At 46.7% G+C, this 72,089-nt stretch overlaps 1 protein-coding gene and 1 long non-coding RNA gene across 2 annotated transcripts; one reads left to right on the top strand and one right to left on the bottom strand.

The window, feature by feature from the left end:
- Nucleotides 1–13,601: 13,601 nt before the first annotated feature.
- LOC119463982 (thyrotropin-releasing hormone receptor) lies at nucleotides 13,602–39,994 on the bottom strand. The gene is made up of 4 exons (XM_037724804.2): nucleotides 39,700–39,994; nucleotides 22,520–22,794; nucleotides 15,925–16,094; nucleotides 13,602–14,190 (listed from the first exon to the last, which is right to left on the bottom strand). Exons 1-4 carry the CDS (start codon nucleotides 39,871–39,873, stop codon nucleotides 13,745–13,747), a joined length of 1,065 nt encoding a protein of 354 aa, XP_037580732.2. The 5' UTR covers nucleotides 39,874–39,994; the 3' UTR covers nucleotides 13,602–13,744.
- A 29,210-nt stretch (nucleotides 39,995–69,204) lies between these two features.
- Nucleotides 69,205–70,355, top strand: LOC125940132 (uncharacterized). The gene is made up of 2 exons (XR_007463362.1): nucleotides 69,205–69,376; nucleotides 69,918–70,355. It is a non-coding gene; the product is annotated as an uncharacterized LOC125940132 (long non-coding RNA).
- Nucleotides 70,356–72,089: the final 1,734 nt, after the last annotated feature.

Here is a 72,089-nt window from a genome sequence, read left to right as displayed (position 1 = left end):
CCCTGCAACGTGGCCTTGATCTCATCGACTCCTCTCTCACCACTGCTGGCCTGTCGCCTGCACCGGAGAAATCTGACTTTCTCCTTCTCAACCACTCCCCCTACCAGTGCTCCCACAACCCCCTCATCTTTCTGGCTCTCCAAGAACGTGCATGCCCTCGACTACGCTGTCACGACCTGCCCTTCGGTAACTCACCTCCTGCGGCACGTGGTCACTGGGCGCTCATGCGTGCCCCGCCCTCAAGAACCCTATGGCAAGGACCCATAGGGGCAATAGTGAAGAGGTGAGCGACAGCGTTCAAAATACATTACAGAAATGGCAGATTAATAACACTTTATACGGTCTTGTGAAGAGGAGAGCAATGAATGACAAACGGTCACATAACTATAAATTAGCAAGACAGAAAACGAAAACCACTTCTCTCTATGCTCAGTGAAAAGGAAATTCTGAAGCGCGCAAGAAAATGTTCAAAGTGAGACACCGACAATTTCTATAGGGAGCTTATTCCATTCTCGAATTGTTACCAGAAAGAAAAGGGGCATTTTATTCTGTAGAAGGTGGAAGCAAACTTCTGTACCTTTAATCAGTGGCCATTATGGGCCGATACATACGTTTGCTCCTTTGTGTGTTCTTTCTTCTTTTTAAATAAACGTCATGTCGTGAAATATCGCACTACCTATCCATGACACACGCCATATCTATATATGGACCAGATCTATGTAATAGAAATAAAGACCAAACCAAATTGTTTGTTAGTAACAAAATTATTACTGGGGTTGTACTAGCCAGAACCACGATCCAATTATCAGGCTCCCCGTTGGGGGAGACTCCGGAATAATTTTGACCACCTGGGGACCTTTAAAGGGACACTAAAGAGAAACAGGAAGTTCAGCTGGAATAAAAGAGGGACCTTCAGGAATGCATGCAGTTTTTGTTGTGTGCAAAAATATGAGCTATTAGCGGAGAAATTCGTAAACAAAGACCAGATATCTCTTCCTCAATTTCTTTCACCCAAGATTTGGCGCTGAAGCAGTGTCGTCACAGATTGCATTGCTCTCAGCGAATCAGAATGCGCCATGATACGTCACCGCTTGCGTAAACGGCCGAGGCGCTGATGCATCATGGCTGCATGCTAGGTCGCTGCGTTTGCGTTCGCCGCGATGGATACTGTTGCTGCCGCTGAAACTTGCAACGAAGAGCTTGCCAGGGAAGCAGGACTGCATTTCAGCGATATTCAGTGAAACGGAGCGCGAAACGATCCTCCGTGCTCGAGCGGTAGGTGTTTCCGCGTGCGATGGCGGTGAGAAAGCAGAGCTTCGTTTTCGTCGATGGAAGGCGAAGCGTGCGGTCCGCCAGGCGACGATATTCCGGACAGAACAAGCGTAGAAAGTTGCGCACGTACTCGGTATGGTTATTTCGTGGCTTTATTTAATGACATTCAGCACTCACCGAGCCGCCAGTTTGCTGCTGCAGGGGCACCGGTAGGGGGTTTGATGAAGGCCGCATTGAGCGAACTGGCCTCTGGGGCACGCCAAGATACTTTCCGAGGGCAAGATTATACACATAATCCAAGAGCAAGAAATGCAGAGAGCACACCATGGGTTTCTCTGGCTCTTTTGCCGTTTTATCATCGGCAGAGCACTGAGCCATTGCGAACGCCGGGGAGCCGGGGCTCTCCGCGCGACACCACATGAAAGGACACAATCGAGTCAACACTGCCACTGCCCCTGAACAAGCGCCTTGGGCCATTTATACAGCCCTCAACACTACACACACGAGGCATTTTCTGGCTGTTTCCCGCGAAGTCAACGTTTTTCCAGCCATGCAACAAAACACCGTAGAGGGGAACAGGCGCGCGCGACGATGCATTGACCAAAAACGAAACTACGAAACTACGAAACAATCACGGCCGCATGTATCGCCATGCCAATTTTTTCTTATTTATTTAATTTTGTGCTAAACTTGTACTTCCTAGCTTGAAACGGTTTAAAAAGTTGGCAAATGCCGTTTATGTACGTTTAAGGTGTATTTCATTTTGCGTTTTATTGACAGCGATAAATCGCTCTCGACCAATCGCGACCGGCCTGCATTTGTAATCTCCGACGTCACGAACGTGTAGTGCGGGAATTTCGAAGGGGCGGCAGCACCAATCCTTCAGTTTTTCGCTGTTTTCTCGCTTATTAAACATCTGTTTGCAGTAAGAATGGTATGGCTATGATCGTGAAAGCATAATCTACCATTTAAGCTCAACTTCCGGTTTCTCTTTAGTGTCCCTTTAACATGGACCCAATACACGTTACACGGGTGTTTCTGCATTTCGCACCCATCGAAATGTGGCCGTCGTAGTCGGGACTCGTGCTTAGCAGCACAATGCCGCAGCCACTAAGCAACCACGGCTGGTGTGTTTGGTACTAAGACTCTTGAAACACTTTGTAATAAAAAAAAGTCGCTCGCCCTTATTCGAGGTTTTTTAAATAACGCTATACTCAAGTGCAAAGTAGTACATCATGTCTTGCATTCAGTATCTTCCTTTAAATAGTGATAGTTTCAGTTATTCATTCTCTGTAACTGTTGCTCAGACAAAGTAATGGTAGCTGAGGAAGCTAAAAAATATTAAACTTGTCTTTTACGCCCACATGCAGGTGTTACGTTTACATCTATTACATTTTAAAGCTTTGGTGATGGGCTTTCATTTTTTTTATAAACCTGTAATTATATTGAAGAAACCTTCTGAAAACAGATCGCTATCGCAGGCACTATTGCTGTTGAGTTTCATGTTGGCACGACAACTTGAATAAATATTTGTTTACCTGTAGAAAAAAATAGAAACGACGGCTTTTCTGGCTGTCTCGGTTATCTTCATAATTATTCAATATCCTAATAATGGAACCATTGTAAATACATAGTTTATTTCGTACTCCATAGCCGTAACCAACGGACGCTCATAACAACACGTATTGAATGTTATATATAGAGCGCTTTTTTAAAGTGGTATGCAAATTTTTTATTATCGGCCATGGCAGGTACCCCAATTCTATTTCTTTAGGTAGCCCAATTCTGTTATACTTTAACAGCTAGACATAATTTTACCGAGAAATATAAATTAAACCAAGTTACAAGTTAACGCATTTTGTCTAATTAACATATCAAGTAATTACATTATGGAACTTATTCTAATTTACGAGTTGTAGCTGGGTGAGTTCTCAAGTTATATCCACTTAAAACATATTTCGAGGAGCGCACCACTTTCTAGGTTGACGTTCACAAAACCCGTGGCAAAATGTGATACTGTTTCAGTAATTTTTGAGTTTCAATTCACAAAAGGACGTTTAGAAAAAAAGTAAATGGCACAGCAGTACATTACTGACTGTTTGACAGCACTTATTTCAGAAGTGGTGCTTGTTAGAACATTTGTTTCAACTGAATGTGCCTTGTGAAATCGCTAGCTTCAATTTGCATGTCGCAATATTTGCGTTATAACAATAGGTTCAAAAGTTGATTACTGAAATTTTGCTTTAATTGAAATATTCATTTTGATTCCCAGCATAAATAATGTCGGGTCCTTTGATTAATTTCACTGAATGATTAGTTTAGGCTACATAACTCAGGTGATTTAAAAATAGTTTTGGTAGTGTGAAAAATAATTTACAAACATAGCTTTCATACTTTTCATGCGTTTGTTTATACACTCGAGACAATGTTGCCTTCTTTATCATGGTCCTGCAAATGCTGGACACTGTCCATGTTTAAAAAAATTATTTTAAACACAGAGAAGTGATAAACCACAGAAGAGATCGGCAATCGGTAAGATGAGCATTTGTTCGAATCATTTGTTGCACAGTTTATGGCGCAAGTCATAAGAAAAGTTTCTCTGAAAGGGTGACGCCACAAGTTCATTCAAGGGTTTGCTATGAAACTGCTCTCACGGAGATACTTCAATATTTTCTTATCGCGAGGTAGTGGGACCGGCCAATTTTCAGCCTACACGCCTTTAGTAAATTAACGACACGTATACGAGGCCTATCGGGACGCTGGTCAGTGTTTTAATGTTATGGCACCAAATACCCAGGATGCGTATTTGTATTCGCGAAAGAGGAGTAGACACATTATTACAGTTAGCTTTTTCGTCTCCAAAAACATCATGCGAAAGACAGACGGAAGACCATTTGGAAGCTCAGTTTTCTTGCAGTTTTTAACGCTGGCCTGCTCTTTCTGTCACACACGACCGAGCTTAGAGCCCAGTAATTGTCAAGAGACCCTTTTACTAACACATTGAAACTACCACTCGAGGGGCCACTGTAATATGTCTGAACAGGCACCCAAAAATTTGAAGATGACACATACCATCAAAACACCTAATCCAGAAAGGTGGGATAGTTCGAGGTGGGCTAGCCGTTAATAAATACTTTCAGCGCTTTTAAAAAAATCGAGTGGTCAGTCTGTCTTGTTCTTTAGTTTGGAGTGCCAGCAGTTTATTGATAAAAACTGGGTTTGCATTGTTTGTCCTGCCATCCTTCCCTTCCATGTTCTGTCGCCTTCAGGCCAGCTTTTTGTTTAGAGTTTCAACATTGCTTTTGGGCAATAAAAAATTGTATACAAGCGGCCACCACTATTATTGCAACACATGTAACTTCAGCAGTTATGCATTTCGGAGTTGGGCGCGCTAACAACTGCACTATCGCGATAACCTTCGCTCCACACCGATTTTAAGAGCAGAGGCGTCTCTGCATGTATTTGGAGGCCAAGACTAGTAGTACTGTAACGGACGAGGATGACATTTGGCATACTGCGTAGTAACTGTTCTTGGTAAGATGACGATGTAATTTCGATCGTGCCGTCAGTTAAGCGTTGGCTTCTTGGCCATTCTCCCGCAGTGGGTGAACGCAGGAAAAAGCAGACAACCAAAACCAGGTAACAGTCTCCATTGTGGACGGATGCTGCAGTCGTTGTAATTGAGTGCGGAGCGGAATGAATCACTGAAGTTTGTAGCCTTTCTTGTTCGCTGAAAAAAAGAACTTTATATCAATTTTGAAGCTAGATCAACATTCTCCACTACTAATGCACCCTTCACTGTCATTATAGCATCCTAATTAATCTCTGACATTAGTCTATTTTACAGCCTTCAATGATAACTTTTTGTTCCACTTTTGTCTGCATTTGAACACCTTCAAATTTATCTCGGAATGAACATAACGGATTTTCGGCGCTATGTCATGCTCTTCGTTCAGGTCTTTCAGCTGTACATGACCGCTGACACAAACGCCGCCCCACCCCCACGCTATGCTGTTTTTTACATACAGTAATGCGAGGGCTTTAAAATTCTAACATACTGTCGAAGTAATAAACTGGTAAAAAGAAATTTAAGAGGTTTAGTCCAGCACATGCGAAAACCGTTGCATCCATATCGTGGTTCTGACGTGTCCTGGACTAAATTCTGCGGTACATTGGATACAGTAAGGAGTGAATTGCCATATTTCACAAAACTCCTAGCAGCTGAAAAATTAGGAAACTTTTGCTATCCTGAAGCACATCTCCAGTGCATTTGGAGTATTGTCAGGGCGAGGATAAAGTTGAGGTTATTGGTATAGCTAAATGAATAAATAAGTGAACGCCAGGTAAGTTATTTCATAATACACACAAAAAATAATACACAAAAAATCGATTCTGTAGTTTTACGGGCCAACACCACGGCGTGATGATGAGGCACGATCATACATATACCAGCGTGTAAGGAATAAACGGGAAAAAAGGTCTGAGAGGGAAGACGACTGTACAGGTGGAACGCTGGTACCTGGTACCTTAATAAGTTTTCTCGCTTTGTTATACAGCTGCAGACAGTGAACCGCACTTCGGAGTGTCAATTCAATGAAAGCGCACAAAAACACTAAATACGGTAGTATATCATTTTTTACCATATGAACAACAGCACCAAGTGGATCGTTCCGTCGTCGAGTAGGGTGGCTTGGGGAGGAAACCTGGCCATAATGTCAAGATCGGTGATGGCGCTCACGTAGTATTTTATGCAGCAGTCACCGCTTCATTGAGACTTGTGAAAAGCAATGTCATGTTCATTGATTCGTAAGTGGCATAAATTACGTCATAAGATCAGCATCGGCGCAAGCTGAGCTTGCGCCGCATCGATTATTTTCTCTCCTTAGCAACTCTCACCGTCTCCACATTCCACATGGAATAAGGCCCTTCCCTATCTGACATTTTCGGCTGTAGCGCTCCGACCGAGGCACCGGAAACCCAAATCCTGTGTCAAGCTAACGTGAAAATAAGAGAAGCCGGGAGACAAGTCGCTCTATTCTTCATGATTTGAAATGTGATTCCAGAGGAATAAACGCAAAAGACTAACTTCAGAAAATATGCCCTGATATTCGAGAAGAACCTTTGCGGAAGTTAAAGGCGTTATTTCGAAGTGAAATTCTAGTAACTCATAGCTGTGGACACACAAGGAACGGAACAAAAAAATGGTATGGTATTCTTTATATTCTAACATGTGAGGCTATTTATTTTCCTTAGGAAGCCGAACACGCTATATTAAAATATTGCTATTTAGAGCTGCACAGTCAACTATTTCTTCAAGAGACCTTCGGAGAAACAGACGACATCCGCTTAGACCTGATCATTCTGTGTAGATTTTATTCTGGATATACTGCTAAAAAACTTTCGGAGTTCATTTGGTTATCTTACTCTAGTGTAATGTGAGTGCATGATAGAATGAAAATATTGCGCCGGCAATGTTGATGGCTTAGCATGACCGTTCGTTTAAATTTGTTGTTAGGTTGGTAAAATATCTTTAATGTGAAGCTCTTCTTTATTGGGACACCGTTGGTGATGATCAGCGCGGAATCCGTGTTATTTTCAGTTGCACATTGCGCTACAACACATTAAACAGTAAAATGCAGCTCCGTCATTTTATACAAAGGTAATGAAGAAATTATGCGGCATGTATATCGCGCACCATGTTGCATCTCAATCAACCTATTTATGGCCACTGTAGTATTAAGACTTCTAGCGATATTTAATTACCCTTCTGTTTTGCCAGCTGATAGCATTTTAGGCTTCGAAATTTATTAACTTCATCCCGTCTCTGGTTATCTGTCATACCGTTCTACGCTTCGAATCTCCAGGCGCCCCCATTCATATCTGTCCTAGTGCATTACATTGACACTATAGCTAAATTTCTGCCGCTCGACGTAAACTAGAAAATTGGCCACCCCAGTTAGCTCTCTAATCCTCACCACTGCCTTCCTGGTTCTCGAAATTTAGGCTACCATTTTACAGCAGAGCTGTATATGTCTAGGTAGGGTCGTTGCCGTGCAAACGAAAAACGAAATTGTGATACCCACTGTGTATATATCTCAAGGCACACCCAAGTGTGATATTGAGAAGTTGATGACGAACTCACTATGCATGGGTTAGCCGTGATGACACTACCCCTGTGATCATCGTTGGAGACTTGAATGTGGACATTTCAAAACTCGACAAGAAAAGGTTGACATAGTTTTGTCCTAGAAGAATTTGGCTTGAAGTGCCACACCAATCCAAGTGGCTCAACTGCTCAATAACGGTCTTATATAGAGGTCTTATATAGATTTATCTTAGGCCAAGAATCTGTCTAATGTTGTAAACGGGCCAATCAGTGTATATCACAGTATTGACACAGCTATCGTCACTACATTTACCAGATGATAAAAATAAATACACTGTAACCTTGCCTAACCATGCGTGACGTTCTGCAGCTTCGTTGGTCATCCACATTCACAGATTGGAATGGCGCCTCGGTTTTTTTTTCGTTCCCTTTCCAGTTTCGCGGTCTTGAACTTGCTTAAGCTGCTTTGTTAATTCTTGGTTTTCGTCCAAGAAGAATGGAAAGATTGCATACTTTAATAAAGAGTATCGGTCACGACGTGGTATAAAATGGAACGTAGTGCTAGTTGGAATGGATGCATCATAATCATTAAGCGCAAAGATCAATAATGCTTGTACCTGTAGAAGCTTTTATCATACAGACAGCCTGCTAATTGTGTATCTGCGCCGTCCATCTCGTTGTTATGTTATGAGTCGCAGCTGCTAGCTGGTGCATTCCCTAATGGCATGTGGGCGTAGGTTGTGTCTTCTTTTTATATTTCACTTGCAATAAACTTGAGTTGTTAGCCAGCGCTATTTTTGTGTCCGTCTCTTCTTTTATGAACTCTATGTAAGGATATGTTTTGCTGCCTGTTAGATGACTCCGGCTACCTCTCTTCTATTGAATCATAGATGACATGAAAAAAGAGAGTGCAAATAAACAGAGAAAGAGCCATAGTAAGAATAGTTCCGAAGTTCACATAAACACAACAAAAACAATCGTTTCTCAGCAGTTCACAAGCCTTCGAATGTTCAAGCTGGCATACACACGGCGGCCCTCGCTTGTAGAAAACAGCGTACACAAACACGCACAAGGGAACCACGGAAATAGAATAATATGAGTAAAGACGGGAAACAGGTATTCATGAAAATGTTGAAAAAGATTGAATCACTTCTACAAATACAGCGCCATCTTTATAGTTACAATAATACGATTTATTAGCCTATAGGTATTTTCATATGTTCAAGAAATTGTAGTAATGCGCTTGCTGCGCTGTTTGTAAGTCTTATGATGGCCATGTGCCCATGATTTTAACTAGTGATATTGGCCTCCTACCCAGAAGGTGTATCTTCACAAATAGCCTCCTACGGTGAGTATCATAATTTTAACAGTGTAATAGCACGTCATATGTCTTCTTCGGCCTTCTCACAAGAGCCCACATCACTGTCGGTTCTTAATCCACCCATCGTTACACACGCTAGAAAACTCCTAGCAGAGGCAATGGAGCCTGCAATGACTGAAATGTTTCCGTCTATGTTCACTCGGAAAAAGTGTGCCTTGTCTTTAGCTGCTCAGATGTGACGACATTCGGGTTCACTTGGCATTTTTTTATTTTTCATCCAATGGACGAGAGCCCAGAAGAATGTCTTGAAACCTTGTCATTTCATGCGTCACACACTTGAACGACTCCGCCTTATTGTCGCACTCAGTATCTTCTTCCTGGATAAGTACGTACGGGGATGTTTTCTCATTCAAGTGGTGGTCGTCATCCGCCCTCACCTTTTTCACATGCTACCGGCTTTCCTTGTAGCTTCATAAACGAGCGTAGTTGGTCTTACATAGAAACCCTTCACGGCTTCGGGCTGAGAAGGGCTCACTTGGTGACCGGCACCGCTAGCATGCTGCATGCGGTAATGGTTGTCACGCCTGCAGGTCCCGGCTGCTCACTCGTCCCTCCGCCACAGTGCCAGCAGGAGGTCTGCGCGCTCTCAATCATCGTGCCGCTCACCGGTAGCCGCGGTCGTAACTGACGCTGCCCGTGAATGCGCAAAGACCCATACGGTAATGAATAGAATTAAATTGGAGAAACACAGAAAGCACACAATGTTAGCTTAGCACATCGTCTTCTTCGTTCTTCCTCTGTCCTCCTTTCTCTTCGCGTTAGCGTCCTCTTCCGCGCTGATCCCAACTTTGACTTAGCAATGCCGATGCCACTCGAACCCATTTTATTTTTCAGTACATTACCTTTAAAGATCAGGATCTCATAATCTAATTGCCCAAGATAACCATGCTCTTGTACAGATTCTATACAGAGTAGCATGCCAGCGGTTGTATACGCGCCGGCAAAAATCTGTTTTTCTAATAAAGAGTCTATCTCTCTCACTAGGCGCCTACGACCAGTCACAAACTCTTGTTGTTTTGCCAGGCTAATAAACACGACCTCAGTCGTCTGCATATTAATCTTTAGACCTGCCCTTACATTTTGCCAGCTAAAGTCCTCAATCGTTTGTGGCAAGTTATCTCCATCACTGCTGGACAGGACAGCATCGACAACCAACCTCGCCGGCATTGATAATACTCGAGCATTGAGAACATGAATTCGAAAATACCCAATACACTGCGATTAGGTCATCGAATTCTTTTTTTCTTATACTGATTAAGTCGTTATTAACTGATCAGATAGCTGTGAACGTGAAGACGGTGAAGGACATTGCTCTATTTATTTAATTCACTTATTTCTCGAGCTTTACATGAACACCACAATTTGATTATGAGGCACGTCGCAGTGGCGACTACGGATTAATTTTCACCACCTGTGTTTCTTTAGAGCGCGCCAAATGCACGGTATATGTGCGTTTTTGCATTTAGCGCCCATCGAAATGCGGCCATGTGGCCGGGATTTGTTCGCGCGCTCTCGGGACTTAGGAGCGCAATACATAACTGCGAAGCCATCATGGCGGGTTATTCCCGTGTTTGTAGTTAGTAGATGAAACACTCCCAAAAACAACCGTGCGATCAATCTTACGTGCACTATTTGTAAACTTCTTGAGCATATTATAGCTGTTTATGTCTACAACCAACTTCAAATAAATAATTTCTTCTTCATTATTCAGCATGGCCATCGAATGAACCTTTCCTGCCACACACAGCTTCTTGAATTTACGACAGATTTGCACTTTACATGGAAAACAGTAAACAAACCGATTGCCTACTGCGCGAATTTTCGAACTCTTTGATCGCGTAGCTCACTGCCGTTTCATTTCAAAACTTTCATGACTTTCTCTCATGGTTCATCCACTATATCGTGGCTGCTCATGAACTGTTTACTTACGTGAGTAATTGTGCGGTCCCCGTTACTGACGTTGTTTCTGGTGTTCCTCAGGGTAGTGTTCTTGGCCCTCTACTCTTTTTCACTTTTGTAAATGACTTATTCAATAATATGTCACCAAAACGAGAAAAATTGTGTTGCTTCAGTGAAAAGAGTTTCCTTGGATGATCCCAATATTCTTCACAATGGTATTTTTTTCCATACGTAATTGGTGCAGACACATGGCAACTGACTCTCGATTCCATGATATGTAAATTCGTTTCTTTCAGTTGGAAATGCAATAACTCTGACCTCTCCTACTCTGTTATTAACGCGATTGCATCTCGGTCATCTTCGTACCAGGAGATGAGTGTGCCTCTCGAATTCGACCTGGCATAGTAAACACATCTCACCGCCATCGCTGCGAAAGTATTTGAGACATTTGGTTACGTCCGTCATAACTTGTGCAACTCGTCCACTGACATCCCCAGACCCAACTATTTCACGTTTGTTTACCCGTAGCTTTAATTCGCATCATCAGTCTGATCGCCGCATCAAAACTATCTAAACTATAGATGATAGACCGGTAAAAACAGGGCTGCCCGTTATATTTCACTTGAATACGATCGAAGTTTTATTATTACACATATGAAACTCGACACTCCGTTTCAGCACCTCGAATATCGCAGTTATGCTACCATGTAACGTCCTCTATATAAATACGTCTTTGGCCCGCTACCTAACTTCCTTTCGAACGACCATAGTGCTTGCCACGATAACTTCATAATTCATTATGCTTTCAACGTATCCTCCAAAACAAACGCGTGCCTATAATTTATCTGCTTTCTTTTGCTTAATTTCACTTCGTAATTGCCTTCCGGATGCCATTGCATTCATTAGTGATTCATGAACGTTAATATGAAAATTGCGCTTTCTGTTAATGTACCGTGACGAAATTTTTCTTTTTTCTTCCTTTCGCACTTATTTTTGTTTGTTTCTTTTTATATACGCATCTCGCATTATCTTATTTTGTTTTCAAGTGCTGTTAACATTGTAGTATGGTCGTAGTGCTGTATTTTGCTTCATTATTTCAATACTCCTTCGTAAATAGTTTTTTATGCTACTCTGTTTCTGCAATTCCTTGGTCGTTTTTCATGTTTTGTTTCTCCCTTACTGAATGGTTCATGTAGGAGCCTGTAAGGTACGACGAATAAATAAATAAAAAACCTTACGTTGCTGATATGCGCCCCATTGATCCTCGCTCCTAATCCTCTAGTCTAAGAACCTGAACCCTTCTTTTAGTCATGCTGTGAATTGCATTGTAGATTGCGTATCCTTGACTAACAAACTTTTTCGATCATAACTTTTCTCCTTTGCCTGTGAATAATGAAGGTAGCTTTGGTATCTTTATGCATACTTGCTAACAAGTTTACGTATCTTCTTGCACTTGTGTATAGACAATGCCTCTGTGAGTGCCAGTATTCTTTCTGAATCTAACGCATTTTCGTATAATATGAACGAAGTGCCTGAAGCTATGCCAGACTTAAGCGCGCACAGTCCAGTTTGTCGATTTAACTATGTGGCGGAATGGCTGATCTATAAGGAGAACGCTATTCCGGAACCGCATTCCGCGAAGATTCAAACTACATTCAGAACATACTGCCGCAAATACTTGCAGAGTTGGTTATTGTACACGCATACCTTCTCGTCATGAGATGTGCGAGCGGAATGCGGAATGCGGCAACACGACTGGATTTCCACCAATCGCTTAATGAGCCTGGTAGCGACGCGTAATTGCAGGGTTGCTCTATTTGATATAAGCACAGCTTGTAGTATCGCGTCGAGGGGCACCGAATGAAATGCACTTTTCTTGCGGTCAAAGCGTCCATCAACGTTATGGAAGCAGATGCTGCAGTTTTTACAGCCATGCCGAGCACACCGTTCGACGCTGGCTTCGTATCAAACAGGCACGCTGCACTGCAACACAAGCGCAATAAGCACTGACACGGGGCAACATGTATTTAGCTGTTCAGTGTGTTTATTTCCGCCGTACACTAACGTAAAACACACAAAAATATACGATAAACGTTAGCCGTACTTCCATAAAAACACTGCCGGATCCGTCGAACGTACCTGTAGAGAAAGTTGATGGCACACATCGGATGTACCTTTAGCCATGGCCTAATATGAAGGCCAATGGAATAGTTTGTTGGTACTCCTGAAATTTCACAATTTCTTTATTGCTGACATGGATGCGATCCAATGTTTATTACCTCGTCCTGAAAGCCAGCCTGCTGTCTCAATTGACTGTAGTGAAGTGTTGCCCTGACACTATTGAAAAGTTTCTTAGTGAATAATTCATACACTACGGGAAGCAAGCTAACGGGTCTGTAATTATTCAATTTTTTTACGTCCCCCTTAAGGATTAGAACGATGTTGGCATTCTTACAACTCTTTGGTACTCTTGAAGACTAGAGGAATTGCTTGCAAAGGGCCACGAGCTTTTCCCATCCACCGTACTCGCTCACGCGCATAACCAACAGCACATTGCAGTGAAAGTTATACCTTCGTACTTTAGACATAAGAGAATGATCGCCTTCTCCGTAAAGTTCGCATTATGGTCACGTAATTCTCAAGCGTCTTCGTATGTACGCTCAAAGTACAGCTCATAAATCTTCAAATGGTTTTTTACTGCATTCTATTTGACGACTAAAGGAAAATAAAGAAAACGTAAACATTCAGACCAGGAATACGGGCGTCTGTTGTTGAGCTGTGATCCTAGCATTTAGGGGAACCCGTAAGTTCCGATGAAGATTCAGCAGCACTTCCAAAGAAAGGTAACCGGTGGCTACTATATTATATTTTATTACGCAAAATAACCCCAACAGATTACGTGCAAAAACATATTCGCAAATGATTGCCACTGTTACGGGCGAAGTCATCTACTGCAAAGCCACAGAGGAAGCTCTTCGGGCACTTGTCTTGCGCGGTTTATGTAACTATGCTCAGCGCAACTCCACAATAGTATTCCCTCCGGAAGTCACGTCCCTTCCTGGCAGAGATTAACCGCGGTGTTTTAATTACATGGCCGTGTCTTCGTACTGAATGGTTGAAGACGGGATCCCCATGGTTGATCGGAGTTCTGCTAGGGAGTCCAGCAGCGTCGCCCAGCACCTTAGAGCACAATCACGCAGCGATGCACGGAATACTGAAGAACTTGTGTTGTAGAGGACGAAGTTGATGGCGAAGTTGGTGTAGTAGAGGAGCATAAAGTAGCGCTGCAGCACGTAAGGTACAGAGTTGACTTCGGGGTCAGCGCGTGGCGAGTGGCCAAGCAAGAGCAGGAACACGTAGATTCTCATGACGTAGCTTGGCAAGTTGAGCAGGACAAAGACTGTTGAAACCAGCAGCAGCGTCCGCGTCACGCTGCTTTGTGCAGCGTGAGCCGAGCTGCCACCGCTGGTCGCAGTAGCCGAGTCGATCCTCGACGCTGCCAGATTGCTGTTCCGTTGGTTCGGCGACGAACCTGCGGAAAAGTCACGTGACTCGTCACGTATGTGTGCCGAGGATCGGGCATCATTGAGTGTGATGTAGAATTATGCCTTCATCTGGCCTTGACATGGTTTTTGTCGTTTAAGAGGACGGAAGAGAGCACGCAATAACAAATGGAATTAAAAATAACAGGCGTAGTTTAAGAGAGATTCACACGGATCTGCTGGTTTGAGAGCGAACGGGATCAGCTAATATTCCTGTTCATAATAACAAGTGTAGTTGGTCAGGTCAAGCAGTGTGTAGAGACGATATCTGGTGGCCTACCAGAGCAGTCGAGGACCAGATGAATTAGCCCCCTGTGTAATTGGAATTCTATATGTATTTACCTCTCCTTTCTGCAATGCCCTCGGCCTCTGAATGTATTTGCAATAAATAAATAATAAATGAATAAATAAATAAATAAATAAATAAATAAATAAATAAATACATAAATAAATAAATAAATAAAGAGTGTGTGTGTAGCGTTATTTGACAACGAAATATGGAGGCACAGGATTTAAAAAACTAAATTAAATGCTCGCGTATTACGTGCCAAAACCAAGATATAGTCATGCGGCACGCTGTATTGGTTAATTCTGACAACTTGTGCTGCTTTAACGCGCACCCAAAGCACGTTGCACGGGTGGTTTTCTATCTCAAGCCCGTCGAAATGCGGCCAACACGACTTGGGATTTGATGCCGCGCCCTCTGGCTTAGAAGCGCAAAGCCTAAACTCGCTATGCCACCACGGCGGTTGGAGCCACAGGATGTATTGAAATAACTTAAAAAGGCTAATGGCATAGAGCTGCATGTGTGGAAGCCCCGGAGCTAAAACTTCCTTTTAAAGGAAGCTTTAGCTGGGGGGGCCCGTATCTAAATACATGGGAAAAGAGATATAGTCTTTCTCGGCAACCTCTCCACCCAAGTTGATTGCATTTGTTGTATTTACAAGAACTGGTTAAAACATAGTGACTGCTGAAAGTCACTATTTTGCTTAGGGAGGCGATATTATTATAACAATTGTTGAAAATTTCAATTAAAAGAGCTCAACGCTATCATGTTTATTACTACATAACTCAGTAATGGAAAATGTACATCGCAGTTCTGTAAACTGCATCTAGTAGTACACTTAAATAGAGCAAAATTGTTATAACATATATATGATATAATATATACGCAGTTCTGCTCTCAAGAACACCATTATTATTTGAGTTGGACTTCTGGAAACCCCTGGTATACACTGTAACTAAGTCACGTAAGATAGAAGTAGCTATAAGATATTTGTCTCCTACAGATGACCTAACGAATGCAGTTGACATAACTGCGATATTTGTGTTTGTTGCCGAGTTAGAGGTTTGTTAACTTTTTGCTTCTACCATTTTTTATACTGACCACTTTGTGCCAATTAAAAAAAAACACAACATAAATCAAAATTATGCTTGCGACTAATACTATAACTTAACGTTCTCTTTTAAATGCTATAAATGTTAATCAAATTATTCCACAGTTTGCTTAATAGAAGCATTGCTGCGTTTTAAGTGTATTCGAATAGGCGGCATCGGAGTTGAACCCGAGCTAGAGCTTCCTCTTAAGGTTGCGTCTTAGTATCACGTAGATGGTAAAAAAAAATCAAGCCGTTAGCCGTTAGGATTACTGCCGTTAGGATTACAGTAAGCAGTGATTTAAGCTGCTGCTCTATTGGCAAGTCACGATGGACGAGGCTGCTCACCATGACGGCCTCTCCAATCTTGGTTGAAGTCCTGCGTTCTGCGCTGCTCCTTGTTGCGAGCGTAGAAAAGGTAGATGGCACGGGCGATCATGCAGTTCATGACAGTGACAAGAAGAATTGGCAAGATCAACGTGAGCCCCGTGTCCAGGATGTTGAAGTAGTAGAGTGCACTGGAATCAGAGAGGAAATGGGCAAATCTTAATAGGTGCAGAAGTCGCTGAATACATCAGATTGGTGAAACACTCGCTAATATTAGGTGAGCCTTGCTGCACAATATAGTTCGTTGAGCGTTTGGAAAGGGCAATAAACCCGACTAAAACGCACCTTTCGTAAATTAACATAAATGTTTCAATTACAACATCAGTTGCATGAAAAAAAGGACATATGATACGCCATTCTGGTGACACGCATTGTTATTCGCGTGAAATCACAGGTTTGATCAGTTTACATTTATGCAGGCCGAAACATGCAACAAACAACTTGGGCGACACAAAAGAAGATTACCGGAAGAGTAAATCAACACAGCCATTAAGAAACTGGACAGTCGACTAAACCAAGCATACTATTACAGCGAATCACGTGTCATCAACGCAGAACTCACATTGTGAGTGCAAGCTTGACAGTCAGGGATCATGGTCACTAAATTGTCAAATGATAGGCCGCCCACGATTGGCCATCGTCGCATAGCGCCGGTCTTGTTACTCAGCCAATTTATAAAATCAGTAGTGGCGCTTGAACGCCTCGCGAATGGGGAAAAGCTGTGTTCTACGCCAAAATTTGTGAATGCAAGCGCAAATGGCCGCATCCAGATTGCGGTGGCCGCTCACTTGCACTGCTCCCTGCGAGAATTCATGCAGTGCTTCAGCGCAGACCACTAATCCGCTGCATTTCGCCATGCAGGTACAGGGATTCATCATCGGACTTCTACTGCCCGGAATTCTGGCCTTCCCCCAAGCCACAGCCATCCCAGCAACCTGTCCCAGCACGCCCGGCGCGAGTCCTTTGCGTGCTCCTGCCACGACCGATTCATCGTGTCCAACAGCACCACCGCCTCCCTCTTTGGATCCAAGTTCACCATGGAAAGCGCCATGGTCAGCAACATCGTCTCCCACGTCAGCTATAAAACCGCCCCTGTATCCTCCGCGCCCTGTGTTCTTGGTGGCTGTGCTTCAGCGCAGACCACTAATCCGCTGCATTTCGCCATGCAGGTACAGGGATTCATCGTCGGACTTCTTTTGCCCACAATTCTGGCCTTCCCCCAAGCCACAGCCATCCCAGCAACCTGTCCCAGCACGCCCGGCGCGAGCCCTTTGCCTGCTCCTACTGCGACCGATTCATCGTGTCCAACAGCGCCATCGCCTCCCTCTTTGGATCCAAATTCACCATGGAAAGCGCCACCGTCAGCAACATCGTCTCCCACGTCAGCTATAAAACCGCCCCTGTATCCTCCGCGCCCTGTGGTCTTGGTGGCTGTGCTTCAGCGCAGACCACTAATCCGCTGCATTTCGCCATGCAGGTACAGGGATTCATCGTCGGACTTCTTTTGCCCACAATTCTGGCCTTCCCCCAAGCCACAGCCATCCCAGCAACCTGTCCCAGCACGCCCGGCGCGAGCCCTTTGCGTGCTCCTGCCACGACCGATTCATCGTGTCCAACAGCGCCACCGCCACACTCTCTTGGATCCGAATTCACCATGGAAAGCGCCATCGTCAGCAACATCGTCTCCCACGTCAGCTATAAAACCGCCCCTGTCTTTCCCCGCTGCCCTTGTGGGCTTGGTCAACACCACCTAGACTAGGAGAAGGCCTGTGCATGGTTGCGTGACGTCACCGCAGTGAGATCAACCTAAAAGTCTGCTTTACCAAACATGATAGCGGTTTTTGATTCCCAGTTGCCCTTTTACCAATCTTTTCATTGTTTCTTGCTTTCTTGGCAATAGCAGAAAATTACATTTTATTATCTAATTTTTGCTGAATGTTTAAATAAAGGTCGGCTTGAAATAATTCATAAGGCACTTCATCGAGATGCACAAATGAGATTTTCAACAGCATGCACAACTATTTCGTGCAGTTTAAGAGAGGCATGGATTTCCACTGTGAGATACATTTATTCATGACACATATTGATGGAAGCAGGCAGAACAATTCAAGAGCAAGCGCATTACGCTTGAGTCTTCAGCTTCCGCTTCGCAGCCTTGATTTCTGTCAGTTTGTTGCTCTCCACTTTGCACAGATTGTTCAGCAGCGTGTTGGCAGCAGCGCTGAGAACATAACTTAGCACTAGTTCAGGCGAGTGGCCACCATCGCAGAAGTCCAGGTCTTCATTGCATTCGACAAGGGAAGTCGTGAGGCCTACAAGAACTTCTTTTTGTTTTAAACAAGCAAAAAAGTTTGATGCGTACTTCGCAATTCTCAGCCTATCAAGCACAATTTCAATGGTCAGTACGGCATGCACAACTACTGCTTGTGGAAATTTCAGTCCACCTCGTGTTGCATTTGCTATCGGCACACCATATTCCAGTTCAGCGCTCCGATTCTCGACAATCAAGTTTTCTCGGCAGGAAGAGCAGACAAGTTTTTTCACTGCACCTTGCGCACAATATCCAACTACATATATGATAGCTGGCAGCATTGGCTCCTTTTGCTTCACATCATCATCCGTCACTGCAACATCAAATTGCTTGACAAGAACTTGTGGATCAGCGGTGGGAACACAAGGTGCAACGGCATCCAGGTCGGGAAGCTAAAGAAGCTTTTGGAGTCTAAGTTTCTGCTCAGATTCGTAAATCTGACGTATTGAAACGTGATATTGTGCACCAAACAGTTGTCTGTATCTGCCAAAGCTGTCGGTTTGAAACTTCCCCTAGTAACGCCTATTTGAACCCAAGTTTTTCAATGCAGTATGTTGAGACCTCAACAAGGGCATGTGAGGTATTACGCAGTGCCGTACACGCTTCACGAGTTAACTGGCCAGCGTCATGCTTCAGGCTCTGCCAGTGGTCCAACCAATCCACAATCTTGTTTAGATGGTCAATCTGGCGGCTATGCAGTGCAATTATGTGTTCTTGAAATGAGTCTCGGAGGCGCTGGCCTGTGGATGGTGCATTGATACTTTATATATTCCACCATGTCAAGGCAATGTTAATAAATTCTAATGTTCTAGTTGTATGCTCAAGTGCTACTTCAGGGCTTGTTAGTGCTGCAATAGTCGAACTGTTGAAGAGCGTGAGTGCGAGCTTTGCATACTGCCGCTCTTGATCAAAGTTGGAGCGAGTCGCAAAAGCTCCTTTTTTTCTCCCTCATGCAACTTGCATAGTGTGTTAAAGGAAGCTGTCAGCACAGATGGGCTTTCCGACAGGGGACTGAAATCTGGAAAGAAGATGCACCTTCCACTTTTACGCTGATTCAGCCAGTTATTTCGGAGGCACTTTAGTATATCAACCGCATCCAAAATAAAAAATAAGGTCTTTGATGGGTCTGATGGGTGCCGGTAAGCAATGCTCACCTTAGGAGGATCAGCAACAAATTACATGGCTTTGAAGTTGATCGAATTGTTGTCAGACGCCACAGCGACCACTCGTATTCCAATGTTTTCCAAGTGCCTGATCAGCAGTCCGAGAAATTCATGCAGCTGCTTCGCTTCTATCTGTGTCACTGGAATTATATGCACAACGTCCTTGTTAGTTGATAATAAGCTCTGTATCATGAAGACATATGCTGTTTTTGCTGCGTTTTCTTTGCTCGCCGCTGGACCTGTCACACATCCACCCTTGTACTGAAATGATGCCTGCAGGTGGATCTCGTCCATCATAAGCGTCACAAAGCACTCATGGTCTTTCAGTGTTGATGCCAGCCTCCTTGCGTAAGAAAGGAAAGAAGCCTCTTGCTGCTCTTTGGATGGGCTAGCATGGTAAGATGACAAATGCGTCTTATTCTGAGGGGATGTGGGAGCTTTGGCTTTGCCGTGCTTGTAATAAATCTGTATGCATGTGGTGATATTATGCACACAAAGCTTCAGAACGCAAGAAAGTCAGCAGGGTAAGTCGATGCCTTGCTTAGGAGAACCTGAAGTTGCTGTGGCACGAATCTAACCACTTGCACTTGCCACTCGTGCGGGAGAGGTGAAGACGACAGTTGCTCCAGGAGTGCCACAACGCGCTTCAGCAGAATCTCAAGTTGGAGTTCATTTTTTTGCAGAATTCATGACATCTTCCATGTCACCCAGAACTTTGTAAGGTGCTCTCAAGTCAGAGAGTGTCACAGGAAGCAAAAACGAACCTAGATTTTCTAACCTCATTTCACCAACGTACACTGCTACGAAAGGTCGGAGGACACTGTCACTGCACAACGCACAACTGGGGCATCTTGGCCACTGAAGCTCAGGAACAGCACTTGTCCTTGAGTGCCCACATTGGTCCAGAAATTAGTAACAGGGAGTCCACTTACTGCTGTCAACAGGTCTTTAAATGACGCGATGACATTCTTCTTTTCTTCCGCTTCGTGGGAATGCACTAATAATTGTATTGCTTCCTGAAATTCTTCGGAGTCCAGACGAGAGCAGTTTTCTTATGGGCTCCCGCGTGCTGAAGTTTCTTGGCGAGACAAGTATACAGGGCAATTGGGGAAGACGCTTGGGATTGCAGCAGGCTTCAATCGCCTCAGCTTGAGGGGTACTTCAATCACTTTCCCAGTCATGCTGTCGGTGTAGTTCATGGAGTCTACGAAGTCACTTTCAAGGAAGTGGTGCTCACAGACCTGTAACAAAAGCACAAAAAACGCAGTATAAGAGGAAACCGACGCTTTACACAAGATCGCAGCGAGCCGCTTATACAGATAAGGCAGTGGATTTTGCTCTATTTATCTGATTCACTACGGTAACCACGATTACACAGGTATCAACAACGCTGTTTTACTTAGCGGATCTTGCTTTAGGACGTTAAACCGCAGATACTGTACCATCAACTATGCAAAACGTGGTGGCATAAAGAACATGTAGAAGCACCAGCAACGCGCAGATCCGTTGTCGACGCTGTCCGCGTTTTCCCCGTGTTCGCACCGAACCAACACCACCTAGACCAGATTATAAGAGGACACTTGTGGAGCAGCGTCGGACGTATTTTCCACCTTCTCGCCTCGCAACGTTTCTATATAAATAAGTTTCTGTTTGAAGAAGTTGCTTATGTACGAGTAAGCACAACTGTAAAAACAAACTGATTTTTATAGAAACGTTGCGAGGCGAGAGGGTTCCAAAGACTTCCGACGCTGTTCCACGAATGCCCAGTTCTGATCTGGTAGGCAACTTCCAAGGCGCTGCCAGAGGCACCGGCAACCGTCACGTACGCCACGCGCGTTCGCATGCGAACGCGGAGAAAACGTATACAGCGTCGACAACAGTTCTGCGCGTTGCTGGTGCTGCTTCAAACTAATTAGTACTGCAAAGCCATTGTTTGTTCTGCACTCAAGGCATGGCGGACGCTTCACATCGTACCGTAACTACGCCGTCCACATCGTCTGTTTAGTATAGACAGTTTTACTCGAGAATACATGGAGATAAATCAATTTCTGGTTAAACAGAAGCGCAACTAAGGCTTGCAGTGCACTACATGCTTTACAGCACGAATACTGAACAAATGACACGAAAATACAACGCGTCAGAGTCATTTGTTCCGTTTTCGCTTCATGAAGCACATAGCACGTTGTAACGGTTCTAAGCATCATGTAATCCAACAATTGAGTAGGCCCTGTTCTCGCGAGAAGCATGCCTACCGGGACGCAAGCGGAAACGTGTGCTTACCACAGAGTACTTCGTAGGTGCGAAGTTCTCCCGTCGCACAGCCTTCGTCCACGCTGCCTTTTGAGCGGAGTCCGACGGAAACCTGTCCTGCACACGCGCGCTGCGTTCTGCGTGTGCTGCGCCGCCACTGTCGCCGAAATCCCGGAGATCTCACAGTGGTCACGTAAGTGCTGTGGAGAGGATAACTTGCGCAGGCCTTCTCCTAGTCCAGGTGGTGTTGGCTTGGTGGCTGTGCTTCAGCGCAGACAACTAATCCGCTGCATTTCGCCAGGCAGGTACAAGGTTTCATCACCGGACTTATTTTGCCCGTAATTCTGGCCTTCCACCAAGCCACAGCCATCCCCGCAACCTGTCCCAGCACGCCCGGCGCGAGCCCCTTGCGTGCTCCTGCCACGACCGATTCATCGTGTCCAACAGCGCCACCGCCACCCTCTTTGGATCCGAATTCACCATGAAAAGCGCCATCGTCAGCAACATCGTCTCCCATGTCAGTTATAAAACCGCCCCTGTCTCCCCCGCGCCATGTATGCTTGGTGGGTGTGCTTCAGCGCAGACCACTAATTCGCTGCATTTCGCCATGCAGGTGAGTGGAACGTATCATTCTTTAAGGAAAAAATCCAGCAACTATTTTCTAGTACAGCTACTAAGCCCACGATGCTGCGCTACAATAAGTGAATTTCTACACCGAGTCGTCACCGTGTAGGATTTCGCTTCGACGACACGGTTTTCGCTTAAAAGGACGTAGAAGCTCGACTGAACGATGAGACATATAAAGTTTTCGCCCTAATTTACTCGTGCTCACCTTTCGTAGTCTGGGTGCGGGCTGCAGTCCTCGAAGTCGCTATCCGCGATGCTCACGAACGCCGGCAGGGGCGCGTTGAGTGCGGCGCTGAATACAGCAGTCGCGGCGATGATTATTCGAGGCCGCCGGTTTCGGAAGCTGGTCCGGAGCTTGCAGAGCGGGTAACACACGGCCAAGAAGCGCTCGGCCGTGAAGCTGACCGTGAGCCACACAGACCAGCAGGCAAACGCTGATGACAGGAACACTGTAGCCGGGCAGAGGTCTTTCTTGTACATCTGATGTCGCGCGTAAACGGACAGAAGGAGTAAATACATGTGTGAACAACCAGGACTAAAAATTGGTATTGGTGGTTAATTGAAAGATCGATTAAGACGTCGTGATATATTCTGGGTTACCTGCCGTTCTTGAAGAAGTGTAGCGTTGGGTGTGTCATCATCATCATCAGCCTATATTTTTATGTCCACTGCAGGATGAAGGCCTCTCCCTGCGATCTCCAATTACCCCTGTCTTGCGCTAGCGTATTCCAACTTGCTCCTGCAAATTTCCTAACTTCATCATCCCATCTGGTTTTCTGCTGACCTCGACTACGCTTCCCTTCTCTTGGTATCCATTCTGTAACCCTAATGGTGCACCGGTTATCCCTCCTACGTATTACATGGCCTGCCCAGCTCCATTACTTCCGCTTAATGTCAACTAGAATATCGGCTATCCCCGTTTGTTCTCCGATCCACACCGCTGTCTTCCTGTCTCTTAACGTAATGCCTAACATTTTTCGTTCCATCGCTCTTTGTGCGGTCCTTAACTTGTTCTCGAGCTTCTTTGTTATCCTCCAAGTTTCTGCCGCATATGTTAGCACCGGTAGAATGCAATGATTGTACACTTTTCTTTTCAACGACAGTGGTAAGCTCCCAGTCAGGATTTGGCAATGCCTGCCGTATGCACTCCAACCCAATTTTATTCCTCTGTAAATTTCTTTCTCGTGATCAGGGTCCCCTGTGAGTAATTGACCTAGATAAACGTACTCCTTTACAGACTTTAGAGACTCACTGGCGATCCTGAATTCTTGTTCCCTTGCCAGGCTAGTTGACATTATCTTTGTCTTCTGCATATTCATCTTCAACCCAATTCTAACACTTTCTTGGGCGTGTAGCTTTTTGTAAACATAGCCGCTAATGCAGACGCGGATCCAAGGGGGGGGGGGTGTATCCGGATGCCCTGACCCCCCCCCCCCCCCCCCTCAGATTTCTGCATCGCCCCTCTCTGACAGGGTGATGGCCCTGTCGCTGCGGCCTACCAGCATTCTTCAAAAGTATGTTGCGCAAGTACCAGTGGTAGCAGCAATGTAGAAGTAAAGTTATCTCCCTCACAAGCTTAGCAGTGTTCCGCAGGGGTATGTTGTCGCGAAGTTGCCGTAGTGATTTTTTCGCATGAACACCTTGGACCTCTTGGCACCGGCCGTGCCTTACTCGTCCCGTCGGCGGCGGTGAGCGAACGAGGGGATGTCCCTTAAGTGAAGCACGCCCATGTCCACGCAAGCGCCTACGCGCCTGATTAACTTAGATCGCCCTCGGGGTGTCATCGGTTGCTTCCTACCGTTACGTGGAAAAGACAGGCATGCAGCGGTGCGCGTTCACGCCGAACAAAAAAAGCTAACAAAGCGGAGAGGCGTCGACAGTAGCAATGTGAATGCAGACAACGTGAACACAGACAGCGAAAGCGGGACCGTGCAAAAGCGGAGGAGGAGGAATAAACTTTATTTGTCCGGGGTCTTTCACCTCGGAGTAACACGTGTTGGTGGTGTGCAGAGCAGTCCACCGTTAAAGGGAACACCGGAGCGCGTGGGGCGTGGCTAAATATCAGCAGCATTGACACTGCCGTCTTTTGTTCGCCTTCTCGTTCCATAATGATTTGTTCGCTTCAAAAATTTGTTACTGTGCCCGTCGATTATAATGATTCAAGGATAGCTCGAATGATAGCTCTTTACAAAGTAATACGTTCTCTAAAGGCGTCTGTGGATTCTTTGTTCAGCCAACGCACTGTAGCGACTCGAATAGTGCATTAGTACAAATGGTACTACACACGGAGAAATATTTAATACAGCTATACCACAAAGAGACGTCCGTAAAACAATATTATCATGTTGGTCTTGTAAGTTGAAACGGCAGAAATATCTGCAAGTTAATATTTTGCCACGTCTAATTTTCTTTCAGCTTTGCAACGGCTGGCTGTCAGTGTGTGACCATGCAGTCACCGGCCGACATTAAAAAAGCGTGATCGACTGGCTTCGCTGCTATCCGAAGCGAGGTAGCATACGGTTGAGGAGTACGAAACAGCACGGCCTATAGCGCTCACTGCGCCTGCGCGTAACTCATTGCAGCCACCGGCCGGCGGTGGCGCCGAGCAGAGGTCACGCGCTCCGGTGTTCCCTTTAACAGTGGACCGCTCTGTACATACACCCTCGCAGCGTCGGCGTGAAGTGCGCACATGCCAAGTGTGAGGGAGCAAGAGGAAAAGGAACGTCTGGTTCTTTCGCAGCATGGGTGTGACGTAGCATCAGTCTGCGGGGAGTGCGCACGCGCCAAGTACGAGGGAGCAAAGGGAGAAGGAACGTCTGGCGCGCAATTGGCAGCGCGGTTGGTGACGTCGTTCCCCTCTCACAGCGGTGCGCTTAGCAAAAATGCCTTCGTCGCCCACTGGTGAGACAGCGTACGAGGTCAGCTTTACAAAAAAGGGCTGTTTTCTGAATGGTCCGTGCTCTACGCGACCTTGAGCAGTCGCGAGTGACTGTCTCTGTAGCTAGCAGCGATGCAGCCAGGACAGCCACAGAAAACGTGTTCGAGGATCTTCTCGTGAGCTCAGTAATCGCGCGTTTCGTTGTCGGCCATTGCAATATTCCAATGTGAAGAGGAAAGCAATTTGTAAATGCCATTCCTAGTCACACTGCGCATTAGCTTCACAGCTACCGTAAGGTTGAAGGAGACAAAAAGTCATATGAAATATCTTATTCATATCTAGGTAATAGTGTTGCTGTTTCGCTCAGAATTACATGTGCTCATCATTAGACATATGGAAAACGTCAATAACTGTTAAGCGGTGGGGCTTTTTAAAAATTCTCGTATGCGTAATTGTAGTGTGCTGTTACTGCTTTCTGAAAAATATCAGTGGCGATTTAGCGGTAAATGTTAGAGAAATGCCCTAGCATTACGTCGCACCTCTCCAAAGTACCGGATCCATGATTTTAACCGCATCGACCACAGTGGAAACTGCTGTTCAAGAGTTCACTCGACAAACGACCTGCCTCAGGAAAGAGCGAAATGCAACTGACGGTGTTCCGAAGCACACCACCATCAATTGCAATATATAAAGCGTGCCACATTTGTACCACGAAAGAAGAGGAAGAGCAAAGAAGACGAAGGAAGAGGAGGACGAGGGGAAAAGTTTTAGTTAGAATAAAATGGCGGAAACCATCGGTCAGTATTAGGCTATGTGTTTCCTTTAGTTATGTTTACTAATAACGCTACATAATTTGGCGCAGCCCGACTGGATGTGGGTTACATTCTTCGTCGCCCAGATCTAGTCGCAACGCATTGTCTTCACTGGCTTCCAAGTGCAAGATGAGCCGTCAACAAGTCTTCCGAGCCACGTCAGCTCCTCTGTCGTCGTCGACGCAATGCTCAGAGAAGCGTCCATATGCCGAGATGAAATTTTGCAGACAAGATCAGTCAAGGTGAACCTGCAGCTATTGACAATAAAAGAGCTTGATTTAGCACCCATCCGCTGTTGTTCTCCGACAGAGGATATGTCAGCGGAGAAGGTGAGCCACGCTTTGCAAGTTTTTGAAGTGCAACTGCAACAGATGATACAACAAAGTCAGCTTATAGCAGCACCAGCCGAGTATCGGAGGAAAGAAAACGAGCGCCGGATATGGTTGAACCTGATGTTTTTGAAGGTGGCTCTGAAGACCCGCAACATTGGTTATGATATTATGAGTATGCTTCTGACAATAACAGGTGGCTATCCGACGAAGAGAAAGTAAAGAACATGCGGCGTTACCTTGCTGTCACTGCCAGAAAATGGTACGGTCTGCAGATCCTGGATCAAAAGCCAGCATATTGGGAGCAGTGGAAGCACAGCTTTCTGGTGGCGTTCTAATGCAATCTATTGGAGAGATGGGAGTTGGCGCTACGCTTCAGACACACGCGTGGCTCCCTACTAGAGAACTGCCTTGAGAAGTGCCGTCTGTTGCACATGGCAGAACCTGAAGTGTAATCACTCGCAGTTATAGTTATGGTAACGCTGGGACTCTGTCAGTATCCGAAAGCAGGTCCACCTGAAAGCCCCCGATACAATAGACGACCTCATGCGGTGTCTGAAAAATTTGCCCGTGGAGCCAGCACAGGAAAGTCCTTGTGAAGAAGAATTACTCCTGGATAGCAATGAGCTCCCAGAAGCTCAGTCGCATACATGATGCATCAAATTTGCAGGAAGGCTTCAGAACAACCTTTTGAAGTCCTCGAATTGCTGCTCAAGTATTTCTTTTAGCACTCTACGCGCTCCGATTGGCGGCGCACCCTACACAAAACTGGGTAAAGACGACCGGCCTCTCGTGAATGACTGCCACGAAACTGTGTACTTGGCATCTTCTAGCCTACTTCATGTCCCTGTCAAGATTGACGGTGTTGAGATGAACGCACTCGTGGACAGTGGAGCGTCTGTGTCCATCGTCAAACAGAAAAGATTAGACAGCAGCCGGTTCCACAGTGGAAGGACCCTACACGTCCAGGGTTACGATGGGGCAGTAGAGAGAGAGAGAGAGAGAGAGAAAAGTCATAAAGGAAAGGCAGGGAGGTTAACCAGGCTGAGCCCGGTAGGCTACCCTGCACTGCGGAATGGGGAGAAGGGATTGAAAGAGGAGAAGGAAGAGAGAAGTTCACAGTTCACACCTTGCACATTTGCAGTCAAGCGTTTATCGCTGAGTTTCGTCACAGGCGGTCATACAGGCTTGTGCACTTCAAAAAACGCGAGCTCCCACAATGAGTGGGCGTCTGTGGTGATTGAATTTCAAGGACATTGCGTAAAGAGCGAAGTGCTGGCAATACCTGACGTCACCCATGACGTCCTCTTATCTCACCCTGACATAGAAAAGCTAACGATAAACCTTATTGGGATGACAGGGTTTTGGTTGAAGAAAATGCTAAACTGACGAAAAGCGGAGAGATACCAAGCCCTCTAAGGTTAGTTCACTGTGAAGAAGACATCAGATCAAAGCATCCAGAGCTCGTATGCATACAAAACTATCCTCCACTAATGAAGTCACTTGCAGTTTCATTTGAACTCGCAGACAAAACACTGGCTTGGAAAGCCCCATACAATATGTCAAGAGAGAAAATGGCTTGGTTGAAAAAGGAGCTGCAAGCAATGTTAGACGCCGACATCATCCAACCATCAGTTGCACCGTTTGCTTCGCCTATAACAATCGCTCCTAAAGACGATGGGACTTTGCGTCTTTGTACCGATTATAGGATTCTAAACCGGCAAACAGAATTCATACCTTTCCCGATGCCAAAAATTGATGCTATTATCGATAAAACTGGTGGTTGCCACTGGTTTTCATGGACCGACCTCTGCAAAGCCTTTTGGCAGATTCCCTTGACCGAGGAGATCAAAAAGTACACCGCATTTGTTACACCATTCGACTTGTTCGAATATAATCGATTGCCTTTCGGATGGAAGAATTACCCAGCCTGGTTTCAAAAGATCATGAATGATATCCTGAAACCATACTTAGGCACCTTTTGCAATGTTTATATAGATGACATAATCGTTTTCTCGAAGACAAAAGAAGATCAAAAAAGTCACATTTTCCTAGTTCTCCATGCCCTCAGCCTCGCACATCTCAAAGTAAACTTTAAGAAAACTGCATTCTTCCAAGAAAAAGTGGTATTTCTAGGGAGGGCATCGACGGCTCTACCAAAAGCACAAAGCAGGAATCCGTTGAAAGAATTTCCAAGTCGGTGAAACCTTACGACGTACATTCCCTTCGAGTCTTCCTGGGCCTCTCTGGACACTTCAGGACCTTTATAAGAGACTATGCAGTCAAGACACGATGCCTCACACGACTGATGCAAAAAGACGTACTAGTAAGGCTGATATCCGACCCGATTCTCCGCATTCCTGACGACTCTCTACCGTTTGTGTTGAACACTGATGCATCGCATTATGCAACTGGAGCAGTGCTCTATCAGAAACTTTCAAACTAACCTGACCACCAAAGACATCATGTGGCGGGATACTACAGCTATACATTGAAGCCAGCAGAAGTGAACCACACCAACACCGAAAGGAAGCACTGGCTGTCTTGAAAGCTGTTCAGTATTTCCGAACTTACCTACAGTCGGGTACAACTTTAGAAGGCTGCGGCATTTGCCCCTCAAAGACGGAGGCACACGAGTCTCCACTAATAGGCGCGCACTTCAGGTGACGTCATGAGCCGGACGGCCGGTGATCCTGCCGACGGAGAACATGCCTAACATGGCCGCCCTCGCTTTGATCTGGGCCGAGTCGCGTCAGATGTGTGCGTCTCCCTTCGTCAGAGTGAATTCGAATTGTTTGTGGTTGTCTGTCATGCCGGAAATATTATTGCGAGCTTACGATGCACAATTTGTGCTGTGTGCGTTTGTTCTGAGCCGTGAGCCGGCGAAGAAAGATTGCAGCGAACATCGGTGACGCTGCGCTGCGCTTCGTCTGGAAACAGGATCCCGCGGGGACATACCGCTGCAAACAAACATCGTGCGTGTTCGCTCCATGGTGTTTTGTTTTGCTCCTCAGTGAACTTCCGACGAGGAGAGTTTGCCAGAGTCTGGTACCTACTGTGAACGGCGGGTGTGTTTGTGGACTGTGCCCCTGCGTTTCTCGTCGGACGTGGCGAAGTGATGGAGCAAAACCATTATAAGAATAAAGGAGAAAATCATGCCTGGATGAATCCAACCTACGAGTTTCTCAAAAGAATATATTTGCGAATGCAACCTCCAACGCAAAGATTCGTTGCTTCCAGCTCAGCGCGCAAACGATCGATCGTTGGCAGCAGTGTGATAAGATAGCCGAGCGTCTAGCAGCGTCGTTCAAGTGTTGTGTAGCACCGTCGATTGATTGCTTTCCACCAATGCTAACAATCAGTGACTAACACGCGCTGCTTGAGCGAATGTCATTGGATTATTAACGTTCAGGCGTCTGGGAGCAGTGTTTGTTTTCTTAATGTCAGCCTCAGTACTAATATAAAATTATGAATGATACACTGGTGCCCTTACAAGGGAGCTTGGCATGAATTCGCGTCGCTGTGTGGCTTTGAACTCTTCGCTCACTGCACGCTCCAGCTGTAGAATGCCTGCTGTGACACAATCGCGCATAAGTTGTGCTGCCAGCACTCGAATTGCTTTCCCACAACACAGCTTTGCGCTGCTTTTAGATTGTCGTGATATGTTGCTACTAAAAATTCATATAACAGTGAAGGCAACAGAGCCAATATGTACATTAAAAAAGTACGACAAAGTAGGCACAGCTGCTTGTGAACTGACTCCTAATACCTCTACTCGCGTCTGCGTTAAATGTGTGTGCGTGTTTTTTGCGTGTTCGTGTATATTTGTTATATCGCCCTTCTTTGTATTTTAGATCTTAATTTTCGCGCTCGCGTATGTGTGCATGTGTGTGAATATGTGAGTGCTTCCGTGCGTGTATGTGTTTATTCCTATTTCTGTCCTTTTATTTTTGCGTTTGTTCTTGTAAGCAGGCTGCCGCCATGCCTTTCTTTACAATTTCATTAACTCGTCTCATTCAAAGCACCAAGTCCTGGGAAAAGCAGGGCTGGCCTCTTCGATGTCATTAAAGCCTTTGTCTCTCGTCGACCTTGCCTCCTCAGTCTGTCGTCTGGCTGTGTTTTCTCCTACTATTCTGACCTTGCTTCTTGTGCTGTTGCTGCAATGTGATTAACCAGTTTGCACTAAAGAAAGTTCTATCAGCTGTGACAACAGAAACATTGGCAGATACAAAATGTTAAAATCATCACGTGACTTGCACAGTAACTTCGTCTCTTACCCCTGTTAATGTGTTTATGCATCAGTGCACACGGCAGCTTGCCAGAAGTGCGCATGAAAGGGTGCCATATTGTGAAACAGCCCCTTGCTGTGTTGTTCATTCAGTCTTAATAAACAGATGGTTTCGCTGCCCGTCACATGTGGTGGTACACATATATAACATTGTGCAGTGGCGTATAATTTCCTGTCTTGACGCTTTCATCATTACAAACGCAGTTTTATAGTGAATGGAGTCCAGCAAAGCAGTGCTGTGAGAGCTTTTGCAACTTTCACCATTTATTATTTCACCACTAGCACTGTCTGAATCTGGCCGTCAGTTTGCCTACGCCTTGTAATTAACAAAGTGACTCACTAAAACACGTTCAACGTTGCTGAGCATTTTTCCGGTGCGTAAATATGACAAAAAATGCTAGCAAAGTTATTCACGTTAATATTTTTGCTTGCATACGCGTTACTTGCCCGAGTCAGATAAATAAATTAAAAAGTGGCTATGACAACACAGCAATTTTGAGTGCAGACTGCTAACGGAGCCATAAAGCGTGCTCCGACTTCTGCTATTTCACTATTAGGCACGTCAAACTCGATGGTGGCTGCCTGAATGAGCATTTCGGGCCTAACTAAGCTAATGAGGTTTTATATTTGTTCTCTTATTCGCATTACTTGTGTGAGCCAGATAACCAAAATAAACAATGCAACCACGTGAATGTGCTTTGGTGTGAAAGCTGCTAACAGTGGCTGTCAGTTTCGTGTTGACTACTGCTGTTTCACCAGCACTGGTTATGACATGACGGTGATTTCCAGTACAGACTGCTTACAGATCCATAAAGCATGCTCCGTCTTCTGCTATTTCACTATGGGGCGCGTCAAACTCGACGGTGGCTGCCCGAATGAGCATTTTGAGCCCGCCAACGGTAACCAGGGTTAACAATTGTGTTTCAATTCAGATATGCCAGCATTTAAATGTGTTTCTATGCCACTTCTTGAATCGAGCACGATGTGTGCAGGACGTTGCTTATCAGAGTTGAGCTTCTACCATAAGGAATACGCCATAAATGAAACTGCTTATTTATTTGAGAGGTCACTGAATGGATGATTGGCTGTTGCGAACCCACCGGCAAAATTTTGGTAGCCCTAATAAGGGCTGTTCTTTCGTTAATAATGAGCCGTTATGCTTCGTCGAGTGGCTCAATGCCAAACAGCTCGCACTTAGGAGTCGCTTTCTTCAGTGTCATGTTCACCCAGCTGGATGATGATGGGTTGACTGTGCTCACTCCCAGACGTGTCAAGTCTCAACTTAATCTCCAAGTCCATCACGTGCTGAATGCTCTTCCTCCAGTCTTCCGCCGTTACCTGCTTGATTTTCTCCCTCAAGATGGCGTCGACCGTGGACACCTTGAAGTCTCTGTTGTCCGCAGCGATGTCATTTTTGACCTTGGCCCACACAAGCTCAATGGGATTAAATTCGCAGTGGTACGGCGGGAGCCTGAGTACAATGCAACCGGCCCTTACAGCTGCGTTGTCTACGATGTAGCTCAGAAAGCGTGACTTTACAGATGCCACCAGCTCAAGCAGCTGCTTCTTTATCATGCTTTCACCGTAGGTGATGTTCTTGCTTGTGAGCCACTCCTGTATCTTTTCCTTCTTCCAGGCCGTCGTCGGCAATTTCTCTTCTCGCCGGCTATGGTAAGGTGCATTGTCTAAAACAATGACACTACCAGCTGGCAACTTCTGCATAACGTCATTGAACCAGCCCTCAAAGCGATTGCTGTCCAATTCCTCGTGGTAGTCGCCTGTCTTTTGGCCTGGGAATACACCCAAGCAGCCGTCCATGAAGCCATCCTCGCTGCCGATGTGCGTCACAATCAGACGCTGACCTTTCCCAGAAGGTTGTTTTAGACCCGTCGTCAGGCCATTTGCTCGAGCGAACAGGCGTCCGCGCTTCTGAACCACGGTGTCTGTCCACACGATTGACCGAGTGTGTCCCGCCGTCACCCATGTCTCGTCCAGGTAGAACATCTTTCGGCCTTCCACCCGGTAGCACTCCACGTCACGGACGTAGCGATTCCGCCAATCGGTGATGTCATCCCGGTCGATAAGCAGCGAGTTGCGGCTTCTCTTTTCGTGCTTGAAGCCGATCTCTGCAAGCAGGCGACGCACAGTACACCGCCTTTGTCACGGGAGTTCCATATGCTCAGAGAACTCGGTAGTTATCTTCTCGACCAGTCGGTATCTCGTTGCGGCGAAAGAAATCGTGCACACATGACCTCAGCGCGCACAACGGGAAGCTTTCAAACTTCGCGCTGCGACTTCTCTTCTCCGCATTGCGTGGGCGCTTTCGCGAGGGCGTCGTCAGTTTGCCAACCGAAAAATGCGAAGCTTTAACTTTCCTTCCTCACCCTGAAGACAGTGATTTCGCTGACACCGGGCATGTCGGCGACAAACTTGCTCGTGTCCTCTACGCTGCGTTCATGCAGGCTCCCTGTTACGTCAAAACGTGTAGCAGTGGAAGATCATGTGGCGTGAATCGCTGTTCAGGATGTGGCCGCTCTTGTTCTTGTCGAGGCTCCTTGGTGGTGTATTCATCGAGGCGACACAAGGCTCGTTCGGCAACAAAGGAGCGCGTTCCGGTGTGACCTCGCTGGGCTCCATGGCGGAAAACTGGCACGGAATACCGTGCGGCTAACGTGCGTGAATTCACGAGATTGCAGGTTCGCAACCGCAAGAAAAGAAAAAAAATTATACTTAAAAATAAGCCTGACACATTAAAAAAATAAGCTTGTGAAAACAAACAAAAAGTAGATATGAATGTTACGCTATTAAGCCAGCGACTGCTTTATAATTACATGCCGCCCAGTGCCGTCGATCTTGCTCCGTAGCAGACGACGCACAGAGTTGTAGAAGGCACGGGGTTATTTTTCTATCGCGATCCGGCATGTGCTGCCATTTCCATCATGATAATTGTACGAAACCACTCATCGAGACACACAAATCTTATTTATACCGAGCAATACGCGTTTTAGAAGCAGTCACAATTTTTTGAGCGGGACAATTTTTTTAGTCGCGGAGGCAATTGGCTGCTGCGCTTCATTCGTCTGGGCGGGGCCTCTTCTTTCTTCTAAAGTTGTACCCGACTATAGAAGGAGCTAATTCACACTTTTCACTGACCATCAGGAATTGACACTTTCTTGATATGGCAAACCCACGAGGACGCATTGCAAGGTGGGTTGACTACCTGCAACAATTTGACTTCGTCGTTTCGCACCGCCCTGGTCCGCTGCTCACCGATGCAGATGCCTTGTCCAGATTGCTCGTCTTTCGAAACAAGCCAACAGCCGGAACAGATAAATTACGCGAAGCTGTGGGTAGGCACAGAAGAAATGAAAGAGATTGATGGAAAGTACCACGTGCCACCGACAATGGTTCCGAAGATCCTTCACCTTTACCTCGATACTGCAGAGTGTGGTGGGCATGATGGGTTTTGGCGCACATATAACAAGCTACTGAAGCGGTTTACATGGCCAAGTATGAAAGAAGAGATCAGCAACTATGTACGGACATGTCACACATGTCAAGTAAACAAAGTGAAGCACAGAGTACAGACAGGCGACATCCGTCATGATAATTCCGCAGCAATCGCGAGTCCCCTTTGAAGTCGTTCACTTAGATTTGGCAGAGCTAAAGAAAGCGGGTGAAGGTGCCAGGAAAACACAGGCGTTTCTACTTTTCATAGACGAATGCACCAGAATGATTACGGCTAAGGCAGGAAAGGAAGACGCCCACAGCGTCATTGCTCTTGTTCAAGCCGAATGTTTTAGACACACGAAGACCATAGTGTGCGACAATGGGCCTGCCTTCCGTAGTGCTAAACTGGCGAAGTGGACTCGAGATCATGGCATAACTATCAAGTTTTGCTCGCCCTACCACCCCGCCACTAACGGCCTTGCGGAGCGTGCCATCAGAGATGTGAAGAAATTTATAAGGATGTACCCAAAGTTTACAGGGGGGTGGAAGTGCTGCCTAGAGGTTGCTGTGAGGCACCATAACCGGTCATACACCAGTGGTTTGGGTGAAGCTCTCTTATTGCCGCCTCAGGAGTCACGCCGACACTTCCTGCGGATCGCGAACTGGGTATCCTTGGCAAGCCTCAACTTACTGGAACAAAGAAAAGCGCGCAGGCGGAGGATATCTACAAACAACGCATGAAGAGAAACTTTGACATAAGACACAACAACGAAATACCACACATAGAGGTTGACGACAAATAAGAAAAGGCGTTGGGACTTCAAATGTTACATTTCACGGACACTTTCCTGTGGTAAAGACAGCATCACAGCACGGCTTCCTGAAGACAATATGGTATCTGGGAGCCTCTGGTAAAGAAGAGTGTGCCTCCATCGGAAATGTTTTCGAGTACCACACCAGGAGGTGTGAACAAAGAGAGCCAGGGAGGGTGAAGCGTGCCACCTTTAGACCACGAAATAAGAGGAAGACAGCAAAAGACGAAGGACGAGCAGGGCAGTTTTAGATACAAATAAATGGCGGAAACCAGCCGTCAGTATTACTGTAAGTGTATCTTGCAGTCAAGTTTACTAGGAACGCCGCAATATATATATATATATATATATATATATATATGGTGTTTCAGCGAACACGTCAAACATTTTTTCAAGGTTGCCTGCGGCAGATCGCACATTTCTGGTTATTGAGCTGGTCTACTCGAAGAGGCGGATATTACTTGCATAAGGAATTGACAATCATATTCGACAAAAATAACAAAAAATCACTAATTAAGTTTTATTGCGATAGCAATAATATGGACACTTCAACCGGATTTCTGCCGTCGGCGTCGGCGTCGCCGTGAGGTTCCGTATAGATAAAATCTTCGCCGCGCGCCGTATGCCCGAGCGGAAGCGTGCGGGGACGCGCGCTATCACGGAGAGCGAACGCACTCAATCTCCCACGCGCAAGAAAGGAAGCGGGAAGCCAGCGCCGGAGGGAGCGGGGGGGGGGGGGGAGGGGCGCACTTCTACTCTGCCAACAACCGCGCTCGTCGCTCGCCCGCACCGTCTCTTATCTCCACACGGCTCTGACCTTTATGCGCTGTGCATTCGCCGCTCAGTATCCGTTGAAGCGATAGACGGCACGTACCTTCGCCCGCTGCGGCGTATGCGCTTGCTGCCAGCGTTTTGACAGTCGTTGTCTGCAGTCATTCAGTGTGATTTATTCATGTTTGTTTGTGCGCGCTCACACCACGCTTGTTCATTCAGTTAGTAATAGTCGGGCCACATTTTCCAACGCACGCTACACATGCAATGCTGCCCGGATCGGCAGTGCAGCGCTACAGGTGTGTCCCTTCGCACGCGCTGCCCACGGGAAGCGCTTCTCATCAACACCACCGTTTCACACGCGCCTTCTCGTGGTCGTCGAGTCTCTCTTCATGTCGGTCTACTTACGCCGCAGCACACCTGCTTACTTAATCAGCTCATGTTTACTACAATTCACATTGCTACCAAAGCCGTTCACCTTACTTCCTATGACATTGCTGTGTTGCTATCGCATTCATTGCTTCGCCCTTAGGACGAAACTGTGAAATTTTTAAACTAATATTCTGATGGCCCATATTGCAATTTACAAATTGTAGCCACGGAGTTAGCAAGGCGGAACCGCTTGGAACGAATTCTCGGGATGACACCAGTTTCAAAATATTAATTCCCGAACTTTGCGGAGAAATGCATTGGCGTTCCAGTTACTTTTGTTGTTCAATGCATAAAGCAATGTTTTTTTTAAGCAAGTAAATAATTGATGATGGCGATGACTCATTGGCATCCCTTTTGAAGCGCGGCGTGGACCAATAGTCACATAGCCTGCTTGAATTAATCACGTGTTCTGTACAACGCTTTTAATTCCAGCATTTTATTGCGATAGCAATTATATGGACACTCAAAAGCAGATTTCTGCCGTCGGCGTCGCCGTCGCCGTCGCCGTCGCCGTCGCCGTGAGGTTCCGTATGACGTCATTTGGAGATGAAATCGTCGCCGCGCGCCGCCGAACGCTGTATGTGCGAGTGAAAGGGCGCGAGGGACGCGCGCTTTCACAGGGAGGGAACGCACGGCGGAGAACAAACGCGCGTTCTGCGCCGTGCTCGCTTAAGGGCTGCAGAAGTAGGCGTCTCTTTTCTCCTTTACAATGACCATATATGTAGGTAAGTGGTTCTTGAGGGAAAGGGAAAGGTTGGCGCTATCTTCTGCAGCCCTTGAGGGAGCACGGCTCAGCGCCAACCATATATGTAGAGCAAACGCGCCTTCTTCAGACGCGCGAGAGTCCGTGGGGGAGGGGGAGGGAAGGGAGCCGACGTTTAGCTGCGGCACCAAGTGCCTATTTATATCAGAGGCTCCAGCAACAGTCACCAACGCCACACGCATTTTGAGCTAACGCGGGCAAAACGCCGATGGCGTCGACAACAGTTCTGCGTGTTGTTGCTACCAGAGCCGCTCACCTTACTTCGTATGACATTGCTCTGTTGCTATCGCATTCATTACTTCGCCCTTAGGGCGAAACTGTGACATTTTTTTTATGCATCTCTTCTATCTTTTTTTTTTCGTCTTCCTCAAAACTTTTCTATCTACGTTGTGGCGCTACCTATGTCTGTATAGGATCTGGTCATATCAATCTCTTCCCTGCATTCTTCCAACTATACTCAAAACACCTCATCCTGCGACCTGCTAATGCTAGCGTGTAATTGACATATAAGCGCATCTGGAACGTCTACGTCACCTACGAGTCTTACTTGGTGAATACCTCCGCTTTCAATAGGAAGTGCTGAGTGGTCTCCGGATTTTCGCTGCAGCAGAAACAAATATATTATCTTGTTGGGAAAGATTGGCCTGTAAGGCGCAGCCACGTGGTGCCGCAGAGCTCAGCGAGACAAACACCGATCTAAGAATGCAGTAAACAAGAGTAAACTCAGGCACTGAAAACCTTGTTTCGTCCTTTTAAACGAAGCAGGAAAGTGATGGGATAGTGAACTCTTAGAAACTTCAGTAGTATTACGCAAGGAATATGGTAACGATATACGTTGACTGAAACGCTACGAAAAAATGCTGTTTTCGTTTATCAAGTGTAATTACGACGAATGGATTTGGAAGTCATTGAACATAATTGTTTTCAATTTTCACACAAATATGTTTTCTAAGGTTTCTTGGAATATTTGTTTGGAATATTTGTGTAAAATCTGCAACAAAGCTTATCCTAAACTTGGCACATAGAAAAGTACTTATCGTAATTATTGTGACACATTTTTGACGAAATCGATATGAGGCACTCTTTTGGAACGCTGGAAAATCGGGGCAACCTCCGGCCATTGTTTCGCATTTGCGCACCGGCGAAGAAAAGGGATTATTAAGTCAATTCAGTGAACTGACGCAAGAAATGTGTTGTCACGCAATTTTAGACGCTGAAAAAAACACAATTTGGTCGCCGCGCTCACCTAATTCCTTGCAGCTTTTCTTAGCAGATCCGGATGAGCTCAGCAAGATAATTGACGGCGGATCTTAAAAATACCGCGATAAAGCCCATAATATTTTGCTATAAAATGCGGGGAAGGCTAAACGAAACAGTGCAGGGAAAGGCTGGACACCGTACTGTCGCCCCCATGACGGTGATTTAAGTTGCCCGTAGTCGTCGGAAGAAAATGAGCAGAGACGCTTAATGTGTTGCTAAGCATGACGAACGCCTCGCTACGAAAGCGCGCACAAACGATCGTCGGGCGATATTGACAAATAATGCCGCAAGTTATAGAAGGCTCTCTGCTTTACCTTGAGAGAGAGAGGAGAAAGGAAAGGCGGGGAAAGTCTATCCAGAATGCCCGTCGGGTATCATACTCTAGATGTTTCACCATAAGACGATGTTTCTTCTTACTTTTGAGACAATACTTGTTACAATTATTATTGTTACTATACAACGCGAGAAGTAGTAGCCGTCACCATTCTAGTATAATTACATTACTTACTGTTATTTTTATTGAATAAAAAAGAAGAGAAAGAACAGTAGTCTGAAGCATGCGGGAAAGTCGTCAAAACGTCTGAATAAATGTCTTTATAGAGACCTGGAGACTTTAGGTACTGTAGTAAGGATCTCGTTGCTTTCTGTACTAGTGAGCCGCACAGCCGTGGTTCGAGGGTTTTTCTTTCCGAAAGCGATCGTGGGTACTCTACAGATAGAAATACGGAGACAATCTAGGTAGCCTCCTGAAGAGCAGTGTGCTAAGGAGACATCATAGTGGAGCAAGGTCGGATGTTACGTAATACACGGCGGGCATTTCACCATGAGTGCAGATGAAGAGCGTTGTGAACGGCGTGGTTTGTGTGTGGTTAGAGTAGACGTACGGTGTGAACAATTCAAATTCGGCAGTGCACAACTTTTGCGGTGATTTCCTGTGCCGATCAAAACAAATAAATGTGTTTTGCGAAAAAAAAGTTTCGCAATATAGAAAACGTCACGTGCCGAGACACCGGATGGGGTGGTAGTTTCCACACTAGTGTGGGGTTATCGATGGCTTAGTGGTAGCTTCCCTTGTTATAAGTGTAGAGAAATGGTAGTTTAAGACTTAAATTTCGGAGAATATGTAGTCGTGTCTTTCGATGGGGGGATTTGTCATCTCAGGGGTGAAATCTGTTGTTAGGGGCCACAATGGCAACCTGGAGCGCGATTAACTAATTATGCAAGGTGGTTAGCTGTTTTGCACCGGCGTTATCAGACGAAGTAGCATGCAGCAAATGTTAGAATGTTTTATTTAGCATTGTTACCGTGTGTCCGTACATTTTGAAACAACGTAGCCCAGTTTCATAACGCCAACTGCGTCAGCGGACGCACGAATTTGTTTAAGGAAGGTAGAAGATAACACAGCTAAACTTGTTCGTTCGCGTCAGCGTAATCCAAGCGATGAATACAGGCACCCTGCGAGCTGCAGGGTCCATGCGACATCAGAGATTATGTGCATGCTTTGTACCTGTCCATGCGCACACAACAGCTGTCACGATTGCAAGACTAAGACAATGCTAGGGAGCAAACAAGCAGTAGCTGATCACCCACGTTTACTCCACGTTCGCTGAGCCAGGCGAATGAAAGGACGACGAGAAAGCCAGAGTCGGACGCTGCTAGTGCTCCCATGTAAAGGCTGGATGTCCGGCTCCTGAGTTTTGTGCAGAGAAATGTGACTAGCGACAGTAAGTTGCCGATCAGTCCCAAATAGATGACGATGGGCATGTACGCGGTGTTCAGGAAGTCGAGAACCTGAATTGCCACTGGCGGTGTTGGGGGCAAGAATGGGACACGATCATCGCTCGTCCACGAGACACCGGGCCCTGAGGTTGCTCCTAGTGCTCTGGAGAACTTTGTGAATATCGCTGGTGTGAGGTTGACGATAGCCGTTGTGACAACCGTCGTGGCTCCCACACCGTACTCATCCGCGACGAATTCTTCTCCCGGTAGCTCGAAAATATCCGCTGGGGGTTGCGACGTCATCATTCGGCACTCGAGCACTCCTGGTCAGACCTATGGCAATGAAATAGAACAAATACAATACGTCGTAAGCTAGCTGCGGCTGGTAGAATGTATATGGTCAGTGTGAGACTTCACAGGATTCAAGGCAGGCGTTTTATGCATGCACCTTTGCATATTTTGTTCTCAGAGTAATTCTGCAATTTACAGACTCGTTTCGAAAAGTTGACACTAAACGCCAGAAGGCTTCACAATGAGAAACAATATTTGTTCTATTTGAAAGGATGACTGCAATTCTGGGAGACATGAAATGTCAATTAAATTCAGCCTATCGTTACGCATTCTCTTTCAGATGTGGCATCATTATTTACAGGATCAAGATGTTAAATTGCAAGCAACAGTTGAGGACATTTATGTGGACGTGTTGGACCGGGAATTCTTTGCCTTAGCTTGAAATCCTTAGTTTGTAAAACAATAAAATTTACGCAGATATACATAACTGAAGAGATGAAACGCAGTGGCTTCTATTGAATCATCACAGTCTTTACACTTCACAAAAAAACTCAGTGGCTCAAAGTAGATATATAAAGGAACAACTGATTGACTTTATTGTAGTCTGAAGGAGGTCTTAACTGGACCCCTTGTCCGTTCATTACAATCCATAAATTTCTTGATCAGCGACTTCGGAAACGTTCCTCGCGATCAAACGCGAACTGGTCCTGTAGATAACTGCAGGTTTCAATCCTGATGCGTTTGAGAATAGGATACATTGCTCCATGTGGCTTACCGCTGATTGCAGCCGGTGGAGCGAGCCAAATGTACGTGTTAAGAGCGTTTTGGGAGCAACCGGAGCAGAGCGGGACCATCCTGGAGTGGACATTCACAATGTTCCCACTTTAAATTTGTTTTTTTGTGTAAATTATTGCTCATATTTCCGCCGACTGACAGAAGGGATTCGTGCATGTGAATCCTTCATTTGTAATGAAGATGTAAGCGGGTACATTTCAGAGAAGTTGATCTCAGACGCACGTGTTCTCTTTTTTTTGTATCCATTAAAAAATGACAGTATCCTTTTGCGACGCGGCAGAATAACAACTCCATTTCTTGCGAACCTTTTTCTTTGACAGGCAACTGTAAATAAATTGAGTAAATACGAACCCGTAGTCTAGCCCATAAATGACTTGCCTGTCTGAAACCTTGGCTGTATATAACGCTTTCTAGAACCTCCTAAGAAATATTTGCAGAGTAATAATTCATCCACACGAGGTTTACTTCAACATAACGTTGGCCATAGTTTCGCCCCCACTACCAACCACCATTCTCGCTAAATTTGACCTCGGTTGTGTGGCCAGTTCTTCCAGGGTGCCACATAAATCCAGCACTGCTCGCAAGGCCCACTTTTAACGCTCCGGATAGCGTGTTTACGTAATTTAATGCTAAAGCCGCAAGTAGCCTATGCACATTGGACTTCGTCTGCAGATTACTCATAAGCTGCCCCAATTTTTAAACAAAAATAAACAATGTGCCCTTTCAATGCGTCAGCATTCTTGGGGTATATCATGCGCTTGCCGGGGACCAATTATCTACGTATGTTCCTATATATCTATGCTTGTATATAACAGTTTTCCTGCCTATCTGGGTCAAACATTAGTTCGTGGGTTAGTGCATCGAACTGCTGTGCTGAGGGAACATGGCTCGAAACCATACGTTGGACCAACTTGGGTCACTGAACACGTGGAAATGCGTTTATAAGAGTCGCTCTTCGAAGAATCTATTTCATGCTGCCATGGGCCAGAGTAGAAGCGGGGATTTGTAGGTACCATTGTTCGAAGAAAATGTTCGACGCCGAATTGGAGCGCTGGTACGTGCCACTTCGTCGGTGCTGGTCTTCAGTGAACCTCCTTGATGCCAACTTTGGTTACTTGGTGTGTGCAGGAAGGTGTGGATGGCCTCTTCGATAAACACTTTGACGCTTACTTGGGTAAACAGGTATGACCACTGGGAATGCCCCGCTCTACAATAACGACAAGATTATTTATATTTCTCCCACGTTGAGCGGCATAGAGTTCATGCCAAATGGTTCATACAGGATAGAAACCCGACGCTCTGGCAGCCTGCGCTGCAAATGTCCTGGGTACGTGCAGCGTTTCGATGAATCTCTTTCACGCCAACGCTTTGAGCGAGCTGCGCCATAAATTCATTAACTATGTGCAGCCCTTCAATGCACCTCTCGTTACCTTGGGTCACTGAGCACGCGCCACTTGGTGCGCGGCAAGCAACGAAACAATTCCACCGTTCGGGTGCGCCGGCGCGCCACGCTGTTCAATACGGAAGCTACACGCAGACTTCTCCGCAGCGCCACTAGATGGTGCAACGTGTCCAAAAAGACGCACAAGAGAGGAGACAGGTTGCCGCATGACGTGCTCCTAAAAGCGTCCACATGCACCAGCGCGCGATGCATTCTGTTGGCCACGTTCAGGCTTCGCGGTGGTGGTTCTAGATGGCTCCCCCAATCTTTTTCCTCAGGACCTTTCCATAAAGTTCTTGTCAACTGTCAACCCAACAAAATCAGGAAAGAAACAATTTATTCGTGGTTAAGAATATTCAGCGCAAACACAAGGGGCAACGAAGGAAATGCACGACACGAGCGCTGTCTTACAACTAAACTTTTTTGGGGGGTTCTACCCTGAATAGAGAGAGAGAGAGAAAAGACTTTATTCCAGGTCAGACTAAGACCTATAGATATTACTCCGCCAGGAGGACCATGGCCAGCTGGTCGGCGAAGGCCGCCGACGCCAACCACACCCGCCAGTGGGGAGGTGGGGGGTTAGGGTAGTGAGGGGATTGTAGGGCTGCGGGGCAAGAGAAAAGGATGTGCTCTACATTTGCGTACGTAGAGGCGCAGTTGGGACATGAGGGGTCTGAGCGGTAACGATAAAGGTATAGGCGTGCTGGAGTGATCAAGGTGTTGAGCTGAATGGCCCTGAGGGTGCGTACTTGAGCAGTGGAGATACGAGGGTGTGGTGGCGGAAGCGTCTGCAATGAATGCCGGAGGTGTTTGTAGTAGAGATGGGTCGCTCAGGAGCGAGCCGGATCTTGTGAGCGGCTCTTTTTAAAGAGCGAGTGAGCGGTCGTTCAGTGAAAATGAGCAGCGGTTCTTTTGGAGGCAGGGAGCCGGTTCTCTCGCGTTCAGATAGCCGTGCCGATGCGTTCCGTCAGCGCCGGGTCTTCTGCTGGGTGCGACTTCCGCGCCATCTATTAGCTGCACGAAAAAGCAACTGCCCTCCCGCCCTTCCTCGCAAGAGTCGACATCTATTAGCGGTACGAGAAAGCAACTGCCCTCCCGCCCTTCCTCGCAAGAGTCGCCTTCACCCTCTCGCCTTCGGCTGAAGAACGAAAGAACCGCCGCTCACTTAGTGAACCACCGCTCCCTCGCTCTTCAAATGAGCCGCTCTTTTCGCCTCGGCTCCCTCGCTCTTCAAAAGACCCGGCTCGCTCCTGAGCGCTCAGGAGCGGGCCGCTCTTTTGAAGACCGAGGGAGCCGTGGTTCAGTAAGTGAGCGGCGGTTCTTTCGGAGTGAGGAAGCCGGTACTCTCTCCTTGAATGAGCCGTGCCGAACCGTTCCGTCAGAGCTGGGTCTTCTGCTGGGTTTCGATGTTTTTCGATTTCTGACCGACGAATTGTGGCCGGTGTGGGCCGACTCGCGCTACTGGTACTCGCTCGCAGTGTGTGGTATGCGCAGCAGTCCCCTTGGTTTTTTGTGCGTCTTATGGTGTGGCACCCGATACCACCGAGGGGAGAAGTAAAGAAGTCTTAATTGGCAAAGGATGGTACCGTTCGTTGCCTGCTGCTGTTCGAACAATGTCGCACGACTCTCACCGATCGCACATCGTGCGCTGGTCCAACAACACTTCGACGATGGTCTTCCGTGTCTTTAAAGGGCCCCTAAACCATCTCAGATATTTGTTTTAACATTTCAAGTAAACGCTGATCGAGTTCAGAATGCCGTCACGATCAACGATGAAAAACGCTGCAGCGCTACGCGCTGCGGGAGTGCCACACACAAAAAAAAAAACAATGCCGTTCTCCTCCCCTCGCCTTTCCGGTATCCCCAGCGGTCGTCACGATGTCAGCAGGGGGAATCTGCTGATGTCAACTGCGGAAACGATGTCCGTTGGTTGAACAAGAACCTACGACTTCCGGTTAGTCTGCTAGCAGGTACGCGCGCTTTCTGCTCTTCCTCGTCGTGTTGCTCGTTTGTGCGCCCTTGCGAATCGGTAATTGCTTGCGTTGCCTTGCGTTGTCCGCAACGCAAGTGCCAAATCGCTCGCGTTCCAACACAGTCGTGTTTAGCGGTCTGATTAGCTGCGCGAACAGAGTGCGACAGTGTTGGCCTTTCCAGACGTGCGCGCAACACAGGGTCTATATAGCGGTACGCTTCGCATAACACGGGCCGGCACCGCAGCAACAGCTGGTAGCCGAGAAGCGCTGAGTCCACGTTACCGGCACGGTAACTCATCGCACGCCGTTTTCTATTCGCGGGCCGCCATTCGACAGCGGTTCTTGCTCGCAAACGGCGAGATTTCCTTGCCGTACGTAGAGAGGATGAGACCGGGACTCATTTGTTCGGCAGATTAACCGCCGCTGATCGCTCGACGGCGCCGATATCGTCGCTAAGCCTTTTCTGGTTCCCTTCAAAGCTAAAACGGACGGCGCTTTGAAATGAAATACCGACGCTCACAAGCCGCAATATGTTCTTATCGTTGTTATCGCTCTTCGCAATACTTGTACACAAAGAATAAAAAAATGTCACAGTTTCGCCCTAAGGGCGAAGCAATGAATGCGATAGCAACACAGCAATGTCATACGAAGTAAGGTGAGCGGCTTTGGTAGCAATATGAATTCTAGTAAACATGAGCTGATTAAGTAAGCAGGTGTGCTGCGGCGTAAGTAGACCGACATGAAGAGAGACTCAATGACCACGAGAAGGCGCGTGTGAAACGGTGGTGTTGATGAGAAGCGCTTCCTGTGGGCAACGCGTGCGAAGGGACACACCTGTAGCTCTGCACTGCCGATCCGGGCAGCATTGCATGTGTAGCGTGCGTTGGAAAATGTGGCCCGACTATTACTAACTGAATGAACAAGCGTGGTGTGAGCGCGCACAAACAAACGTGAATAGATCACACTGAATGACTGCAGACAACGACTGTCAAAACGCTGGCAGCAAGCGCATATATACGCCGCAGCGGCGAAGGTACGTGTGGTCTATCGCTTCAACGGAAACTGAGCGGCGAATGCACGGCGCATAAAGGTCAGAGCCGTGGGGAGATAAGAGACCGTGCGGGCGAGACGAGCGCGGTTGTTGGCAGAGGAGAAGTGCGCCCCCCCCCCCCCCCCCCCCCCCGCTCCCTCCGGCGCTGGCTTCCGGCTTCCTTGCTTGCGCGTGGGAGATTGAGTGCGTTCGCTCTCCGTGATAGCGCGCGTCCCCGCACGCTTCCGCTCGGGCATACGGCGCGCGGCGAAGATTTTATCTATAGGGAACCTCACGGCGACGGCGACGACGACGGCAGAAATCCGGTTGAAGTGTCCATATAATTGCTATCGCAATAAAATACGCTGATATTAGCGGCGCCGTCGGCTGCGATGCGAGCACAGCCGAGCCCGTCGTCTCTCGGCTGCAGCTGATGTTTTCATTGCCGGTGGCGGAGGCGCGCAGGTTCGCGGTCGTCGATTGGCCCATTGATGGTGCAGCGGGTGGGGCGCCGGCCGAACTGCCGTCTACTTTGGACACCTCTCGCGCGGCAGACGTTCTACGGCACTGGCGGACGGCTCCCCGTCGGTATATGTGCCGCTAGCGTGGACGTGACCGGAAGTATATGCAGTGTTTTGAGAAGCGCGTTGGCGATGACGTATGTCACGTGACCTTTCGAGAAGCACTCGGCGAGGAAGGGAGACCAGCCGATGAGGAGAGTTGCGAAGGAAAGAACGAAACAAGCGAGGGCCGTTTTTCGGTCATCAAACGCGTGTAACCGCGCTATTACGGCACCATTTCGAAAAATTCCCGTGGCTACGTGTTCGTTGTACACTCGTGCACAACTGAAACACCAGAACTAAATTTCGACCTCTGGGTGGTTTAGGGGCCCTTTAACGACAAGAGGTGAACGTACAGTTTACGTCCTGGTCTTCATTTGTGCTAATTAGTGTAGTCATGAAAATGTCGCCCATGACATCCACTTCAGTGCATTTTCTGAGCGTGTATCATTAGCACGTCAATAAAACGAGGCCAATTATCTGTTGTGTTGTAATAGAACTTCATTTCTTTTTTTTTCCTTTTTTTGTCCTGGTGTATGATGGCATGATCGCCAGTATCGCGCGTGCACTCAAGAGGAAAAAAAAACGAAATGTACGTACGGCAGTTTTGTGGATCTTTCGTATGATTTTTGTATTGTACTTCAAGAAATGATTTCTGCATTCATTTTGCATGGCGTTACAGCTTACTCATATTATAGTGACGTATGTATGTGAATAAATGAATAAAGTTGAAACATAATGTACAATCATTTTGTGTTCTTAGTTTGACAAAAGTTGATTTTAAAGTACCACAAAAACGGACAAGCTTCTGTAATGACGATGAAGTTACATATTTTTTTTAAAGTACGTCGCATTCTGCCTGGCACAGTATCATAAGCATTTTATCCCCAATATCACAAAAGGTTCATTACAACTAAGAATTCACGCTTTTAATATATGTAAAAATATTCTCTAAACATAGCAAAAATACCAATAACACGGTTAATAAATTATGCATATATCGTTTTTTTTCAAAGCCACATAACTATATAATATGCATAACACAGGTTACACGTTTAAGTGAACCGGTGAGCCGTTCAAATGAACCGGTTCATTTCAGTGAGCTGAGCCGTTCCGAGCCGCTCACTGAAGTGAGCCGTTTTGCCCATCTCTAGATTGTAGTGTTGCTTCAGAGTTTTCTTATAAAAGTGTGCCTCGTCCGCTATGGGCGGGCAAGGCCAGGGGATCGTCGGCGCCCGGCTATTAATCTCGCGGGCAAGCTCATGAGCGAGCTTATTGCCGATAATCCCCGCATGACCTGGCACCCACACCACAGTGACCAAAGCAGGGGAGAGAAGGGAGAGAGCGTCAGAAAGGTCGTCATGACGATTATCGGGAAGTCTGTTGTCGCGAAGAGCCCTGATTGCCGCCATGGAGTCCGAGCAAATGCGATTCCGAGGAGAGGGAGGAAGAAGGGTTAGTTCGTGCGTTGCGTGAACGATCGCGGCCAATTCAAGGGATAGAGAAGAAGTAGGAAGTGAGAAGGGGCCAGTGGTGGAAGTGATGGGAATGCCAAGGGGGGTCGGCATTATCCCACAAGCAGTGGAGCCATGAGTTTGGTAATACGCTGCGTCGACGTAGCATGTGACAGTGTCCGGTGGAAAAGGGTCGTGGAAGTGAGCGCGGGCTTGTCGTCGTCCCTCATGAAGATGTGGGGTCATATTAGAGGGAGTAGGGGCACAGCGGAGATTGCTGGGAAGAGGTCGTTGAGGGGTGTACAGAGAAAAGTCAATGGGCGGGATGCCAGCCCGCTGCAGTAGCCAATGACCCTGCGCAGAGCTGGATAGGCGGCCAAGTTGTCGATCCCTATGGAGGCGCAAGAGCTCTGCAAGGGGAATAAATAGGCCTGTTGCGTATAGTTTGGCTGTGGATGCGTGTGTCGGAAGATGTAGGGCAGCTTTATAGAGACTTTTAAAGCCGATTGAATGCGATGCATCTACATCTGCGTAAGTGTGCAGTATGGCAGGGAATAAAGGTTTTGGTTCAAGGCAAAGGCTGTTACAAGTTGATTGGCTCTGCATTCGTCGAGGACGCCGCGCCGCTTGACCACTCGTCGGACTAAGTGAGTTACTTGGTGGCATGTGGTGATCGTGGACTGTATTGCGCGGGTGAAAGAGTGGTCTTGGAGGGGAAAGCCTAAAACCCTGCAGGATGACGTGTGGGGGATGGGAGTACCGGCGAGAGTGAGATTAAGGGGGGGGGGGGGTTTACAGACCGTTGGTACTTTGTAGCGGAAAGGAGCAGCAGCTCAGATTTCTCTGGAGCCACTTGCACACCAGAGCGGGAAAGGAATTCGGAGATGAGGCTGAGGCCGGATTGTAATGTGAATTCCACCTCCCGCGGTGAGCCGTGAGTACACCAAAGGGTTATATCATCGGCATAGAGAATCGACTGTAGGTGCGGAATCTCCGACAAGGATTTTGCGAGAGGGGCTAGCCCGAGAATAAAGAGGGTTGGAGAGAGCACGGCACCTTGAGGTGTTCCGCGGGTGAGCGCGAGGGGCGGGGACAACGTGGTCCCGAGTCGGAACTGAGCTTGTCGGAACTGAGACCCTGAATATATACACATACAAAAGGAAGTAAACAAAACAGAGCAAACACCACAGAAAAGACGGGGCCAAACCATTGCGCAGCCTTCTAGGAGAATATAAACAAATTTATGATAACAAAAGTGAAGCTCATTACTTTTCGAAGCCAGATACAGGATGCCTCAAAACGCGCGGTTAGAAAGCTGGGTACAACAAACAAGAAGAAGCATGTGCTTGCTGCGGAAAACCTAGGGAAACAATGGGACATGCTTTACTAGAGTGTGAATATATCTACCAAGCTGTCGGTTTAGGCTGGTCTAGCGTTCTTGAAGTGTTTGGGTTAAGCGATAGCCGGGTGAAAGTAAACATGTCCGCAATACAGATTACTAAAATGCGATTGGCGCTTTGTTGGCGAAAAGTAAGGAGACCACTAACAACCTATTTTTTTACTGAGGAGGCCTGAAACAAGGCGAGACATGAACATTGTACCTCCCTACTAAAAAGTGCCTGAGATAAGCCAATAATTGGTTCGCATAAAGAAACTGCCACAGGGCCATGGTAAATGTTTATGCTTGGGTAAAACATAATTTTTATTAAACAGTGTTATAAGGCTTGAGGAGCAGATAGTTGTCATGGTCAAAGCAACTTCTCTACACAAAAAAAAAACATGGGACAATTGCTTGCTGCCGGCAGTGCACATATTTGCTCCGCAAACGAAAAAACAACAGCAATTATTATTCGCAAGGCAAAGCGACGGCTGAGTAACATCGAAGAGCCGGGTTTAATTACTGTGCGACCACTGGTTAACGTGAGTTGGCCTTAAATAAGTAAGTTTATTATCACATTACACTGCACATCACAGTCTTTACCTGTGCGCTTAAGCAAGCGTGCTTGAATGCGGACAGGACAGTCTATACGTATTGCCGCGAGAACTTGGCCACATTCAAGTAGCGCGCCCATCGCACTTCATAATGGACAGTGTTCGCGTCGTACCGTGTAGTTCAGCAAGAACAGACAGCGATCATCAGGGCACGAGTAGCCGGTTGGATCCAGCTCGCATGCGCTACGCGCGCGAGGTATCACGCGAGGAGAAAGTAGAAGATAGTTCGACACTAGTTTTAGAACGTGACTCACGAGCATTCATCACAACAGTGGTGACTGAGTCTCGGGCACAGGTTCCCCCTTAATAACTATCATTGTTTCATTAACCTGTGTTCCTCAACATCGCTACAATATATATGTCGCTTAGATATGCTAAATACGTACAACGTAGATTTTCGCCCTACAAATCTTGCCAAAATATACAAGCAGTGAAACAATCCAAATCAAGATGCCAATGACATTCGCAGCCATCACATTAAAGTAACAAGGACAAAAATAAAAGCGAAAATTGAAATAAAACACATCCACACACATATCTGTTAAGAAGCTTATTTGCTTGCTACAAAACATATCAAAACAACTTTCAGTGCACTTCAACCATGCCTTCCCCAAATCCCGCCTTCCCTAAAAACACCACCCTGACCGAATGGGTGTAACCCCGTGTGAGCGAGTGAACGCTCTCCCAGTACGGCGGTGCAGTCCCGCAATACCGAAGGAGCGAAAATTCTGAAACCCCAGTGCACCAAGACCAGCCTACTGAAAAATAGACAACCCTAAGGAGCACTGAATTGATGCGAGGAAGCATGCAATAAGGAATTCACTTAGTGCATACAACACCCAATACCAACGCCCCAAATGCGAATAAAACGAGCGGAATTTTGGCACATCACTATAACAGCTAGCGAAATGACGACAAAAGTTACACACACATTGTAGCAACAAACGTCAATTTACCAAAGAAAAACAAGAAACTTATTCAAATACTTTCACTGTATATTTGCCTCAACCCGTTCATACACTTTCCGCTTGACTTTTCCAGCTGTCGCTATTTCCGGATCCACCACAAACTGATTGAAGTAAAACGGAATGTAAAATTCCCTTGTTCGTTTACGATAGCTCGTGGTATGGAATCAACATATGGAATCAGCAAAACAAAACTACGACTTTATAGAAGAGGGCGTCGCATTTGGCTCATGTGCCGACAATACCTTTTTTTAACTTTTTTGTGACAAGCTTCAGTTCAAGTATTTGCACAATAATCTGCCTCCTGGCCAGCAATTCAGTCTGAACACAGGTGTCGGAATCTCTTTATAGGCGTTCGTACTACGAAGATAACAAACGCAAAATTGTGAGCTGCTACTGTGTGCCGTGCTAGACAATCAGTGAAGAGTAAAAGTAATCGAGGGCTTGAAAATAGCCTGCTGTAGCTTTGGAATGTACCAGCTCAAATCTGTATTCAGTCGGTCATTCCATCAATAAATTAATGAATGAATCATTCTACTACCCAATAATAAAGGATGACATGTAAGCACTCGAAGCGAGGATATATATTTCAGCTTACCGAGTACACACACTTCTAAAGCATTTCAGAGTCGCAGGCATTGCTCAATTTGAATTGGCGGGCATTACCATGAGAGAGAGTTCGAAGTTATGCATTACTGTTTTGCTGTTTGCAAGTAAATACGTCGTGCGGGCAAATAAAACTGAGTCGGTAGCTTTCCGAACGCAACCGTCTACATTGAATGTGAATGGTGCTTTGGAAAAATACGGTGACGAAATGGAAATAAATTATAGACATTTAGAAAAAAATTCATAGCATTTAAATTAGAGAAATGTCACGCCTGAGCGCAAATTTCGCTTGTAAACATTATAATATTTTGCAGCTATTGTTCTTCTCATACTGTTTCCTCGTAACCTGAAATTTCCAATATAACTATTGTAACTATCTTAAGGTGTAAAATAACGCACAGAACACAAGAGAAGACAACGCCACAGAGCGTCCATCCCGTTGTCTTATCTTGTGTGCTGTGGGATATTCGGCGAAATTGAGTAATTGTAATGAATAGATACCAGCATGCCCAATAAGAAGTTCTAAGCTGACGTTTCCAGTTGGGCAACTTCGGCGCTAACAGATGCTTGGGGTCTACATCGGCGGTTCTTACATAAAAAACAGCTGTGATATGGCAGTGGATGCACGCTAAAAATGGATAGCGGATGCATTCCACGCGGATAACTTACGTGAAGGCGGCTACCAGGCCGACCATTTCCAGACACTTCGGCTTGATGGATTTCCGCAACTTCCAACACCAAATACTGATGAAATGCGATGAAATAAACTGCTCTTGTTGGGAATGCCCGTGTCCGTTTCAGTTGGCGCGGTCGAAAGCAGCGTTACAACATAAAAGCAACACTGCCTCTTCGGTTTTATCACTTATGAACATTTCTTCAAAGCATGCTCATCTCACAAGTTCTTCCAACCTGTGAATATATAGCACAAGCGGTTATGTATGTTCGACGTAGAGTCCGAATTTACGAAGTAGGTCCTACAACATATCGGCAGGTTTAAATTCGAGCGACATTGGAGATGTGGAAGCGAGCGAACGTCTCGGAAAGCTCTGTGTTGGAGTCATGCGCTTTTGTAGAGGTGCGTTTGCCGCTGCCGCGTGTCGCAAACTGGGATCACTCGGGCTCTCGCCGGATCGTATGCCCGAAGGCTGTCCTCCTCCTCTCACTGTTCCCTTCTCGGGATGTTAGTCGCCACCGGGGTCGATGGAGCAATACAGGAGCGCCATCCTTTGGACACATCGGTAAGCTAGGATCGGCCTGCCACTTGTAGGAGCAGTGTGCTTTGCGTCCCGAAGCATTTCTGGCTCGCGGCTCTGCTTTAGATCTGCCTAGCTTCATTCACTTTATTGCACCGTTTCGTTCCGCTCTCTTTTTTTGTATTCAACTCAGTTTGGGCAGGCGAACCAAGACGTTTCGTGCTGTATCGGCTGCAGGAAAGCCATCCTACGCGGCCGGCATTAAAATAGTTTATTCGTTCATTTTATATTCACTCGTCAAAAAAAGAAAGAAAAGAAGGTACGGGACTAAAAAGCCGCAGCATCGGCTTGACAAAGGTCACGACCGCCATTTCATGGCAGTACAACAGTCGCAGAAAACGAACAGCGTTCATAAATAGCAAAAGCTCGAAACACTTATCACAGTCAATATGATAGAAGCACGTTGTTTTACACTGCATAGACAAGCAGAAAACGGCAAGAAAATGTTCGTGCGAAAACTGAAATAAGACAAACAGTCATATTCTATGACAGTTTGGGCTGATGAAAATACTCAATGGCATTAGTGGAAGCAGAAGGAGGATCAAAATCTTCCTTGAATAGCGCATTTAGTACTACAGGCACTGTATATGTAATGATTGTGCATAGCCGTGAGATCTGGGATGAGCACAGGCTATCGTTTTTTGAACCTCGTATTCTGAATTCACGGACATTCTTTCAAGTTCGCTTAGGAGGGAGTATAGTTTTCGCTATAACGGAAGAGGTATTTGTACATGAGCGTTAATCTGTCGTCAAATAAAGAAATGACACATAAAATATCATATTTAAAAAAAGGTGTGATGTAGGGTAGACGTAAGAAACATTTGTTCTATACCTGACAGCTCTCTTTTGAAGCACATGCAGCTTTTTTAGGATTGTATCGCCGAATATAGTAGAATACTACAACAATTAGGAGGCGAGAGAATTCTGAAGTAAAATTTTAACTTTTACATGGTATGTACGGCCTCAGCCTTGATGTACAACCTAAGGCCTTAGAAATTTTAGATTGAGTGTACTGAGTATATATATTCTAGGTTAAATGTAACAAATATAAAAGTTCGCTTTAACGCCAAGAGTCTCTATATTAATTATCAAATCAATCACGAAGGAAACGAAAATTGGTTTCTATAATTTTCCCCGGTTATATGTGACAAAATTGCCTGCTTTTTCCGTGTTTACTACTGGGCGATTCATGTCTGCCCAAGTCTTTAAACTTTTGAGAACTTCATTGGGTGTTCGCTCTAATTTCCCTTGTACTCTTCTTGAAATACAGTGATATCAACGGCGTGCTCTACAAGCTGCCCTATCTGTGATGTGTACGATGTCATTCATATATATGCAAAACCATAAATGCCCTTTGAGCATGGCGCAACTGCATTATTTGACAAATTGAATTTCTCAAAATAAAATGTGTTAGAAAAACTCGGAAACTTTGACTTACGACCGACAGACACTATAACGTCGGATTGCAATTCGAATATAAGAGAAAACACAGTTCTGTTTCGCGGAAACTCATACACAAACCCCTTTTCCAGCTGCCGCTTTCTGTGTCAGCACGCCACGAAATCCCCGACCAACTAGAGGCTAACAACAGCTTCGCTGTAAATCGCCCCTTGTACCATACATTCTGTACGTGTGAACGAGGCCCAAGTGGTCAAAATTAATTCCGAGGCTGGCACTGCGGCATGCCTCATAACTGTAATATAGTGAAGAAGACAAAGTAGTGTCCTCAAGGGGCCAATTAAGACACCAGACTACATTAAAGATGATAATGTAAACCGACATATGACATGTCCTTGTCGTTTTTGTGTGATCTCCTAAATTTAGAGTGTTTGGGACGAGGATTCCATTACCCATGCAAGGTTCCTGGCGAATCTCCTTCTAGTTCAACGCTATGTGCGTCTCGGGGTTGAAAGCACCGCCGCATTACCTGCCTTCGCCGGGTCATCAGGCCGTTCCACGGTACCAGTGAAAGCAGGCCTTCGAGACGTACACGGTGGCCTCCGTTGCGTTCAAGCTTCCGGCTGACAACGTCAGAGTGATTCTGGTCACCTATCTCGGGTTGGAGGTGCATATAATTTCCTCTAAGCTGCAGCTAACGTATCTGAAGTCTTACGCTGCAACCGCTGGTACTGCCAGTGCTCCTTCCGCCTCTTCCGTGGCTGACACCGCATCGACAAGCAGCGTGTACGACACTAATTTTCATACTATGCGACTATTAGAAACGTTCAAGTCGATGTCATCGTGACCTGTCAGCGGTTCAGTCGCCGTGCTCAGCATGCAGATGATACGGTGGAAGAAAACGCCGCTATTTTGTGAACTGTTTATGGTGACGGCAGTTTTCGAAGTCTTATGAATGAACTGATATGTGACCAGCTGGTTTCGAAAAGCAGAAAATCATCAATAATCAGCTTTTTGAAGATACTTTGTTGAATCTATCACAAACCGTCGCTACCGGAAGCCAGTACGAACAAGCCATAAGTCAAATTAAAATATTTGCGCGCATGCCTGAGTTCATCACGTTACACGAGGACAAAGGTTACTGCAATTGTCCGGGCCTGCAGAAAACCTCCATGTTGTGTCAAGTGCAAAAGGCCCGACCGTGAAATACAAGGCGGCAATGAGCTTCGAGTGCGCTATTGTTGCGAAGCGACAGATCATCTTGTGAACGGCCCTGCATGCAAGACGCGTAACCCCAAATATCGTTGCTCAGGCAAGATTGGGCACTTCGATTTTATGTGCACGACATGTACAAATAGCTGCAAAATTCGACAGGTTGACGAGGACGACCACTCTATATCACAGAGTAACGGAAAGACAATATGTCTTGCGAATGGACGTATAAACGACATTTACGAATCTGAGTTCGCGGAAGGTTAAGCTATCTCATTTATTCATGATAAGAGTCATCTTTTATTATCCTGGCAGTAAAACTAGCATCATTTATTCGCGAGAACTTTCCCTCTGAAATCCACCTTGGTGCAACTCTCCGACTATTCCAAGTCAAAAATAGACGTTCGGATATGTTTCATTGCGTCAGCAACCTTCCAAGTCAGAAATGCTTGCATTATTTATGTTGTGCCTAAAGGCATCACTGTGCTGGTACTAGATACCATTATGCTGCTAGAGTTTAAAATTGAAGGTACTTCGCTTCATTGCCTTGCATTGACACACAAGACCCCTCTACTGACACCTCAGCTACGTTCAGAGTGGGAACATGTGTTATCCAAGAAACTTGGGCTTGCTATAGAATTCACGCATAATGTTTGTGAAGTTTGTGAGTCCATTCCGTTTCTAGCAACAGACGCACACTTTTACAGTCGTACACTCGTACACTTTCCCAAACCCAGTGACGTACTCCCTATCCCAAGCCATATAGAGCAGATTGTAAATTATTCGCAGGTAGAGCCCAACTTCACCTAATCACGTGGGCATGTCGCCTGATAAGTAAAAAAAAACGCACCACCTCATTACCACCCTTTACCTAGACGAACCGAGAGCAGTGGGAGACTGCGCTGCTCAGCTCGGACTCGGATGTCCAACTCCAGGTCGTCCAGATGGCAGAAGACGCCGCCAAAGTGCAAGACCTGGCCACCGCCCGAGGAAGAAGAGGACGGGCCCTCCCCCTTCCCTCCTTCCTAAACCCCATATCGGAGAAAATAGTTTATACTACTACTACTAGTGAACTAAGTCTGCTCTTTTGAGAGCTTATCTCATACATGCTGATTTATTAAAATATGTTTTGAGCGCAGGTAGCTGCACAAGAGGCTACACAATGTAACGCCACATGATGTCAGGGAAAGATTGGTATAACAAAATCAAATAGTGTGACAGAGAGAATAAGCTTTTATTCAGAGCAAGCGCAGTCTGCGCCCTAGGTGGGCGGCCTACTTATTCCTGGTAGCCGCGGGCCATGGTCCTCCCCGGGCCCGTTTGATGAGGCAGCGCTGTCTCTTCGGGTCCGGGTCTGATAGCTTGGCCTCCTACTGCTCTTCTGTATAGTGTGTGTCTATGCTACCATGTTATCCGACACATCCCTATGCCATATGGCATAGGGTGTCTGAGACGTCACAGTACGTGCAGAAGTAGGAATGATGAGTAGCTGAGACTCGTTGCAATAGTAAACCGCAGACATAGCTGTTGGTTTCCGGAGGATTACTGCCTCTTCCCTATTTAGGCTGGGGTGAGGTGGCGGGTATGTTCTTCTGTCTAGCCTGTAGTGTTGCAGCATATCACTGTACTTTTCGGCACTTCAGCCGTTCTCGTTGGCGCGTGCTGTGAGAAAGCCCGGTGAGCGCGAGCTTGGGCGGAAGCGTGGGATACCTCATTCCCCAGTAGGGACTCGTGCCTGGGAGTCTGTGATGTGCAGGTTCTTGTTTCAAGCAGGTCTCTGAGGCAGGCGGCTTGGTGGCACGGGCAGACGGCGACGTCGTTCTAGCCGGGCAACTGGTCGTGGAACTCGGGCTCGTAGCCCGACAGCTCACGTTCTGCCCACGGGCGCAGACGCTCGCCACCCTCGGGCAGCAGCAGTTGACTATCGGGCAGATTGGCGATGCCCAGGAAGGCAGGCGGCTCGGCAGCATGGGCCGTCGGCGGCGGCGTTCTGGCCGGGCAGCTGGTTGTGGAACTCGGGCCCGTAGCCCGACAGCTCTCGTTCTGCCCACGGGCGCAGACGCTCGCTGGCTTCCGGCAGTAGTTCCCGAACGGATGGAGTAGCGACGCCCAGGAATGGGTTGACAGGAGACCCCGGTCGGGTGAAGTCGTGGTGGCTCGGGTCCGGAACCCGACGGCCGTCTTCAACCCTCGATCCGGTGGCCGACCTTCTCCTGGTGCCGCTTCTGGTACTCGTCCCCCCTACTGCCAGCGCGGCTCGCTTTTCTGCCGCTCTGGCCGATTTGTCATTCGTTCATTGGCTGCTTGAAGCTCCGTGGTCTTTTGCGATTGGATGCATTTTTCTTTGTTCTGTTTCTTGCGCCGCGTGTTCACGCGCCGGAGGGTCTTCGGCGTCGTCATTTTCCATCAGCATGGAATTCGCCTCGGCGTGCGCACTACTTGTCGTCTGCCCCTTGTCTCCAACCACCGCACCTTGTCGCACACCACAAATATCACCGTCGCGCACCACACATCACATAAGCCCCTTTTTGGGAAAAGTTTTTCCATAGGAAAAACTGCCAGTCATTGCGCGACACCTTTCACGCTTATGCTGTATATGGCACATTCACTGTGGGTCCATCACACAAATTCAAGTCTGGAAGCTCACAAGGCATTCAAGCACAACACCCACGAATGGCCATAACAAGCGAAAGCCCTTATAAGCTAAATACAATGTTTATGGGGCGTATAAAGCATGACACTCACAAAAACTACTTCAAACAAAGCACTTATAGTTGATAACTAAGTTGTCCAACCAATACGTTTCTGTCCAAGGTCAACTCCTGATATGGCAACCGGCTATTCAATCGGCTTCTTAGGTAATTGCGTCCCAGGTGAGACGAGCTGCGCGTCTCTTCTTCGCTCGGGATGAAACCTCTGGAGCCGATTTGTTGCACCTTGGGAAACGCACATACGAGAACCTCTGAATGACCTGACTGAGGTGTTGAATTGATTCGAAACGCTCGCCCAGACTATCATTTACACTGAATTCACCCCCCTGCAGCCGCATGCATTGAGACTCGTATGCCTTAAGGACTGGTTCGGGCAAGCTAGATAGTCGTTCTGACCTGTCGGCAGAACGCGTTCCCGGCATCTCCACGGAAATGCTTTATACTTCAGCTGACACTAATGAGGAGTTATCTGCTTCCTCATTATTCATTGCAAAATGTGGAGTAGAGACATAGTTGTTTTCTCTTGAATGAGTTCCTGACATATCCACAGCGCATTTTCTAGCGTAAACCAACCATGACTTGTAGAACGTATTTCGAAGCATACTATCCCGCACGCTTTTTCTGAGCACGTTATCAGTAGGTGCTGAAATGTCGTGAGACATTTCTCTTATGTGTCTCGTTTGTTTTTTGGAATCTTTTATGTTCTTTCTACCAAATATCTCGGTACTTGTGCTCATTGCACTTTGACCTATGGGGAGTTCAGGGACGCAGACAGGCAAGCTCACCTTCTCTCGAGGTGAGTTATCTGGGTGGTCCTCGCACCTGACGAGGCCACTTGTCACCATTGAAAGGGGCACACCGGAAGAGTGGGGGAGCGTTTCCTCGCTCGCCTCGCACTCTTCGAGGTTATGGGCAATGCGAACCTTTGCCCGGTCCGTCGGGCTTTCTAGAGGTCTATGTGTCTCTTCATTTGATGTGCTTTTTGTTGCACTGGTTCGCATGTGTGCCTCCTTGCTGGTTTTGTCCTCTTCAAGGTCACTGCCAATGCGCACCGTTGCCCAGTCCGTTGGGCTTTTCGAAGGCATCTGAGCCTCTCTATCCAATCTGCTTTTATTAGCACAGATGCGCATGGGTGCCTCAATTTCATTGGCAGTTGCCTGCTCCCTGCTCTCTGAACTATCCTCAGCATCCTTGAGGTTATTGTCAAGACCTAGGTTGGCCCGTTCTTTGTTTACTTCTCGGCTGCCCTCTGGTTGCGTGCCTTTTCCTGACAGAAGACTGCGACGGCGTTCGGGGCAATCAATAGTCAAAGATTGTGAGCTGCTGAGTCTGGAGCCCGCGTCAAACGCTTGCTCAATAGAGCTTGCATACGACTGCAGCTCGCAAATCTCTCTCAGTGAGCGTGCCCTTTCAGCTTCTGCGACCCTGAGACGCAACTGCAAAACACGTGCCTCGCGCTCAATCTGTTCTCTTCTCGCTCCGCAGCGCGTTCTCCTCGCGCTCGCGCCTGCCGCTCGGCGAACTACGCTCTTAGCTCTGCTCCCTCAAGCCCCATGCGTTCCGCTAAAGCTAATAGCTCTCGCGTGCTAGCCATGTTCTTAAAATGTTAGAATTAGCAAGAGAATCCAAACAAACGGCTTTGTCCTGTCGCTGCGGACGCCAATTTGTGATGTGCAGGTTCTTGTTTCAAGCAGGTCTCAGAGGCAGGCGGCTTGGTGGCACGGGCAGACGGCGGCGGCGTTCTGGTCGGGCAGCTGGTTGTGGAACTCGGGCCCGTAGCCCGACAGCTCTAGTTCTGCCCATGGGCGCAGACGCTCGCCGGCCTCGGGCAGTAGTTCCCGAACGGATGGAGTAGAGACGCCCAGGAATGGGTTGGCAGGAGACCCCGGTCGGGTGAAGTCCTGGTGGCTCGGGTCCGAAACCCGACGGCCGTCTTCAACCCCCGATCCGGTGGCCGACCTTCTCCTGGTGCCGCTTCTGGAACTCCTCCGCCCTACTGCCAGCGCGGCTCGCTTTTCTGCCGCTCTGGCCGATTTGTCATTCCTTCATTGGCTGCTTGAAGCTCCGTGGTCTTTTGCGATTGGATGTTTTTTCATTTGTTCTGTTTCTTGCGCCGCGTGTTCACGCGCCGGACGGTCTTCGGCATCGTCGTTTTCCATCAGCATGAAATTCGCCTCCGGGCGCGCACTACTTGTCGTCTGCTCCTTGTCTCCAACCACCGCACCTTGTCGCACACCACAAATATCACCGTCGCGCACCACACATCACAGAGTCCAAACGGTGCACGCTTCTGGTAGGTTCTTGTTCGCCGTTTCTGTAAGGATTTGTAGGGCTTTCCTGGAGTCTCTCCCTTTCTGAAAATGTTGGCAAGCTGCTTGTGAATTTTTGAGTATTATTGCTCCCTCCCTACAGGTTGAGATTGCCAAGGCTATTGCTGTTTCTTCGGCTGTATCTATTTATCTTATTAAGATGCGAGCAGCCGTTCTCTCTTTACCGTTGCTGTCGACGACGCTGATCGCATGCGCCGGAGTTCTTGTATATTGGGCTGCATCGATGGATCGTGTGCGCGCATTTTGGCCACAGGTTTTTCGGAGAGTTTCTATTCTGTCTTTTCTTCTTCCTTCGCGGTGGGTTGAATGCATATCTCCTGGAATGGGGCTACATAGATGTACTGTCGAAGTGTCTCTGGGATTATCCCTTTCTCGTCGCGCAGTTGCATAAATTCAGTGTATCCTATTCTTCTGAGTGTTGCCCTTCCTGTTTCAGTAAGCTATAGACGTTCAAATTGGTTAACTTTATGTGCTTCGACTAGCTCCTCCCAGGTGTCGCGGACGCCTAAGCGGAGTAGTCGTGTGGAGGAGCGTTCAGAGATCCGAATGGCAATCTTGAGGGCCTTCCGGATGAGGATGTTCAGTTTTTCGATTTCTGCTTTCTTTTGGTCTAGGTAAGGAGTGCCGTAGCTGATTCTGCTGATGATGAGGGCTTGGATGAGTCTGTCTGCATCAATTAATTTCAAACCGTATCTTCTGTTTGATACCCGTCGTACCAAATGTGTTACTTGTGTGATGATTTCTTGCGGTTTGGGTAGGGTGGCGGCGCCCGATCCACCCTTGTGCACGTGTACGCCGAGCATTCTGAGCGACTCTACTTCAGGAATGTGCACTCCAATAAGACAGAGTTCTGGTTCTGGGGTTTCACCTTTTGGTGATCTTCCCTTGGTTCTCACTTTTATTATGAGAAGCTCTGATAATAATATATAAGGATAAGGCATGCGAGTCCGCAAGCCTTCAGGTAGTTTTCTGTACCATCAACCGCTTCTTGCAGTGCATCCTGTTGAGTTCCTGGGGATCGGCCTGTTGTCCAGATGGTGAAGTCATCGGTATAGAGTGCGTGTTTTATCCCCTCTATTCCGTTCAATATATTTGGTAATTTCAGCACGGCTATATTAAAAAGGAGAGGGGAGATGACAGAGCCTTGTGGAGTTCCTTTGTTAGCCATCTCAAACTTTTCTAATTTCAGGCTGCCCAGTGCCAATGTCGCTGTTCTGCTGGTTAGGAAGTTTTGCACGTAGCGGTATGTTCTTTCACCACAGTGCGTGTCCTGGAGGTTCTTCAACACTGCCGCGTGAGAGACGTTGTCAAAGGCTCCTTTCACGTCCATGGCTAGGATTGCGCTCTTGCGGTGCTTGCCTAGATGATCGATGACGTCCTCCTTCAGTTGTAGTAAGATGTCTTGAGTCAATAAGTTGCGGGCGGAATCCATACATGGTGTCGGGCATGTACCCGTTTTTCTTACAAGTATGGATTTGGTCTGTTAAGGACTATATGCTCGTACAACTTGCCTGCGCATGATGTTAGGGATATGGGTCGCATGTTTCCTATTCCCAGTGGCTCGTTTGGCTTCGGGATCATGATAACTTCCACGTGTTTCCACATTGCTGGAATTATTCCACTTGCCCAGCTTTCGTTGATGCTTTTTGGGAGGTATTCTGCAGCGGTCTTTCTTAGGTTGCGGAGTATCTTGTTGTTTATGCGGTCTTTGTCTTGGCTAGTGTTTCGGGTGAGCTTTGCCAGTGACGCTTCAATTTCTGCTTGTGTGAATGGGCGATCCAGTTCTTCATTTAGGTTGTCTGTGTAATCTAGATGCGTTCCCGCGATTGATCTGGCTTTTGTGCCTCCTGTAAGCTTCTGCTGTACTTCTTCCAAGATTTCGTCTTCTGAGCCTCCGTATCTGCGGAGGAGCTGCGTGAGCTTCTTTCTTGTCTTGGTTTTTGATTCCTTAGTGTTTAACAGTGGCTTGATGATGTTCCATGTATTGCGGTTGCTTAGAGTTCCCTGAAGTCTGTCACACATTTGGTTCTAGTTCTGCCTTTCTTATTCGGCGTATTCTTCGGCTTGTTTGGTCAACTCCGCAATGCGTTTTTTTTTTTTCAGGACTGGTTTGTTTCTGTTTCTTCCATCTAAGGATAAAGCTTCGACGAGCATCCCACAGGTGTAGAAGGTGGGGGTCGACTGCCGGTATTTCTGTGGTCAGTTGAATTTCCTTGGAGCACTTCTTTACCTTTGCTGTGATGGATTTGGTCCATTCTTCGAGCTCTTCGGGAGCTGATGCGCGTTCCCCCATTTCAGCGAAAGTCTTCTCGACATGAGCGATGAACCCGTCGAGGGTTGCCTTGAGTTGACTGAATGTTGCCGTGAGGGTCTCAATGGCTGGTTGCTGTTGTCATTGCTGCTGCAGGATAGGTTCGAGGACTGATTGGAGCTTGGCTTCTGGTTTTACTTCTAGTCGTTTTTCAACGTTTTCAAGTTGTTTGGTGAAGGATTGCTGGTCCTTGCAACTCCTAAGCAGCTCACGATTCACATGTTTTATGTTTTCGATTTAATAGCAAAGCTTCTCAACTTCGTGTTTCTCTGGCGTTTGTGTTGTGGGTCCCCGAGAAGAGGAGGTGGAGCTGTCACTAGCAGCTTCTGCATAGCTAACTCTTTTCTTTGATCTTGACCTTGATCTCGATCTTGACCTCGATCGGGAGCGTGATCTTCCCCTCGATGTGGATCTTCTTCTCGGTGGTCTGGGGATGATGTTATCGATAGTTCTCGAGAGAGTGTGTGGGAAGTACAAGTTGGTTTCGGTGGAACAGGACAACGGTGACTTCTGCCGCTGTTCTTTGTATTGTTGATTCTTCACATATAGGAAAGGGGCGCTGGTTTTAGCTTTGCAGTCTTTTCCAGCAGTTTCGTGAGGGAGGTTGCAGATCTTTTAAATGGGGTTGCATTGGTGTTCAGCTGGTTCGTTGGCCTGACAGCACTTGTAACAGAAATTGGGTTTTGGTGGTGCGCAACTGTCTTGCCTGTGTCCCAGGGCTCTGCAGGCTTTGCAGTAATGTATTGTCTTCCGGTATGGACGGCATCTGATCTGCGCTCCCTCTACTTTTACGTAGAATGGGACATGCGGGCCATGAAAATAAATGAGTGCCGAGGTTGATCGCCCCACCATTCTGGCGCTGAAGATTTCGTATCCGTCTGCTTGCATCATTTCCTGTAGTTGTTCCCCTGTCATTCTTTGTATTAGGCCGTGTATGACTCCCATTGATGCTTCGGCCAGGGTTTTGATGTATGGGGTCAGGCTGCAGTTGGTTCCGTCCAACTAGATGGCTTTATTGTTTGGTAGGACTTCGATAGCGACGTCTTGTCCGGAGTGTTCGCTATGGTGAGATTTTCACTCCATTGCACTTGTGTTGTAATTTTTATTCGGATTGCTTAGGGATTCATCTTGCTTGACCTAGCTAAGGCATAGATGATAAAGTAAACACAATTTTATTCTCGACAACGCTTTATGGAGTAGCCCGTGCGAAATTTAGGTAAGGAAAAAGAGAATCATAAATTAGCAAATACAAAAAACAAATTCATGTGCTCGAAGCTTCACAAAAAATCACCAGCCCTTCTCCTGTCGATAAAATGGGGGTAAGCGACGCTTGTCGTGTTTGTATCTGACCTTCGTCAGGGTAGAAGCCCTGCACGGGCCTGATTTTTCGGCCCGAGCCCGGCCCAGGCTTGCTTTACGAGGCCCGAGCCCAGCCCGGGCCCGTAATACAAAGCCCGAGCCTGGCCCGGGCGTACATGACCGAGACCAGCCCGGGCCGAGCCTGGGCCCGACCCGGGCCCGTGTTACTAAGCCCGGGCCCGGCCCGGGCCTGGGCGTTCATGACTGAACTTAGCTAGAGCCCGCGTGTGCATACCAGGACCGGACTGTAAGAAAAAAATACTTTTTTATTACTTACAGATTGTACCGTATCTGTGAGCCTCACCTTATCGAAGTTTAATCAGCTGCAGTACATAAGCAATAAAAGGCCGAAATCTGTTTCTCCCACGGGAACATCAGTAATCCGGCCATTTCCTGCGCTTCTATTTTTCCGCTGGTGCGCGTGCACTTTCCTTGATTTGTACGATATGGTTCTATGATGTCATTTAGCATGCAAATATACAGGGTGTTTCATTTTAGCTGAACCAAACGTTTAAAGATTGCCTGTGGCAAGTAGCACAATTATAATGCTTGGTCTAAACTACCAGATGAGTTACTACTTCGACGAGAAATCAAAACGCATAATTTAGGAATTAACATAATTATGCTAATTACCTTTTTAATTATTTTACGGCACATCTTTCAATCTACAAATTATAGCCGCCGTGTTCACAAGGCTTGTACACTTGGAAAGAATTCTCAGGACTAAACCTGTTTCGAGATAATAATTTTCAAAGTGTCCGACGAAATCAATTAAATCCAATCAATTTATTCACCAGTTTACATGCTGGACGGTCAATTTCGACTAAAAGCTACATGTGTAGCTTGACGTGACCCAAATGACCAGGCAAGGCCATAGTACAGCAAACAGTGTGCGCACATGCACAATAACTCACATATATTTCCAGCTTTCGCTGGAATTCCTCATAGACGAAATAGCTATGAACGGAAAGACAAAGAATATTTCCGTCACGGCGAGTTAACAGAATTGTAAAAAAGTTTTAACAGAATGCATTTTAAACAACACTACAATACCAATACTAGCAATACAAAACAACGCAACACCAGCTATACAAGATAGCATGAGACTGAATTTTACAAGATTACCATTTGCTATTAAAAAACGAAACAGGATGTACATTATAACTCAGAACCATGCACAAAGGCAGAATAATAATCACATCAGATACATTACAAGCGACTAAAGTATGAGCTGAGTTCTTTCTTACTGAAATTATCGACATTTTTGTATTTGTTCAAAGTGAATGGTAGGTTATGTATTAACGACTGATGCTTATAGAGTGTTCTGAAGTATGAAATTGACCATATATCTCAGGATTTCTTTTGTTCGCATTAATGCGACGACGCTCGAAGGAGGATAATTGTTTTATGTAGTTCCAAGCTAATTCTCACATGATGGCCTAATGGATGGTCAAAAGGTCGAATTCAATAATTAACGTAATTACGATAATTAACTTTTAAATGATTATTTTACGGCACATCTTTCAATCTAGGAATTGTAGCCGCTGAGTTCGCAAGGCATGTCCACTTGAAATGAATTCTCAGGACTGAACCAGTTTCGAGATAATAATTCTCAACGGGCGTTCCGGTTAACTTTTTGAGGCACGATTGAAGCACGAAACTAACTGGCATTAGCGCTAAAATAATGCAATCGTATCGACACTCGTAATAGTGCAATCGCAAAAGCGGTAGCATGGAAATGGTTTGAGGAGTGGTTCTTTGTATAATTTATTTTTCCTTACGCAGAAACAATGTTCGTTTTTGCGGAAAAGAAAAAAAATTGCGTAGCTTGCACTGGCGGCGCAATGCTAACGAGACAACGGAGCTGATGGGCACCTAGCTAGTCCTGGCTTCACCAAGTCATCCCCAGCATTTCCAGGAAGTTATTTATTGATTGATTATCAATTAGCTTTTGACTGGCTATCGCTTGTCTATCGCAAGATATTGGCCGCGTATTTGGGCTAGGTTAAGCACTACCAAGTTATCTAAATTTATTGATTATTGATCGATTAGCGATTAGTTATTGATTGGCTACCAATTGGCTATCGTAAGGTTTTGGCCACGTATTTAGGCTCGGCTAAGCACTACCAAATCATCCCCAGCATTTTCGGAAATTTATTGCTTATTGATTGATTATCGACAAGCTATTGGTTGGCTATCAATTGCCTGTCGACGGCTAAGTTTAAGTAGTCCCGACCATTCTTAGCTAGACTTATCCAGGCTCAGCTTTGCTCGCTCACAGTTGTATGTGCCATTGTGCGTGGACCCTTTCTGCACGGCTACCAGGATCGGCCCACATTTTTGGATTCAGCAGACCCATTACGCCCGGCTGAAAGAGCTCCGCTGTTAAAAATGAGAACATCTGTTTTACTATTTTATTTGATAAGATATGCAGTCATCTGATAAGATATACAGTAAAGAGAGCGGTGTGGATCAGAGAACAAACGGCGATAACCGATATTCTAGTGACATTCAGTGGAAAAAATGGAGCTGGGCAGGCCATGTAATGCGTAGGATGGACAACCGATGGACCATTAGAGCTACAGAATGGATACCAAGAGAAGGGAAGCGCAGTCGAGGACGGCAGAAAACTAGGTGGAGTGATGAAGTTAGGAAATTCGCAGGCGCAAATTGGAATCAGCTAGCGCAAGACAGGGTTAATTGGAGATCGCTGGGAGAGGCCTTCGTCCTGCAGTAGACATAAAGATAGGCTGATGAAAATTATGACAGTCATCTTGCACGTGTCACTTCAGCTTGGCACAGAATACATTGAACCATGTCATGCATAACGGTCGCGTGTGCTCCAAGGCCTACTTAGGCCCTTCAATGAGCGGGCCCGAGTCTGGCCCGGGCCCGTGGCTTCAAGCCCGAGTCGGCCCGGGCCCGCGGCTTTAAGCCCGGGCCCGGCCCGAGCCCGCCGACAAACGCTTCAGACGGCCCGGCCCGGCCCGCGGACCGGGCCAGGCCCGGGCTTTCGGGTCGACCCGGGCCCGTGCAGTGCTCTACGTCAGGGTAACGTTCGGAAGCCGTCGTCTCGAGATTTTCTGATCGTCGCTGACGGCGGGTCTCGGCTTCGGAAGCCCTCGCTTCGGGATCACCGGCTCGTCGCTGACGGCGAGCCTCGGCTCGGAAGCGCTCACGCTGGAATCGGCTTGTCGACGACGAGCCTTTTCCCAAGCGAGTTCACGCCGGCTTTCACCAAACGCAGCTTGCTCCTTTAAAGAACGCACCACGCGAGGCCTTCCCATCTGTTCGCCGAAACTGATATGAGGCGAGGGAAGCCCGGAGGAGCGCGCGCCAACCCGCTTTCCTTCCATGTCCCTCCTCGCGACACACCAAACGAACCTGATTGGTCGCGCGTGTGTCACGTGATCTGCGCGTCACGTGATCCGTGATCACCCGTGTAGCATATCCAATGCGGGTGTGGGCCGCACGTGATTTCCTTCTTTTCTTTCCCTATTTCTTTTTGTCTTCCTTTCCTTCTTAATTGTCCCTGGTATTTGCCACTGAGCGTGGACCCTTTCTGCACTTTCGGCAGGATCGGCCGACTTTTCAGCGTGACACCACCACCCACCACCCTATCCCTTCTGAGCCTATAAAGCTTCGCCTAAAACTAAACCATATTACTCTTCTTCATATTTTACTGAAAAAGTGTCGCAGAAAGGACAAGAACAGGTGGTTCTCATAAAGCATGGACTTGATACAGCACTCGTGTATGTCCACTGTGTTGCGCCTTTACATCGAAGTGCGCTGCCGTATTAAATAATAACTGCATACTTCTCAAGAGTCACCACCTCGGATCTATGCAGTGCGTTGATCGGTTATACGGCATTGCTCGGAACTCGTACGCTACGTGCGCTTGAGCAAGACGTCTTCGCTCGGTTAGCCATTTGGAGGAATGGACAAACGTGTCCCTCTCTACCCGAAGTCGCTGCTTCATGCAACGTCATAAGGATGACCGACTGCGAAAATTTGTGCTGTTGCGGCGTCTTATTGTGTTAGCGCGTTGTTTAAAAAGAAGCGAAGGAGTCACGCATATTGTGATTGCCGCATGCAAAGTTTTTACAATTGTGCAAAGCAAGAGACGTCACGATAGCATTGTATGTCTTAGTGTGTAAAAAATAAGAAACTGCGTAGCGACCACGCTCATTGTGCGTGTTTGGCGCCTATAAGAAGGAAACTCTAAAATAGGACACAAAGACCATTTGCACCGAACATGGAGAGTTTAGCTTCTACGTTGGTACACTGGATGTGCCTTACAGCCTTAGTAACCTTCTGTTCCTACTGCGGAAGCAGCTCTGAGACAACCTTATCTGCTGGAAACCTCAACCTCCCAATGGTAAGCACAGTGTTTTAATATTACTCCCTCAACTTTTGCTCCAGCAGCATATATTGGAGATCGGCGAAACCTGTTGCGGTTGCCTTCTGCCTCTTTGGCACACTACAGGAGGCTAAATTGTAGATTTGATTTGTTGGTCACTGTACCCCTATGTGATTACGGGCAGACCAAAATAATTTAAAGCAATTCACGAAGAAATGTCAGCAAGGCATAATTTTTATTGAAGCTTGTCTGAAAACAGTCGCAGTTTTTGTATCTTCACCTGCGAAATGTCCGTTCTACAGTGCCACCTAAACGGTCATTAGGAGTTAGTGCGACGCACATTTCCCAAAAACACATGTTTTCTTGGCAAGGAGGCCGAAGGCGTGTTGACGGTGAAGCGTGATAGAGAGCTGTAGAATGCGCATCTCTGAAATCACACCTTAATGCGCAGTCGCGTTCAATATGAGCTGCAACACGGTGCCCATGGTCGAAGGAGCCCAAAGACTGTAAGATGGCGCCGATATACCAAACATTCGAGCATGAAAAACATTCGAATTACTGGTATTTGTTGAACCAATATTTTTTGTATTGCCGCCACCGTGTGGTCTTGGAGCTATTGCGGAGCTATTCATCGACTGCGCTTCCCTTCTCTTGGTATCCATTCTTTATCCATACTACGCATTACTTGGCCTGCCCAGCTTCTTTTTTTCCGCTTAAGGTCAACAAGAATATCAGCTATCCCCGTTTCTCTGATCCACACCGCTCTCTTCCTGTCTCTTAACGTTAGGCCTAACATTTGTCGTTCCATCGCTCTTTGTGCGGTGCTTAAATTAACCCAACTTAACCGTACAGCACTGAAAAACGGGAACACTGAGCGTTTAGCACAGAAGCATGCCAGAATAACTAAAATTCAGATTTGACGACATGGTGAAGCACGGCTTAAGTTTTCAGCTTACTTAGAATTTCAATACAAAATCTGGTTCCCAGTGGATCCATTGCAGCTACATTCGTTGAGGGCTATAGCATTGGAAATGATAATCTCGCAGTACAGTAACTGAAGGTGCCGTCGTACGTATTCTAACAGTGCGAAAGCAACACGCACAATAGTAATTACAACGCGACAACGTGGCGCTGACTCACAGCGGATATTTTATGCATAAAGTTGTTGGATCCTCATGTTCAGTTCTGTGTGATCATCATCATCATCATCGGGTGTGTGCCTTTGCTTGTTCGATGCCGATTGCTCGGGCACGGCGGCCTGGATCGGCGCGTGCGGCGGGGTTGCTACGGCCGTCCCGTTCGACGCGCCCCATTGAGAAAATGTAATTGAGGAAGTTCTCCCGCGCCCCTGGTGGTGGCGCTGTGCTCCCCACCCCCCTGCTGACGGCGTCGCGGCCGTGGAGATGCTTGGAGAGATGCGCATTTGACATCGTGAACGTGGTGAAGATGGCCTGAACGTTGGCCTAGAAGTGTATTGACAGCCGCCGGAAACTGCAGGAGAATCAAGGTACGTGGTGATGTATTTTTAAGTCGGCCTTACACCTTGAGGGTGTTTCTCTGTAGCATAATACAATCTAGATGCAGCTAACGCATAGGCAGGTTGTTTGCGCGACTTTGTGGGGCGCATTGCACCTGCCTTGAGACATGTATTCTAGCGAGTGAGCAGCCGCTGTGCCTAAGCGCTTTCTCTGACCATGCTTATCATTCTTTTCTTGCGCTCGCTTTTCCATCCTTCCAGAAGAAACGTATTTCATTATCGTAGTCATTGTATGGCTACGTTCTTGGGTCGAGCGCTGTGTTCACCGAAGTCTTCATATACATGCAGGCATCATGGTGGTAATAATTTTGCAGTACATTTTCTCCGGCCTGATGTACCGGCCAAATGAATTATTCGGGGCCCTTGTACGTACGCGCGTCACAATTCCATGGTGAAGTTCCCGCGATACATCAGTGCTACTGAAACGGCTTGTTTCTTTTTGGGGTTTTTATGTGCCGAAACCATGTGCCTTAATTAGGCATGTGATGTGAACACATCCTTTTTTTTTCAGTGCTACCACCACCTTCAACGGTGAAAAATTCTGCAGTAGCAGACATTGCTGCTTTCATTGAAAAGGCAAGCGAAGAACGGAGGACAAGCAGCGCATGTCCAAGTCTACACAAATCAACGTCAGCATCAACGGTAATGGGACTCATTAATCGCCAAACAAGAGGTGGTTTGGTGTTCCTGAAGCCCAAGTTTTTTGGTGTCCTGGTTAACGTAAAAAAGGTCGTTGACATCGCAGTACCATATATTGGCAAGGATAATGCGTGCAAAAAGCTGGCAGCTTTGATTTGTCTGTACTTAGGGAGCTGCCCTCTTTTTACTTGCCAGGCAAACGAAGAGCCTACATCAGTGACTTCTTCAATAGTAGCAAGCAAATTTATAAAGCCCCTATTGTCAAACATTGGCGCAGCTGTTAGAGACACAGCGGTTAACCGCAAACAAACTGATGAATAAGGCACTGGACCGAAAAGTTCTGCACGTTTGAAGAGAACACTACGAGTGCTCAAGGACTGTGAGTTCGTCATTGTAAATAAATTATTGCAAGCATTGTGAATGTGCTATTCTGGTATTTTCGCCATGAATACAAACATGAAACATGAAAGGTACACGAATGAAATTTTGCATCCTGAATGGACATTCCTTGAACTCTAATTTTTCCAAAATTTAGCTTCCTTGAGCACGTAGTTGTCTGGCTGTTTACAACAAAAACTGCGATATTTGGCAATCTTCAAAAGCAAGTTATCCAAAAAGTAAAAACTCAACATTATTTTGCTGCGTTGATGATATTGATAATTATGTCATAAAGCTACACAGCAAGCCGCAATGCATTAAAGACGGTAGTTTTTTCTAAATATGGTCACAACTGAGACACAGTTCGCAAAAACCATGTATCTCATGCTTGTTCTTGAACATTTATTTCTAAATCGCAGTAATCAATTTCTTCATATTATATATAGATGGAATCTACAAGAATTAAGCTTTGTTATGGTATATACGAAAACTTTATATCCTAAGTAGAAGAGTCGCCACGATTGCTCCAAAGTACTGAAAACGGGGGGCTCGTGCCACCGGAGTGGGACCGCCACCTTAAACCACAATCATTCATGATTTCTGGTAAATATACTGTTCCCTCCTAATGAACCGCAAAATACTTTCAAGAACAGTGGTAAGCTCCCAGTAAGGATTTCGTAATGCCTGCCGTATGGACTCCAACCCATTTTCATTTTTCTGTAAATTCCCTTCTCTTGATCACGGTCCCTGTCACAGACCCCGTGAACGAGGCGAAACGCTGGGCCAAATTCCAAAGCCGAATGATCAGCTTCCGCAAATAATCCCACGAAAACAAGGAGAATTAAGAATGGGCCCTCTGGTGCTCCAGCGAACGCCGGTTGCTGTCCAAAGACCGAGTCAGAGCCCAGAGTTGTCAAAACACAACAAAATATATTCTTCACCCAAAGAAGTTACACACACACGTGCGCACTTAGGCTAGACACAACACAATACAATTCAGATGAGTATTAACCAACGCAAGAAAATAATTGACAAGCACTAAGAGTCCAACACGTAAAGTACAAAATAAAAAGGAACACTAAGTGTCCAATTGTATTCACCCGTGCTGGTCTTCGTCTTGGAGTCAGACGATCTCGGCGTAACTCGGGGCAAATCTCGAAGGAACTTCTTCCGGAAATGCAGACGCTCGATGAACTCGTCGACTAGCTTGCCGGGTAATCCCCTTCTTCCGCAGGCACTCGGTCTTCACGTTACATCACTTCACCGGTGCGGACTGAACTCCCCTCCTGATTCTCGAACGGCAGTTATATTGACCCTTTTTGCGGCGATCCCGTGGGCACTGCCATGTTTGATCACGTGGTGACGCGTCCATTGCTTGCCTAAACTGCCTCCGTTGCCTCCTTGTTTACAATGGAAGTGTATGACGGCGGCGCGGCTTAAGAAACCTCTGTTTTCGGAGATATCATAGACGTTGACTAGGTTGACGACACGAAGCTTTGATCACAGCTTCAGAGAACATGCAAGAGCGCTTTCGGAGCTGACTAAGCTATGTCCAAACGGCGCAAACAGCGTATATGGTGCTTGTTCTAAAAGCTGGGCTAAATATGTATTCCAAGCTATCCAAGCTTTCCGATTATGAATTCAGTCAGGATTACTGTGTTTTGCT

The sequence above is a fragment of the Dermacentor silvarum genome, chromosome 9 (genome assembly GCF_013339745.2).
Source record: "Dermacentor silvarum isolate Dsil-2018 chromosome 9, BIME_Dsil_1.4, whole genome shotgun sequence".
Classification (NCBI taxonomy): Eukaryota; Metazoa; Arthropoda; class Arachnida; order Ixodida; family Ixodidae; genus Dermacentor; species Dermacentor silvarum.
Note: the sequence above shows the minus strand (reverse complement) of the source record. Positions and strands in the feature narration are given on the sequence as shown.

Excerpts from the sequence above, each read along its gene's own strand:
- LOC119463982 (XM_037724804.2), bottom strand. The coding sequence starts at position 39,873 with ATGCCCATCGTCATCTATTTGGGACTGATCGGCAACTTACTGTCGCTA. Across the intron at positions 22,795-39,699 it reads TCAGCGAACGTGGAGTAAAC|ATGTACAAGAAAGACCTCTG; the intron begins GTGGGTGATCAG and ends GCGCGACATCAG. Across the intron at positions 16,095-22,519 it reads CCGCACCCAGACTACGAAAG|TGCACTCTACTACTTCAACA; the intron begins GTGAGCACGAGT and ends CTCTGATTCCAG.